The 72,089-nt window shown below is 35.0% G+C and overlaps 6 protein-coding genes and 1 non-coding gene across 8 annotated transcripts in view; 4 read left to right on the plus strand and 3 right to left on the minus strand.

The window, feature by feature from the left end:
- Positions 1–20,679: 20,679 nt before the first annotated feature.
- On the plus strand, positions 20,680–20,786 carry LOC145641356 (small nucleolar RNA R71). The gene has a single exon (XR_014115391.1). It is a non-coding gene; the product is annotated as a small nucleolar RNA R71 (small nucleolar RNA).
- Positions 20,787–22,585: 1,799 nt separating this feature from the next.
- Positions 22,586–23,113, minus strand: LOC145639850 (uncharacterized). Its single transcript, XM_081691179.1, has one exon. The coding sequence runs from the start codon at positions 23,111–23,113 to the stop codon at positions 22,586–22,588; it is 528 nt and encodes a 175-aa protein (XP_081547305.1).
- Positions 23,114–23,682: 569 nt separating this feature from the next.
- On the plus strand, positions 23,683–25,467 carry LOC145639851 (putative serine/threonine-protein kinase PIX13). The gene is made up of 4 exons (XM_081691180.1): positions 23,683–23,979; positions 24,227–24,363; positions 24,589–24,598; positions 24,840–25,467. The coding sequence occupies exons 1-4, from the start codon at positions 23,814–23,816 to the stop codon at positions 25,274–25,276; spliced, it is 750 nt and encodes a 249-aa protein (XP_081547306.1). The 5' UTR covers positions 23,683–23,813; the 3' UTR covers positions 25,277–25,467.
- A 981-nt stretch (positions 25,468–26,448) lies between these two features.
- Positions 26,449–26,862, minus strand: LOC145639852 (uncharacterized). Its single transcript, XM_081691181.1, has one exon. The coding sequence runs from the start codon at positions 26,860–26,862 to the stop codon at positions 26,449–26,451; it is 414 nt and encodes a 137-aa protein (XP_081547307.1).
- Positions 26,863–41,084: 14,222 nt separating this feature from the next.
- LOC145638787 (putative serine/threonine-protein kinase PBL10) lies at positions 41,085–55,452 on the plus strand. The gene is made up of 5 exons (XM_081689816.1): positions 41,085–41,734; positions 42,538–42,848; positions 53,829–53,964; positions 54,212–54,348; positions 54,825–55,452. The coding sequence occupies exons 1-5, from the start codon at positions 41,671–41,673 to the stop codon at positions 54,837–54,839; spliced, it is 663 nt and encodes a 220-aa protein (XP_081545942.1). The 5' UTR covers positions 41,085–41,670; the 3' UTR covers positions 54,840–55,452.
- A 981-nt stretch (positions 55,453–56,433) lies between these two features.
- On the minus strand, positions 56,434–56,847 carry LOC145639854 (uncharacterized). Its single transcript, XM_081691182.1, has one exon. The coding sequence runs from the start codon at positions 56,845–56,847 to the stop codon at positions 56,434–56,436; it is 414 nt and encodes a 137-aa protein (XP_081547308.1).
- A 14,230-nt stretch (positions 56,848–71,077) lies between these two features.
- The window catches only part of LOC145638788 (putative serine/threonine-protein kinase CST), a 14,989-nt gene continuing 13,977 nt past the window's right edge, over positions 71,078–72,089 (plus strand). The window contains exon 1 of one of the 2 annotated variants that reach the window (XM_081689818.1): positions 71,078–71,714. In XM_081689818.1, the coding sequence (XP_081545944.1) occupies positions 71,651–71,714 (64 nt within the window). In that variant the 5' untranslated portion in view covers positions 71,078–71,650. The remainder of the gene's footprint in view (positions 71,715–72,089) is intronic. The other variant, XM_081689817.1, reaches the window with a different exon arrangement.

Genomic DNA, 72,089 nt, shown 5'->3' on the forward strand with positions numbered 1-72,089 from the left:
GATCATCATTTATTTTGATCATGGGTTTATTAGGATTTGGCTCCCTTAATGCATAGCTTTTCTCTCACATACTCCCAAATTTATCCTACCCTTTACCCTAGCCTTACATTACAAGCTTTAAAGACCTTCCGACCTTGTGCATAGAAGTTATGTAAATGTGAAAGTGTTGTTTAACAATGCAAGTTATGACTTGGCATATTTCGAGTCGACTAGTAGGATGAGCGTACATTGTTTTTATACACACGAGAGTATGAGTTGGGAGGGCATTGTTCACATTAAAGGGGTTGGTTGGAGAGCGATCGAGTACATCTTTTACTCGCCACATAAATGAGAGTAGAGTGTGTGAGCACTAGTCTTGAATTCTATATGCTCTTGTGGTTTGCTTTACTTGACAATTGTTGGGGAGGAAGGGTGATTAGATGAATAAGATTGATTGATGTTGAAGCATGTTCATTAGATTTGCCTTGAATCGTTGGTGCTTGATTTGTTTATTGGGGTGAAGTATGTTTTATATGTTCATTGATGAGCTCTTTGCTTAGGGACAAGCAAAGGTTTGGCTTGGGGGAGCTTGATGTGTCCATTTTATATAGTAATTTACCCCCGTCCCTTGGTCATAATTAGTAGTGTTTTTGGCTCTTTCGAGCCACTTTTATTACTAATTTGTATTTTCTAGTGTTTTTGTAGTCTTTGTTGAGTTTTGTAGGAAATTGCGCCTTTGGAGCATTTTCTCGGGTTTTTCATGGAGCGACTACGGGAATTAGAAGTGCACGACCATCTTTGAACCCCAAGGCCGGTTAGAGTCATCGAGCCTGTGATTAAGGGCTCGGTAATTGGGATCCTGAGGCATTTGGACCGAGTATTCAAGACCCGAAGAGGAAATCCGGATTGGGCCGAGAAATCAAGCCCAATGTCCGAGCCTCAAAGTGGAGCAAGGGCCCGATCGGGCAAGAGGTTGCAAGATCGGGCGCGGCGCGGCGTTGGTGCTGTGCGTGCTTATAGCGCACCCGATCGTGCGAGCGACTAGCACGATCGGGCGATGCTGCGGAGAAGGAGCGCAAAGAAAAAGACGGGCCCGATCGGGCGGCCTTTCGCCCGATCGGGCGCGTGTTTTTATGAAGCCTGATTAGTTTAGTTTTAATCTTCGTTTTAGGAAACGTTTAAGTACGATTTTTGTACGTAATTTTGGATTACCTTCTTTCTTAGACTTTCTCTCTCTACTTAGAATATTTCTCTCTTTTTAATTCTCTCTCAACTTTTGTTCTTAATTATTTCCATTAATTCCAGATTTCTTTTTGGTAACAATTTCTTCTCTTTTAATTTCAGCTATTTTACTTACTTCTTAGTTTATGCTTTTATTTATTAATTTGATTAGTTTAGTTATGATGATGCGTGAGTAGTTTTATTTATAGGGTTTATGGGGATCTAATAAATGATATGAAGGGGTAATTTTGTGATTGTTAATTATCAATGCTTGGTTGATTTCCTATTGATTGATTTAATGCTATGCAATTAGGTTTGGCCAGATTTAATTGTATGAGTTTAGCAATATTAATTCGAGATTCGACAGATGAGAATTGATGTTTAGGCTTAGTTTCAATAGGCAGATTAATTTATAAATGGTTAAGTCGAGATTCGACAGATGAGATTTAATACCGGTAAATTAACTCTGTGATTATAATACGTAGCGAAAGCCCTTTATAATCTGATTAACCAATGCTTGATGATTGCTTATTATGATTTGCCCTGGAATATTGTTTATTAGTGAACCTATGCCCTAGGCCTTTTAGTATTTGATTTTCTCCCTACTTTATTCCCTTCGACCTTATTCTCCGTAGTTTAGATTTTATTCACAAAAATATTGGTTACTTAGATGATTTAGACTATAATAATTAATTAGGAATAGAAAGACCTGTTTCCCTGTGAAGTTCGACCATACCTCCCTATCTACTTTAGTTAGAGGACTTAGGTAATTATTTTTTATTAGGGGATACGACTTTACCCTGTCACACCACAAGCTTTATTCAAAAATTTATTTGCAGAACTACTACGAAGAGGTGGAATCAACTTAACCACTCTATCCGACGGATGCCCAAGTCTTCTATGCCACAACTCAAATTCTGACACTGCAGGAATTGCACTGCACATACTGTAGGAATTCGTCGAAAATAGTAGAGTCCGTCATTCCGTTCACCGGCTCCAATCAGGCTCCTTGAACATTGGTCCTGTATAGCACACAAAGAATCAGTGAATTGTACAAAACAATTTGAATAATCAATCATTTTAGACACCGATATTAAATTGCATTGTAAATTCGAAACAAATAAAACATGCTCCAAGGTTATGGCGTCTGCCAAAATAACTGACAGGGTATAGTCGTATCACCTAGTCAAAAGTAATTCCTAAATCCTCTAACTAAAGCAGATAGGGAGGTAGGGTCGAATCCATAGAGAAACGGATCATTCTATTCCTAATTAACTAATATAATCTAGATTATGAAGTAACCAATATTTATAATTGAACGATAACCTAAATTACGGAGATCAAGAATAAGGAGAAAATAATATATAAAAGGATCTAGGGCATAGGTTCACCAATAAATAATATTCCAGGGTTGAATACAATAATCATTCATCAATGCAAATATTAATCAGATTATAAAGGGCTTTTGCTACGTATTATAATCACACAATTAATTTACCGGTATTAAATCTCATCTTTCGAATCTCGACCTAACCATTTATAAATTAACCTGTCTATTGAAACTAGACCTAAACATTAATTCTCATATGTCGAATCTCGAATCAATATTGTTAAACTCATGCATAAAAGATCTGCGCAAATCTAGTCACAGAGCATTAAATCAATCAATAGGAAATTAATCTAGCATTGACGATTAACAACAATAAATTACCCCTTCATATTATTTATGGATCCCCACAAACCCTAGAAATAAAACTACTCAGACATAATTAAATATAAAATAAACAAAGCAATAAAAGGAGGCATGATTAAAGGAATAGAATGAATAACTAAGATTAAGAGAAGAGAAATAGTTACCAAAGGAAATCTGTATTAATGAAAATAATTAAGAACAAGAGTTGAGAGAAAAGTTAAGAGAGAGAAAAATCCTAAGTAGAGAGAGAAAATCTAAGAAAAGAAGGTAATCCAAAATTACATACAAATCTTGTACTTAAACGTTCCCTAAAACAAAAATTAAAACTAACTAATCAGGTCTTGAGAAAACACGCGCCTGATCGGGCGAAGGGCCGCCCGATCGGGCCCGCCTTTTTCTTCACACTCTATCTGGGAAGCCGCGCCCGATCGAGCTAACGCTCACCCGATCGGGCGCGCCTTCTTGCTGGTGCTCTTCTATGCGTGCCCGCCCGATCGGGTCCGGTCTTCTTCTTCGAGGCTCGGATTTCGATTGGGCTCGATTCCTCGGCCGAATCTAAGTTTCCTCATCGGGTCTTGATTAAACGATCCACTAGCCTCGGCGTCTCATACCGAGCCCTTAATCATCGGCTCTCACCGATCCTGGGCTTCAAAAGTGGTCGTGTCCTTCTAGCTTCCGTAGTTGATCCATAAAGCCCGGGAAAATGCTCCAAGAATGCAATTTCCTGTAAAATACAACTAAAACTACGAAAACACTAGAAAACACAAATTAGTAATAAAAGTGGCTTGAAAGAGCCAAAAACACTACTAACTATGACCAAGGGACGGGGGTAAATTACTATATAAAATGGACATATCAAACTCCCCCAAGCCAAACCTTTGCTTGTCCCTAAGCAAAGATCTCATCAATGAATCAATAAATATGCTTCACACCCAAAGTAAAAATCAAGCATAAGCGATCCATGGTAAATCAAAGAAACATGCTTCAAAATCAACCAATCAAATCCATCTAATTACCAATCTTCCCTAACAATTTCCAAACAGAGCAAACCACAAGAGCATATAGAATTCAAGACTAGTGCTCACGCACTCAACTCTCATTTTTGTGGCGAGTAAAAGATGTACTCGATCGCTCTCCAACCAACCCCTTTAATGTGAACAATGCCCTCCCATCTCACACTCGCGTGCGTATAAAACAATGGACGCTCAATCCTACTAGTCGACTCGAAATATGCCAAATCATGACTTGCATTGATAAGCAACACTTTCACATTCATACAATTCTATGCACAAAGGTCGGAAGGTCTTTAAAGCTTGTAGTGTAAGGCTAGGGTAAAGGGTAAGAATCATTTGGGAAAAAGTGAGAGAAAAGCTATGCTTAAGGGAGCAAATCCTATCATAACCCATGATCAAAATAAATAATGATCAACATCTCCTACATAACCAACTCTAACATCAACCAAATATACTCCAATCATAATAAACAATCCCAACTCTTACATATCACTCATAAGATATAATAATGAAGAAATGGAGTGAATAAACAAACTTTATTTCCAAACTTGAATTTTTTTCATTGAAGCTCTATTATTTTTCTATTGATCAACCTCCAAGTAGAACATTTGAACATTGAACACTTTTCTTTTCTTTTGAAGTTCACTTATTTTTCACACTTCTTTTTTTTTTTTTTTCTTGAACTTCTTTTTTTTCATAACACTGTAGGGAATAATTTCAAGCTTTAATCCCACTAGCTTGAACCCCACTGTGATCATACACTAAAGTACGGTGGCGTCCAAAAGGGAAGAAGATAGAGCAAAAGAGTCGCCAACAAGTTTTTAAGGAACTTGTAAACCGTTCACGAGGTGAAGGTTACACCCCTTAACGATCCAAGAGATCGTCAACTCCATAAGGTCATGAACCAAATAAGGGTTCGGGGATGAAGGTACAAATCCAACCTAAAAGAGATTGAACCTGCCCTAATAATAGGCCTCTACTTTATTCTGATCGTATTCATGTGCGCTTTTTAATTAACATGCAATCATTAGGATTAACCCAAAACCTGTTTATCTATGTTGGTTGAATTTTAATGCACAAATAAACTATTATTGGCGATCACTTGAATTATAATCATATTAACCCTAACAAGATTATTAATTATCTTATTAAGCGTGATTACAAGTACCAATTCCCTTTAAACAAGCATAAAAGGTGTGATCAAGCAATAAAAATAAATAATCAAGCAACATAATAAATAATAAATATCATGAATAAAATAAATTATAATAACAATCATCATAATAATAATAATAATAATAATAATAATAATAATAATAATAATAATCATAAATTATAACAATTATAATCATAATCATGTTCATGTTAATATTTAAGCATAATAAAAATAGCAAGATCCTAGGCATGATACTAACAAGATTAATAACAAACCCTAGCATGTCACTAAGCAATAAAAATCAAATCTTTAACCCTAACATGATACTAACAATCATAAATATTAGGAAGAGCATAGGAAGCATCGCAGGAATCATACTTAATATTAAAGTTACCCTATACATGATACTAGGAATATCATAATAACAATAAAAACATGATATCTACATCATAATATCAATTAATCGATTAAAGTACTTACTTCGATGCCTCGTACCTCTTTCTAATAACAAAATACACACGTTAGTAACTTCAAGGAAAATAATAATCAAAACAATTAAATCAAATAATTGAAAGAGAGATTTGGGACCAAACCCTCAGAAATTAAAACCTTTCACGTCTAGGGCGAAGGCAACTTCGAATATGGCTAGGTGTATCTAAGTCTTGCGAATGCGGAATTTTGTATTTAAAAACAAAGTTTAGAAAAGAGAAAGAGAGAGGGAATAATCAAGAAAATCTTGATGAGAGTTGGTGAATGAAAACGGAGTTTTTAATACATTATTTATAGAGAAAATCAGCCAAAAAGATAAATTAAACAAAACAGAGTCTGACGTTCAGAAAACAGAGCTGGCGCCAACCCTGGCTAGCTGGCGCCAGGCACCAACACCAGCGCCAGGCGCCAAGGCCTGGGGTTAGGCGCCAAGCCTGATTTTAACGCGTTTTTGAAAATCCGATAAGTTTACCGTACTGGAGGATAAAATCATATAATTTCCTCAAAAATGCTATTTGATTTTGATTAAAACTCTGAAAAGTCAACGAAAGTCAATTTATCAATGTTAATTGAATTAGGAATGAAAAGAACCTTCTAGAAGACTAAAACCAATCCTAATTGCATTAGGAATGATAAATCGTATTAGGCCCTCCCCTAGATCATTGGGCCGTACATAAAGCTCAAAACGGGCCCAGTTTAGTATTTTGGCCATAACTTCCTCGATATTCATCGGAATTGGGCTTATAATATATCGTTGAAAAGGTCTTTTCAAACCCCATCCAACTACACCATTATTGGACCCATATCATAGACCAACCAAACTGGATTGGCTGTTTTCTTAAAATAAGGTTTTCAAAAACAGAAAGAAGAGAAAAGAAATTAAAACTTTCCGCAACACTAGACTTTCCACACTTTTATTTCATTCGATTATGATTCGACGTGAAAGGTACTCATCACTGGGTTTGGTTTTGGGGAGACACAAATGGGTGTCTACAGAAGCCCCCACTTTGACTGAGTTTGGAGAAACGCAAGTTTCGAAAACAAAAGTCAAAGTATCGATAGGGACGGAGAATGATTCAGAACGTTCTGCGATCCTAAACCAATCTTGTAACGCCGATACCTGCAAAACTAGCATTAGTTAAATAGATAAAAGAGTTAAGAAACACGTATCTTGCACCGTCGAGCACACGTCTCTGAAAGTAACCGATCTGTTTTGATGACCTCCTGCAAGTTAGAGAATGTCATCCCGCTTGAAAACCGCTATGCCCATAACTGCTTCCAATATAGAAGATTGCTTCACCTAAAACCATCCTCCTCCGCTATGATAATATTCCACGTCCAAGGGAATACCATCGAAGATTAGTTCTCTTGAAACAATCCTCATCCGCATTGATAATATTCCACGTCCAAGGGAATACTATCGAAGATTATTTCTCTTGAAACAATCCTCATCCGCATTGATAATATTCCACTTCCAAGGGAATACTATCGAAGATTGCTTCTCTTGAAACAATCCTCAGTTTTTTGTGACAACCCTCCACAATCTAGGGAACGCCATCTTGCTGTTTTTTTTGACGATCTTCCGCAATCTAGGGAACGCCATCGATCAATGTTGCTACATCTTGAGCCTTATCTTGAATCATAGTGACAACCTTTCCAATCATAGCAAAAGTCGTCGAAGACTGCCCATCTCGTGCTATCTTCTCAAATCTTGGGTGACAACCTCCACAATCTTAGCGAATGCCGTCGAAGACCGCCCATCTCGTGCTATCTTCTCAAATCTTGGGTGAAAACCTCCACAATCTTAGCGAATGTCGTCGAAGACCGCCCATCTCGTGCTATCTTCTCAAATCTTGGGTGACAACCTCCACAATCTTAGCGAATGCCGTCGAAGACCGCCCATCTCGTGCTATCTTCTCAAATCTTGGGTGACAACCTCCACAATCTTAGCGAATGCCGTCGAAGACCGCCCATCTCGTGCTATCTTCTCAAATCTTTGGTGACAACTTCCACAATCTTAGCGAACGCTGTCGAAAATAACTTTACTTGAAGTCATCCCGAGTTGTTGCGATAATATTCCAAAGAAAATTACCGAAGACCAACACTTGTCGATCTTTAAAGCTCGCTCGAACTTTGCTTCCGCTATGCCTGTACGTCGGCGCTTTCGTTGCTTTGAACCTATACGTCGGTGCCTTTTCGCCTTTTGAGCCAATGCTTAGGCGCTTTAAGCTAAGTGAGACGTTCTTTCATCAGGTCGATCACTTATTTGCTGTTGTAATCAAACCGACTACTTAATCGTGTGAAATTGCTTATAGGGGCTAACTGGCGTACCAAGGAACCTGAAATTGCTGTATGAGGTCAAAATCACCTTTTGGAGAGGCTTCGAACTCTGTCGCTGCTGAAATATCTCTGGCGCCAAGAATTGACTCTGTCGCCGAACGCTGTGATAGGGTCTTCCCTGTTCTGCTGCACCTGTATTTATTTTGACTATAGAACTTTGAAAATCTCTTTAATCATCTTAGGGTTGACCTAAGGCTTAACGTTGCTTGACTCATTGACTTGACACGACTCAAGTTATAAACTTGATTCGATGTGATCCACTGACTCGAGGTTGACTCGACTCAAATTGTTTGACATATGTGTTAGACTCAAATCAAAGTGATATGACACGACATGACTCAATGTGTACATGACTTGTGTGTGCATTTTGTTGACTCAAAAAATGCAAAAAAGCAAAAATTTTCCGTCATTTTTGTGGAGGGTACCAACTTTCTCCCGAAAAAGAAAGACGCGAAAAAGAATCGAAGTTTGAAGGTGCATGTTGAATGAGCTTAGTCAAATGTCATTTGATACTATCTCTCAAGGTGAAAGGATTAATTCATCCTAGGCTATCTCAATGGTTGACTCAATGATGAAAGTATTTGGGTAACTTAGGCACGGAGGCTAAGCACTTCATACTTCGATGCAATGATGATTATGATTGATGAGTGATGTGACAAGGCATGCTTCAGCGTTATGTTAAGATTTCATGACAAAGGGTTCCTAAGGGAAGTATATTTGGTCATGTGTCTGTGCAGTGTGTGATAGTGACACTAAAGCTAGGCCGCAAGAGCTAAGTGTGTGGAGAGATATTATTTGTTAAAAGAGTCAAATGGTGGTGACTCTTAGGCTAGGTAAGCTAATGATGTAAGGATCAAGCCCCCAAGTCTAGCTCTAAGTAAATAGGGATGAGCATAGGAGATCCCTTAATATAATCATGGTGTAAGTGTGTGAATGTGAATATGAATGCATGTTTATTACGGCCGCACCTCAATGTGAGGTTGCCTACGTATCCGTTAGGAATCAGGCCGAACGTAGCTCTAGCCGAACCTCGCACAAGTGTGTATACCTCAAAAAGGTCTTTTTAAGGGTTGTAACGTGGTTAGGCTAAAGTTTTTAGAAGAAGGGGATAAAGGCTCAAGACCCTAGATAATCCCCCCAAGGTGTGCAACCTCGCTTTTGAATCTTTGAGTTTCTACTCTTTTTTTTAGCTCTCTTTTATCTTTTGCTTTAGCATCTATTTTATTTTTATAAGCGTGGGCAATCCCGATCATGTGGTCTATCACTCACTTGGCATTCATGTTTCTCAGGCACGGTACCGAGCACTCGATAAGAGACGCAATATGAGACGTGTTCTTATCGAAGATATTTTCATATCAAAGACATTGGAACACTTGCCCTTTTGTACACTTTTATTTATTTATTTTTGCTTATTTTTGCTATTTAATTTTTTGAATTACTCAAGCTTTCTTTAGAATTGCAAAAGTTGCACACCATCCCATCCCAAGGTTAGATAGATGTAGGTTGAAAAAAGAAAGGTCTATCATTAGACGAGGCTCAAAGTGGTTTATGAAGAAAGGATTGTATATTTTGAATGGTGAAAGGAGATATGATGTGGCTACAAGGGGTGCCTTAAATCATTGGTATACCTTGTGCTTAATTCGACATGGATTTTTTTTTTTATGCAATATAATGAAATGATCATATATAAGGAAATAAATGCTCATTTTATTAAAAAAAAAAGGGAAAATAAAGAATCTACAAAATTAATCTAAGGGAAAAGAAAAGGTGTCTATGCTAGACTTATTGGGGAAAGAGTAAATAAAAAAGAAATAGAAAAAAGAGGTCGCAAAATCTTGTCGTTGAAGCTCGCCTCTTGTCTTGTGTTGTTTCCTTTATCATCACTCGCTCTTCTTGTTAACTGGAGGCATGGGAAGCTTGTTATTATCAATCAAATGTTGGATAGCCTCCTTTAGCTTCCAACAGCTCTCAGTAGTATGACCCCTACCTTGATGGTACTTGTAGTGTTCGTCTGGATTCCAACTAGGCAATCTCTTTTCAGGTGCGGGATCTTGAATAGGTCCAATGGGAGTAATGAGTCCTTTGGCATGGAGTCGATCGAAGGCAGTATCGTAGCTCATCCCAATGGGGGTGAAGTCTTTCCTTAGTTGCTTATTAGATCCTTGGTTATCTATGGCTAAAACTTCACTGAGATCAAAGGTACTAACATTGTTACTAGAGTGGGCGTTTTCGGAAGAAGAAGGATTGTCGTTCTTCTTTCCTTTCCAGCCACCGTGGTTACTATTGTTAGTAGCTTTTTGCTTTGCGAGGTCATCTTCGATTTCAATTCTGATGTCATAAACGGCCTTGAAAGTATTCAAATTGTGTTGATATTTTAGGTGCTTCGAATACTTTTCTTGGAGATTCTTGATAAACATCCCCACAGATTCCTTTTCGGTGGGGACTTCAATCATCTTAGCGGAAGTTTCCCTCCACTTATTAAAGAAAGAAGTAAAGCCTTCATTTTCTTTTTGTCTTAGCATCTCAAGTTGTCTATGGTCGGTTTCAACTTGGATATTTCACTTGTACTTATCAACGAAAGCGTTTACTATCGATTCCCAGGTAGAGGTTTTCTCCTTATCAAGGAAGAAGTACCATTGTTGGCAAACGGTTTCAAGAGATAGTGACAACAGTGAGGGAAAAACCTTCTTATCAATACCCTTTATGTTCATTATAGTTTCGAAAGCTCTTAGATGGAAGTAAGGGTTATCTGTTGCCTTGAATTTAGGGATGTCAGTGGCGTTGAACTTATGTGGAAGAAGTTCCTTGTCCAGCGAGACCCCTTGTGACGTAAGCTCTTGAAACTTGTAGTCGCTAGACAACTTGCTTAAACTCTCTTGCATGAGGTCCATCTGTTGTTGCTTCACGGGATCATCGATCTTGAGTGCGAGTAGCTTCAGTGTCTCAATCACGTTAGTCAATTGACTCCTAAGTTCATTAACTTCCTCTTGAGTTGCCATTATCTTCTTAGCCTTCCTCTTTTGACGAATCGGTTTATCAAAAAGTAAGACTTGAACAAAGGTGTTGTCCTTGATTAATCGCCCTTCTCTCCTCGACCAAGTACTGTGGAAAAGGAATTTGGGGATATTCATTGTTAATTATTTGACTCAAACTTTATTCAAAATGCAATGGATGGAGGAAATGAAGAAATATTGGAATAGAATGTGAAGAAAAGTGATGAAGATGGAGGGATATGAAGAATTAGGAATAAAATGTACCCCCAACTCAAATGACGGAAAAACACCGACTCATGCATGAACCTAAGACGGTCATGGTGATGTGTAAAAAGTGTGTTCTATGACTAGCGAGTGTATGTGACATGTTAAGACTTGTGTCATGACCATGTGGCTAGACTATGTGACTAGACTCAAACAAAGACTAAGTTAAGACTTCACGTAAATGCATTAAACTTGACAGACTGTGGTATTTTAGTCATAACTTTTTATCTGCGACTCTGATTGGGATTAAACCAACGCCAAATTAAAGATAAAACTCGGGGCTACAGATCCATAGGTTGTACGACTCGTAGTTCTATCTAGAACTTCAGCTATGACCAAAACAAGTTGACGTTTGTGCAGTATACGGGAATAAAAATCCGGGTTGACTTAAAGGAACTATGACTCGATTTTATATTTATTTATTAGCTCAAATTAATTAATTAATTAATTAAACAAAGTCCTTTAGTCATTAATTAGTTTATTTAGTCTTAACACAAGTCAAACCAAACGGTTAGTTTAGTCACATAATAAGTATGCACAAGTAGTCAAGTAGTCACAACATGATGCAATGAGTTTGCAACCTAACCATGGCTCTAGTTCTCTAAAGTTCGGGATATGGGTTAGTCAATAGAGGGTCCATGGTTAATTGTCCGGATGCACCGCGCGGAAGCCTAACCGTGAAGGGTTGGCGCGAGTGGATGGGACACCGCGAGTTTTAGAAAAACTCGCTTCCATGGTTTGGTGAATTCAACATCTCGGATGTACCCTTTGTTGCACGGAGCGTTCAATCGGGTAGATGGAGCATGAATTCCCAGAGGGTTATGTCCATATGTAGAACACATATGGGTTTCAGAAAAGTGAGAAAAAATTCAATCAGGAAGTAGGATCAAGCAAACAATACGAAAAACCGGTCGAAATTAGAACGCATATTTCTGGCTCGGTATTGGGGGAAATTGGCGCCAGCAAACAGAGACTGGCGCCAGTTTTTAACTGTAGCGCCTGGCGCCAATGCTGGCGTCTGGCGCTACGGCTAAAAGTCTGGCGCCAAGCTCTGGCCTCTGGCGCTACTTCCCACATGCCTCAGCAGCTTTCTGTGCTCGATAAAATTTTCTAGTTTCGCGCGGTGTTATTTCGGTCCTAGTTGTGAAAGATATTCCTCAAATTTCCTACGTGTAAAATCCTATGTTTTTAACTCATTACGGATGGTCTTTCCAATGAGATCTTTTTTATGCATATGACAATAATGTTAATCAAAATTACGCACATGAAATACTTAGAACTTTTCGAGTCTCATCCACTCATTCTAAATCATTGCCGAAACAAATTCAGGAATTAAAATAGAAATCCTCCCTAGTGGAGTCGCCAAAAACTGTAGGGAATATTTTCAAACTTTAATCTCACTAGCTTGAACCCCACTGTGATCATACACTAAAGTACGGTGGCGTCCAAAAGGGAAGAAGATAGAGCAAAAGAGTCGCCAACAAGTTTTTAAGGAACTTGTAAACCGTTCACGAGGTGAAGGTTACACCCCTTAACGATCCAAGAGATCGTCAACTCCATAAGGTCATGAACCAAATAAGGGTTCGGGGATGAAGGTACAAATCCAACCTAAAAGAGATTGAACCTGCCCTAATAATAGGCCTCTACTTTATTCTGATCGTATTCATGTGCGCTTTTTAATTAACATGCAATCATTAGGATTAACCCAAAACCTGTTTATCTATGTTGGTTGAATTTTAATGCACAAATAAACTATTATTGGCGATCACTTGAATTATAATCATATTAACCCTAACAAGATTATTAATTATCTTATTAAGCGTGATTACAAGTACCAATTCCCTTTAAACAAGCATAAAAGGTGTGATCAAGCAATAAAAATAAATAATCAAGCAACATAATAAATAATAAATATCATGAATAAAATAAATTATAATAACAATCATCATAATAATAATAATAATAATAATAATAATAATAATAATAATAATAATCATAAATTATAACAATTATAATCATAATCATGTTCATGTTAATATTTAAGCATAATAAAAATAGCAAGATCCTAGGCATGATACTAACAAGATTAATAACAAACCCTAGCATGTCACTAAGCAATAAAAATCAAATCTTTAACCCTAACATGATACTAACAATCATAAATATTAGGAAGAGCATAGGAAGCATCGCAGGAATCATACTTAATATTAAAGTTACCCTATACATGATACTAGGAATATCATAATAACAATAAAAACATGATATCTACATCATAATATCAATTAATCGATTAAAGTACTTACTTCGATGCCTCGTACCTCTTTCTAATAACAAAATACACACGTTAGTAACTTCAAGGAAAATAATAATCAAAACAATTAAATCAAATAATTGAAAGAGAGATTTGGGACCAAACCCTCAGAAATTAAAACCTTTCACGTCTAGGGCGAAGGCAACTTCGAATATGGCTAGGTGTATCTAAGTCTTGCGAATGCGGAATTTTGTATTTGAAAACAAAGTTTAGAAAAGAGAAAGAGGAGGGAATAATCAAGAAAATCTTGATGAGAGTTGGTGAATGAAAACGGAGTTTTTAATACGTTATTTATAGAGAAAATCAGCCAAAAAGATAAAATATCAAAACAGAGCACTTGGCGCACGTAAAACGAGTTTGGCGCACCTAAAACAGAGCTGGCACTAGCACCAGGCGCCAGGCCTGTTTCCAGGCGCTGATTTCATAAATTCACGCGTTTTTATTTTTATCATATCTTTTGATCCGGAAGTCCAAATAAGGCATATAATATGTCGTTGGAAAGCTCTTAAAGTTTAATTTCCAACCCAATTAGAATCAGATTAAAATATTTTGTAGATAAAAAGATATGGCCAAAATAGTGGAAGGGTGTCAGTTTTGGATAAAGTTTAATGTCTCATTCATATCTTTTTCGTTATAACTCGGATTTAATATTATAATATATCATTGGAAAGATAATTTCAAGATCTATCCAACCATATAAAATTTGGATAAATATTATGAGGCACGAAAATATAATCTGAATATATTCCACTTCGTACAAAACAAGGATTCTTAAAAGGAGTAGTTTTATTCAATTTCAAACTCTTTAAAACATAATTATCAATCTTAACTCCATTAGGATTTAAAAGAACCTTCTAGAGTATTCTAAAAGACTATAATCAATCTTAATAGCTTTAGGAATGATAATTAATAATAGGCCCTCCTCTAGATCATTGGGCCGTACATAAAGCTCAATACGGGCCCAGTTTAGTATTTTGGCCATAACTTCCTCGATATTCATCGGAATTGGGCTTATAATATATCGTTGGAAAGGTCTTTTCAAACCCCATCCAACTACACCATTATTGGACCCATATTATGGACCAACCAAACTGGATTGGATATTTTCTTAAAATAAGGTTTTCAAAAACAGAAAGAAGAGAAAAGAAATTAAAACTTTCCGCAACACTAGACTTTCCACACTTTTGTTTCATTCGATTATGATTCGACGTGAAAGGTACTCATCACTGGGTTTGGTTTTGGGGAGACACAAATGGGTGTCTACAAACATCATGCTTTATTTTTTTTCCAAGAAAATATAACTCTCAAACTCATCAAAAAAAAAATAAACATGATAAACAACAACACAACTTCTCAAAAGCCCACCCAAGCTGTGCAAATAATAAGCACACTACAAACTCCCTCACCTCACTCACTAATAGCTCCCCCAAGCCAAGCTTGGGACTAGTAACCAATGGGGCAAAATAGGCTTGAATGTGGCTAATAAAACAACAAAAAGTCAAGGCAACAACATGGGTAGCAAGAAGGGAACAAATGTATCTACAATATCTGGAGGCTACCTAAAAGAACAAATGCATTCGTCCTCCACAACGTGCATAATAATGAATCATATAAATATTACTAATAGTTGCAAACCAATAATCAAATTCATTGACACACCAGGAACTATGGAACTATCACACATTCCTAACCAAATCAACTAGTCAAGCACTATACTCACAAGTAGTTGGACAAAATTGACGCATGTTAAGGTTTCAAGGCAATCAAACATCAAATCATGATTAACTAATCCACAATGCCTATCATCAAATACCGAGAACCAAAACAATTTTCTCAAGTAAGGGGCACAGGGAAGCATAATTTACAATTCATTGGAACGTATTTTTGGATTTTTTTATTTTTCAATTTTTTTGTATTTTTCATATATAAGAAAGCAATAAAAACTACACTAGGAAAGCAATAAATAGAGAAAAAAGAAAAAAAGTTACCATATATACAAGAAATCACCCCCCAAGCCAAATCAAGCAATGCCCTCATTGACTTGGGAGGGTAGCTAGAAGGAGCTACTCCTCATCGTCATCCATCCTCTCATATCCTCCTCCATGGCTCGAGCCGGAACCACCCTAGCTCGGTCCAGCACCACCATAACCCGAACCACCTGCGAAGTAGTTAGGGACCACATTCCCCCCCATACCCCCAAAAGGAGCATCACCCCCATAACCATGGACTGAAGAGTAGTCCACATAGGTACCATACGCACCGGGGTGAGAATACCCTCCTTGGGGGTATTGGAACCAATTGGGAACAAGTGAATCGGGGGGGAATAGCACCCCGACGTGCATAATCATCATACATGGGGTACAAACCCCTCCCGACGTTCCTCTCCATATACCCCACCCGCCTATCTAGAGACCCAACTCTAGTGTCCAAGTCCCTAACCATACTCTCGACTCTCCCTTGCCCCATCTCGATCCTATCCAATTGGCTCCTAAAAGCCGAAAAGTCATAAGGGGCGTTGGGGTCAATGTTGTAGTTGGTTGAGGAAGTGGGAATGTCATATGTGAAGAGTGGAGGTGGTGGGTACTGTGGTGAATGGGGATGAGGTGAGTGGTCTATGGGAGATTGGTGGGGTTGAGGTGAAGGGTGAGGTGGTTGAACCTCACCTTGACCGTTAATCTCGAAATTATAAGAAGGCTTCCCCTTCTCAAATTTGGTCAAGGCGGGGTTAGGTAAGGTGAAGGCTTGGTCCCTCCTACCCGATTGTCGGTGGACTATCCACCAAGTGTCACCCCCACGGGTTGCACCCAGTTTAGACTCCCTTGATAGTCTAGGTCCATGAGGTTTGATCCTACAACTTTCCTATGCCCATCCGGGTTCCAACCTAGGTGTTTTTTTTTTCAATGTGGGTCACTAACCCCCCAAAATAAATAGGTGCCCTAGACCTACTAGCCTCGGCCGCATTGGCCGCCCTTTGGAAGTGATTGGCTATCCTATGAGGTATGTTCAATTTTTCGGCGTTAGGAATTACATAGGATGCCAAAAGTTCCAATTCATCTCTCCCAACATTTGTCGGTTAATTCCTCCCAAAAATAGTGAGGCCGACAAATCTTTGCCAAAATTTTGGGACGGGATGTTGAATCCACGTCCCTTTGGCATGTTAGAGGTTAACCAAATCCTCCCCAGTTAGCCTCTTATAGACCACAGCGGTGTGGTCTTGAGAGGGTTCAATCGGTTTATCCGATTTCAAATCAAACAACTTTCCGAATTCTTTAAGAGTTAGTCTCACATCGTTGTTTAATAATCGGAATTGTACATGAGTGATTAGTGCATTTATTTTAATAACATTAAAACTTGAAATAAATTCTAATGTTAAATAGTCATACGTATCATGGCACATTTGAAAGAAACCACTCATGCCTATACCTTTGAACAATTTTTCCACATATTTATCTAAACCTAGTCTAGCTAGTGTGGGATGATGAATAAAACGGGTTGAGATTACCTGTCGATCAATGAGGTTCAACATCCTAGCCCGTTCCTCTTCCGAGGTGATGACAGCCTCCTCCCATCCCTGAATTTGAAGGTCCGGGTTGACCGTTGGTTGTGGATCCCTCGAACTTTCACCCCTTTGAGTCCTTGAACGTTTTGAGGCCATTATATGTGGAAAAATTTGATGTTTGAAGCTTTCTCTCTCTAAGGGTTTGAAGGAAATATGAGAGAAAGTGGGAGAAAATAGGTGGGAAATGTAGAGGAAGATGTGAGGATTAAGAATATGTAAGAAATTTGAGGTTTTGATGGGTGAAATTGAGGAGATCTTGGATTGAAGGTGTAATTAAAGGTGTGAAAATGGAGGTTTTAGAGAGAGAAAGTGTGAAGGAGAAAGAAGAATTAAGAAAGAAAGGAGAAAGGGAGAAAGGAGTTAACGGATCAAAAAGGCGCGCCCGATCGGGCAAAGGTGTTTAATGCCAATTTGCAAAGTGCGCGCCCGATTGGGCGACCTCCGCCCGATCGGGCGCGAACTCGAACCTGGAAATCGCCCTTTGCTCGCCCGATCGGGCGAACTTCGCCCGATATATCTTTTTACGGCACTCGATTTCTCCAAAATTCCGCCCGATCGGGCGGATTCGCCTGATCGGGCGAAATTTCCCTCAATTTCTTCCCTCACTTGCGCGCCCGATCAGGCGAAATTAAGCTCCCATAAAATCAATATTGCGCGCCCGATCGGGCGAAATTAACTCGATCTCTGCCCCTTAGGTGCGCGCCCGATCGGGCGAGCCTTGCCCGATCGGGCCCGTACCTAGACCTAGAGCTTCTCTTTCTTCGCCTAACTTTTCTTCTCTTGAAACCTCCGTGCTATGGGATCTAAACCTGTACAAAAACACTCATGAAAGGTAAGATTCACTCTCCTCGCCTCTCTAAAATAAAAATAAAAGATAGAGAAAAAGGAAAACTAGTCTAGAAAGCAAGAAATACTGGTTGCCTCCCGCAAAGCGCTGGTTTATCTAGGTCCCGCACGACCCTCTTACCACATTATAATAACTAGGATCCGTGGCCTAACGCTTGATCGGGTGGTTTCTCACCCGGTCTAGCGATGTTTAGGCTACAACGCGGTTTCCTGACATGCCCTGTGGGACGCCAATTCACCTTATCGGGTGGATCCTCCTTGACTTGGATAAGGGGTTCTTCAATGCTACGCACCAAAGATCCTTCTTTGATCGAAGGTTGCTTCAAATTGTCATTGCATTCAACACTTGCAACCTGATCTGGCGGAACACTTACCGTAGGCTCAAATAGCACAACTTGCTTGATCGGTTCCACCTTTTCATCCTCAAAACCAAGACCAACATTGTAGAGTGCTCTTTCTATTGTATCAACTTCCTTCTGCCATTTGTGTATCTCATCTGAAAGGGATGCAGCACAAGATACCGCCTCCAAGGGATCTTTTTCAAGAGCTTGGGCTTGTTAGAATAATTCTCAACCACATTAACACTGAAACATTTTTCCTCAGTCATTGAGCTTTTAGGGGTATTATTAAGATTGAAAATAACTTTATCATCCCCTACTGATAGTGTTAATTTAACACTTCTTACATCTATGATTGCTCTTGCAGTGTTAAGGAATGGTCTACCCAAAATAATTAGGGTTTGCATATCCTCAGCCATATCAAGAACAACAAAATCTACAGGTATATAAAATTTACCTACTCTAACGGGGACATCCTCTAAAACACCTAAGGGGTATTTGAAAGAACGGTCGGCCATTTGTAGAGTTATATTGGTAGTTTTTAATTTACCCATATTCAACTTAGAACACACAGATAATGGCATGACGCTAACACTAGCACCCAAATCACATAATGCATTATCAATCAAGAGATTGCCAATATGACAAGGGATAGAAAAATTACCCGGATCTTTTAATTTAGGTGGAGACTTATTTTGAAGTACGGCACTACACTCTGCAATGAAAGCTACTGTCTCTACCTCACTAATAGACCTTTTCCTCGTCAATATTTCTTTCATAAATTTTGCATACGAGGGGATTTGTGTGATTAATTCAGTGAAGGGAACTGTTACCTTCAAATCTTTTACCACCTCCAGGAACTTACCAAACTGCTTATCCAAGTTTGTCTTCAATTGACGATTGGGGAATGGAAGTTTGATAATTGTCTTTGGAGCATTATTGCTCTTATCTGGAGTATCCACCTTCTCTGGAGTCGTACCCTGCAATGTAGAATTAGATATGTTAGTACTATCCTTTAGCCCTGCAGGGCTATTAACTACATTGTTTGGTTTAACAAAATCAAGATTAGCATTATTTAATAAAACAGGTTTATCAACTCTGGGTATAGGGGGCCCTTCATAGTTTGAACCACTCCTTAGAGTAATTGCAAATGCTTGATCCGTAGGCCTGGTCGGCTGTGCTGGCAGAGCTCCCTGTTGGCGGGCTTGTAGAGTAGCGGAAAGTTGCGCAATTTGATTATCTACAATTTTATTATGTGCTAGAATTTGATCAATTGTCACATCTCTACTCTCCATGTGCTTTTGCATATTAACCAACATTGCTCTAATTTCCACCAGAGAAGGGTCAGAAGATGAGGAGGGTTGTTGTGGTTGGTTCTTCTGGCTAGCATTGGGATGGTAATATTTCTGCTGCTGTTGTTGTGGCGCCTGTGGTTCTTGTTAGGGGTGAGCATGGGACGGGTACCCGTACCATTAGTACTAACGGTTCGAGTACTTGATAACCAATATCACTAAAAGTGATATCCATAACCCGAACTGATAAGTTCGGGTACCCGGACTTCGGGTACCCGGATTTTTGGAACGGTTATCGGGTACCCAATAAAGTATCCAATAGTGATAATTAAACTAAAAAAATTAGTTATTATGATATTTTTTAACACTAATTAACAATAATACCACATGATCTTGACCAAATTATTAATAACATTACTAATTATTGATATTATATAGTGATTATGAAGTAACGTAAGAGTTTAAATATTGAAAAGATAGATTTAAGTAGGAAAAAAACAAAATAATTGCTTATCGGAACGGAAAAGGTAACCGTTAATTTTAAAATGATACCCAAAAACCATACCCGATAACAAATTATCGGAACGGGTACCCGAACCGTTATGGTTATCGGATCGGGTACCCTAATTTTCGGAACGGTAACGGAACGGGTTTTCGGTTTTTCGGGTAGTTTTGCTCACCCCTAGTACTTCTTGTGGTGGTGGATTTTGAACATTAGTACTCCGGTAGGAAAGGTACGGATGGTTCCGATACCCAGGATTGTAGGTGTTGGAGTATGGGTTATTCTGCCTATAAGCTTGAAAGGCATTAACTTGCTCCACGGAACTCCTGCAATCTTGTTCCCAATGACCTAAAATACCACAATTTTCACAAAAAGCCTCGTTAGAATTATTATTAATCGCAGAAACATTAGCTACATTAGCAGTGCTCAGATTATCTAATTTTTGGCAAATAGAGGTCAGTTGAGCTTGCAAAAAGGATACAGAGTCAACACTATGCTTCCCCTTGTTAGCAAATCCTCTAGGATTCCCATATTGGGAATTGTGTATCGCCATGTCTTCAATAACCTGACCTGCATCTTCAACATCAAGATTCATAAATCTCCCACTAGCTGCAGAATCTAAAATTATTCGAGAGGAATTTCCAAGGCCATTATAAAAGGCTTGGATTAACTGCCATTGTGCTAAATTATGGTGAGGGCAGTCTCTTTGTAGATACTTGAACCTCTCCCAAGCCCCATATAAAGATTCATCGGCTTCTTGGGCAAAGTTCTGGATCGCACTCCGTAGTACGGCTGTTCTCTCTACAGGATAATACTTGTTATAAAAATTCAAAACAAGAGTTTCCCAGTTAGTTATACCAAGTGCAGTTCTATTTAAGTCATTAATTCACAATTTATCTTTTCCAGTTAAAGAGAAGGGAAAGAGAATCTCCCTGATTTGGTCTTAAGTGACCCCGGCTTGCCTGATGGTGTTACAATATTGACAATAGTCGGCAATGTGAAGATTTGGGTCTTCACCCTTGGCTCCACTGAATTGCTTCCTCTCTATCATCGTTATAAATTGAGGTTTAATTTCGAATTGAACCCCATCAAGAGCCGGAGTAGGGGTGAGATGTGGAAAATCTGTAAGCTTTGGTTGTGAGTAATCACTAAGCTTCTTTGGAACCGCCATCTCTGATTCTGCGTCTAATGATGCCTCTGAATCGCTAGAACCAATTGGAGGATCGCGGTGATTATTATTATCACCAGAATCCGCCAGAATTTGCTTGTAGAGATTTTTCTGTCTATGGTAGGAACGTTCGATCTCAGGATCGAATGGGATGTACCCTGATCTGGAACACTTGGGCATAAACAAAAACTAGAAGCAAATATGAGATTTGCCTCAGAGAACTAACGCTCTCTGAGACAAAAGGAAAATAATCTAGACTACAAAAACAATCAGAAATAAAAATAAAACCGTTTCCCCGGCAACGGCGTCAAATTTTGACAGGGTATAGTCGTATCACCTAGTCAAAAGTAATTCCTAAATCCTCTAACTAAAGCAGATAGGGAGGTAGGGTCGAATCCATAGAGAAACGGATCTTTCTATTCCCAATTAACTAATATAATCTAGATTATGAAGTAACCAATATTTATAATTGAATGATAAACTAAATTACGGAGATCAAGAATAAGGAGAAAATAATATATAAAAGGATCTAGGGCATAGGTTCACCAATAAATAATATTCCAGGGTTGAATACAATAATCATTCATCAATGCAAATATTAATCAGATTATAAAGGGCTTTTGCTACGTATTATAATCACACAATTAATTTACCTGTATTAAATCTCATCTTTCGAATCTCGACCTAACCATTTATAAATTAACCTGCCTATTGAAACTAGACCTAAACATTAATTCTCATATGTCGAATCTCGAATCAATATTGTTAAACTCATGCATAAAAGATCTGCGCAAATCTAGTCACAGAGCATTAAATCAATCAATAGGAAATTAATCTAGCATTGACAATTAACAACAATAAATTACCCCTTCATATTATTTATGGATCCCCACAAACCCTAGAAATAAAACTACTCAGACATAATTAAATATAAAATAAACAAAGCAATTAAAGGAGGCATGATTAAAGGAATAGAATGAATAACTAAGATTAAGAGAAGAGAAATAGTTACCAAAGGAAATCTGTATTAATGAAAATAATTAAGAACAAGAGTTGAGAGAAAAGTTAAGAGAGAGAAAAATCCTAAGTAGAGAGAGAAAATCTAAGAAAAGAAGGTAATCCAAAATTACGTACAAATCTCGTACTTAAACGTTCCCTAAAACAAAAATTAAAACTAACTAATCAGGTCTTGAGAAAACACGCGCCCGATCGGGCGAAGGGCCGCCCGATCGGGCCCGCCTTTTTCTTCACACTCTATCTGGGCAGCCGCGCCCGATCGAGCTAACGCTCACCCGATCGGGCGCGCCTTCTTACTGGTGCTCTTCTATGCGCGCCCGCCCGATCGGGCGCAAGCTTGCCCGATCGGGCCCGGTCTTCTTCTTCGAGGCTCGGATTTAAATTGGTGCAGCACTTCCTCCTCCCTATCTTTTTGCGAATTTTCCCGCAACATTGCAAGTGCAAAGCCCACATTCACAACCATGTAAGGGTTTGATTCTCGTGAGATCATCAAACAAGCACATCAAAGTGGTATAATAGTCCTCAATCGACATACTACCAGTTTGTCGACAATTAGTAAGTTTCGACCTCAGTTGTTGCAACCTTGGTCCATTAGAGACACAAAACCTCTGTTCCAGATAAGTCCACAAGAATTTTGCTTCTTCAAAATAAGGCAGTGATGCCACTAGTTTAGGTTCCATAGACCTCAAAATCCACGAGACGATCATGGAATTAACCGTATTCCAATCCAAGAGCTTCTTCTTTTCAGTCGGTTTCATGATTGTTCCATCAACGAATCCAAATTTTCGACGAGAGCGGAGAGACAACGTGATTGCCCTCAACCAAGCTAAGTAGTTGTCGCCTTTCAAGACCACGTGAGTGATCATGTTTCCCGGTTGATCTCCAGCACTGAGATAGAAAGGAGAGGAAGGATTGAGTATCCCGTCTTCCATGGTTGATGCGTGAGCAACAAAAGAGAGAAATCAGTGTTTAGGGTTTAATTTTTTAGTTAGGCCTAACACCATGTCAAGAATGCGCATTCTTAGTTTGTATTGAGTGTTAATAAGGTATATATACAACCTAAGCCAAGGGCCTAAACTTAGCCTGTTAACCAACTAACTACAACACAATATATACCGGCTTAACAAAGGCCAAATCACTCACTAAAGGGAACCGCTATTTATTTACCAAAAAGTTTGACTAGCTGCTTCAAATAATGGTCAAACTACTAATTTACTTGGTCTACCTTCTAGTTTAGCAAATTCCTTTTACGAAGTGCCTAACACGGCTTAAGTTCATCCTTATTCCACGTCTTCTCCTTAATTTTTTTTCAAGTCCCCAATATTTTCTTTCTCACTTTATAATCTAAACCCAAAACAAGTCCATATATTAAATAAAGCTTGTTCTTGTTTTATTTGTAAATTAAAGAAAATTATAAAGAAGACTTTAACAATATTAGGAAAGAACCTCGAATATTCAAAACGTAAAGTTTTCTCATTTTTGCTGCTTCTTTTCTGCTTCCTTTTTTTTTTTTTTTTTTTTTTTTTTTTTTTTTTTTTTTTTTTTGGTATATATTAATCCGTAGTTGATAATATTTCGTTCTTCTACATTATATATAAGTATATAAAATTCAGTTTGTATAACATCTAATTCATGAACATTGTTTATTCATTGGTGATGCAGACAGAGGTCAATTTCTTGGGGAAGTTTTCACACCCAAACCTTGTGAAATTAATTGGTTATTGCTGGGAAGATAAGGAGCTTCTTCTTGTATATGAGCACTTAAATAAAGGAAGTCTTGAAAACCATCTTTTTCAAAGTAAGCATTCACTTCTTCTTCTTCTTTTTTTCCCATATGTACGGCTATTCTTTAAGTTTCTAGAAATTAGTTAAACTCAATTATTATAAACTTAGCTCATTTTTCATTGAAAATGTTTTATGTCATATCAATCAGAGCCTTAAGATATAAAACAATTCAAAATGTAAATTGGATGGATTATAAACTGTCGGCAAATTTGGCCTACTAAACAAAAAAAATCTTATATAGAGTTATTTATACTGTACAGACAAAGTAGAGCCTCCATCATGGACAACAAGAATAAACATAGCATTGGACGCAGCTCGAGGCCTTGATTTCTTGCATACATCAGAGAATACTGTTATTTATCGAGATTTCAAAGCTGCTAACATTTTGTTAGATGAGGTATGTACTAATTTACCTTTTTTATAGGCCGAGCTGGTTTACTCCGTAACTTTTAAGCGTGAAATTAAGAGGGGCTAGAGGGCCCAACCTCATCAAACACATTATGGGTGCCCTAAGATGGACCTTCTACTTACCATTTACCAATAATTTTTTAAAAAACTTAACCTCTACTAATGTTATTTTAATTCTTATTTTTATAGGTATGAAATTTTACTATTAGATCAGGCTATGCTTGGTACATGTACGGATCAATATGATTTTAGTTTATCGTAACAAAATTTAAACAAATGTGAATACAATAAGACAGACGAAATATTAGTTTTTTCATAAGAAACAACACAATTACTGATTATGAAGAAATAGTATAGCCTCAATATTGTTTGTCTTTTTATACCATGGACCAACATAATCAACTTAAACATGTAGAATTTCTTGAAAAAAATAATTGATGTTTAATGTTGAATATTGTTGTGTAGGTCACTTATACGTAAGGAGTGACGTGTACAGCTTCGGAGTTGTATTATTGGAGATATTAACGGGCTTTAGGGCCTACGACTTAAATAGGCCCACTGGACAGACAAGCTTAGTGGACTGGTCCAAGCCCATGCTAAGTGAAAAGTCCAAAGTGAAGAAGATAATTGACCCAAGAATGGACGATTACCCACCCGAAGGTGCAAACAACTTGGCCCAACTCATATTAAGATGTCTTCAAAACGATCCAAAAAACAGGCCACCGATGTCCGAGGTCGTTATAATATTAGAGAGGATAAGTACCATTAGGATGAACCCAAAAAGCTCCAAGCCCGGTTCTTCTAAGACCAAAAGGCCCCATAGTTATCACCCTTCTCCGGCCCAACGTCAAAATGGTTTAGGTGGAGGCTCCAGCCCAAGACCCAGACCCGTTACCAAGTAGCATGTCTTTGGCGAATCGCGACACTTGTAGGAATTAGGTTTGTAAAACATGTATGATTGTGTGATGGAAAATTTTTTGAGAACGATTTCCATAAATAATGCTTCATGTATATTATTATACTTAGTTTTGAAAATGAAATTAAGAGTTTTACTCAAGTAGAATTGAAATGGGAATACATTTTATTTTTTCTAGATGGTAAAACTCCATAATGTATCTGCAGTTTTCTCTATCAAAGTACATTAGCCTGCTTTAGTGGAGAAGAATGGAAGAGAATTCCTTGACTGACATTAACGTCTACTCCGCATTTGATTGTTTGGAATTTTTTTGATTGTTTGGAATTTAGGGTTCTTCCAACTTTTTGGTCAAATGTTATTCCATAGTTCGTCCTAAATATATTCACTAATTAATATGATTAACGCCGTTATTTTATTTATTTAATTTTTTTTTTTTTTTGGATGAGGATTAAAGCCATTATATTCTCACTGCAACACTATATAATGGTTTTCACATGTATCCAAAAGTTTCCCAATATTGAGTAAAATGTTTATGTCACTCTAACTTTCCAGGATTTTCAAACTTTCTTACGTTGTAGAGGGGTACCCCATTCATCCATTTATAATATTTGATGTTTATGTATGTCACCAAACTTACTGAATTGCGTATTTTCTTCGATTTGTTTGATAAAAGCATGAATTAGTTAGTATATTTTCTGAATTTATTATATTGATTTGTTACAAATAATTCAGTGCAGGACTACCTTATAGAATTTGGTACACCATTAATGAATAATTAGTACTCCTTAGCAATAGTTTATAGGAAGGAGACTTCTAAAATATTTGAAAGGGCATCACAAATTAATATTCTACAATCGATCATCTCAACGCACTTGTAAGATAATATGTTAAATCATTAAAGTTTATTGATTAGTCTCACTTTTATACAACTAAGTTACTTAATTAGTAATATAGGGATTAACTCTATTAGCATAATATGAGTTACTTTGTCAGTGTTATATGGGTTACTTCATTTTTTTACAAGCGGACACACGGTGTCACGGTGTGACTAGCCGCACAGAATAAATCGTGCACTTGATTAACTTAATAGATATTCCATCGGTTTCTAGCCAAGTATATTGATTTTTTTTTTGAGACAAACCGGACTAGTGCATATTATTAATCAATGGACAATTTGTCCATGAGAACATACGAGGAAACAGAGATGGGACAATGATTTTCCCACACTTGTTCCGTACCCAAAGGCACTAGCCTAGCAAGATGATGCGCAACGGAGTTGCCATCCCTTCTAACATGAGACCACGAGACAAAATCGAAGTCTTTACAAAACCAGAAAACATCATCTAATGTTGTATCAAGATCAGTGAAATAGGAAGCACATTTCGAAAGCCTATTAATGATGACTTGTCTGTCAGACTCCACCAGAATTCTCTTGAAGCCATAGCGTTGTGCGAGCTTAACCCCAAACAAAATTGCCTTACACTCTGCCACCTCAACAGGCCACCTTCCCCTTACTCTACGAGAGCCAGCATACAACACTTCACCATTAGTATCCCTTATAACTGCCCCCATACCCACCTAGCCCTCATTTCTCAAGCACGCATCACGTACAATTAAGTTTCACAAAATCCGTGGGAGGAGGGAGCCAAACATTTGGGCTTTTCTTATTTCTAGCAGAAGGTAGGCTGTAAATTCGAGCTGCATATCTCCCACAATCCTCCACCAGCCTCATAACCCGATTATACACCACTAAGTGAGGGACCTCCTTGTTGTTAAAAATTTTGTCATTTCTTCGATTCTAAATAAACCACAACAAAGCAGCCCCAACCAGCTTTTTCCTTTCACTCCTCTGCCTCCACCCTGCGATGACTTCTTTGAAATCAGTCTGTGGGTCATTGCAGACCAGCTCCTCGCAGTCACATTCACGCCACAAGTCACGAACAGCAGGGCATAAGAAGAGTGCGTGTCCTGCTGTTTCAATACAGTTTGCACACCAGGGGCAGCTGTCCGAATCAATCATGTGTCTCCTATGCAGCAGTTCACGTGTAGGTAGAGATCCCGTGCATACTCTCCAAAGAAAATGTTTCACCTTGGGGATAGTATCAAGCTTCCAAATATCCATCCACGTATGGTGAAAAGCATCAAAATTGCACGATTTACCTAGCATATATGCAGTCTTAACAGAGTATTGCCCGTCCTTGGAAAAAGCCCACGTTAAGCAATCGTCCTGAGTTCTGCATCTAATAGGGATAGTTAGCATACAGTCAACATCCCTCTTCGTGAAGTGAGAGTTAATTATGTCATGCTTCCAGTCTTTAAGTTCCCAGTCAATCAAGTCACCAACTCACGAGATCCCATCAACTCTAGGAGTTTCAATAAATCTGCCCTTCTTATCAGCAACCCATGGATCATCAAACACATCAATCTTCGCTCCATCACCCACTCTCCATAATAAACCTTCCTTAACAAGGGATTTCGCTCCCCAAATTCCTTTCCATGAGAAGCTGCCATTCAATCCGAGGGACGCACCTAGGAAATCACCATTAGTGAAATATTTTCCTTTCATTACTCGAGAAAAGAGGGAGTTTGGATGGGAAATAAGTCTCCACGCTTGCTTCCCAAGAAGCGCTTCATTAAAAATTGCCATATCGCGGAAGCCCAAACCACCCAAACACTTCGGCTCACACATAGATCCCCAACTCCTCCAATGCACCTTTCGAGTGGAGCCCGAGTGACCCCACCAAAATCTCGCCGTCAACGCCTTAATCTCATCAATCACACCACAAGGCAACTTATAGACTCCCATAATATAGGTAGGGATTTCTTGAATGACGGTTGTCATAAGAATTTCTTTCCCGGCTCTAGAAAGGAGCTTCTCCTTCCAACCTTGAAGCTTCTTCCATATTCTATCTTTGAGTGCGGCAAACACCAATCTCTTTGACCTGCCCACAATTGTCGGGATACCAAGGTACTTCTCATGTGCATTCACCAATCTCATTTGCAAAAGATCCACCAACTCTTCCTGCTTTGAGCCAAGTATATTGATAGATATAATACGAAGCATATAGTAAAAATCAATCATGAACTTCAACTACCAACTGAAATAATTCTTTTCCTATCAAAGTAGTATATCAATTAAAGGCTATGGGGAGACCCATATTACATCCATATTTTAATTCGTAAGATTTAATTTGAGAGGACGTGATAACTTAAACAAACAAATCTTATGTTTTAGCGTTCGTTTGGCATCGCTGTGGTTTTCTGTTTTTATTTTATTTTATTTTATTTTTTATTTTATTATTTTTATTTTTCAAACTTATATGATATGTCATATACTAAATCCGGGTCATATTATATGCAACTTTGGATTTTTTTATATCTCACAAATAATACCCCAAAGTTGCATATAATACAATCCGGAGGTAGTATTTTTTTTTAGGAAAATATGATATATATATATATATGTCATATAATGAAACAAAAATTAGACAACCTGATTAAAATAATGATATTTTTTTAAAACTGACAACAAAAAAGTGGAAACACCTTTTTCTTGTTTCTTGTTTTTGGTTTTTTTTTTTTTTTTTTTTTTTTTTTTTTTTTTTTGTAAAAAAACAGAAAATTGAAAACAAAAAACAATGTCAAACAAGCCCTTAACCATCCGTTTAAATTTAGATGGTGTTGGTCCTTTGACATTTTTTTTTAATTAATGGGGAAACTTACTATAGTCTCCATACATGTAAAGTCTAACTTATGTTATTTATGCATGTTTAGCCAGCCTTCTAGCTTTTTCACAAAAGGAATTAGCCCTTGTCTTCCCAACGACCCTAACTAGTCTAAAGCTAGATAATAAGCAACACCATATGATAAAGTATATATAAAACATAATCTTTGATCTCAACCATCGGCTTAACTTTTTAGTCAAATTTGTTCTTTAACCTAATATACGAATAATCGATCAATAACATGACACAAATATCACAGGTAGGTTCAAATCTCACCAATCCCTCATTTAGTCATTTTAAAGTGAAATTATTTTGCGTTGGATATGAGGAGGTCTAAGTTGCATCTACAGTGTAGCATCAGGTAATCATTTGCATTCTTTATTTTGATAAGTTTTGCACGAATAAAAATTTTCAAAATTTAGAGCGCCAAACTCCCAATAACTCTTATTATTGCACTGTCTCCTTCATACTTCATGTTTGGGTCCTCAACATTACAACTCAATGAATTAAACTCTAATATAAGGCAAACAACCTATTACAATCTAAGACTCTAACTCAAGTTCCTCAACAAACTCGAGTTCCCCTTTAACCGATCCCTTAATCAGTTGAACGCTCAAAACTCTCTCTATCTCCTTGCTTCACTCAAAACAATAAACACTCTAGAGTTCACTCAAACTCTTACCCCAAATTACAACTCAATGAATTAAACTCTAATATAAATCACAAGGACATTTTTAGACTCAAGTGGAGTAAGTAAGAATAAATATGCTACAATGCTCAAGTGTATTTTTGCAAACTGAGGAAAGCATTATTTATAATGCATCCACTAAATAGTTAGTTAGTTCCACTAACTCCACGTTCCTCAACTTGGGGAGCACGTAGAAGTGAAATACTTGTGCTGCAAGTGAACGCAACTAACCCACGATTTTTTCAAACTCTAAAACTGCTTCCTTAATTTTCTCAACCAATTTGACTGATTAAAACCCACGTAAAATATTTTCCAAAAAAAAAAAATCTTTTTCTAAAAAATAAAACCAAATCAGTTAAAAGATATTTTAGAAAGATATTTCCTTCAAATGATATTTTCCAAAAGATAATTACTTACTTAAATTATATCTAATTGAAATCTAGGAAAATATAATTAATTAAAATAAGATAACTATTCCACTTGACTCCTACTAATGTCAATATAATTTATACATACAAGAAGCTAAAAAGATAACCTAGTAACTTTAAAAACTCCTTGCTTTCTCTGAGGATTCTTCGACTTTGAAGTTTCCACGCTTTAGTTCCCTCGGGGAACTAATGTCCTGCTTTCTTGATTTTATCTTCTCGCTTAGTCTTAAGTCCCTTTGTCTTCTGGTATGCTCGTTCCTCCTGCGGTACATCATCACATACTTCAGTTTCCTCCTCGAAACCTAAGACTCACAACACTTAAAGACACACACTTGTTAAAACGTGTAAGTTTGCTTGAGTCATCATCAAAATACATAAGGGTCAACAGGGTCCAATTAAGCCTAATTGGGCCTGGTCCATAAATGATTCAATCAAAGCCCAAGGTCAAGGTCCAAGTCTCCAATCCATGCCAAGTAAAGTCAGTGGCCTGGTCAACGTGGTCAGCCCACTTGGCCTCAAGCCCATTTCTCCTCATTATGCTAAGATATAAAAGCCTTCAATTGCACCATTTTACATTCATATTCACATATAGCCTTAAGCAATTAATTATCTTGCATAGCTTTCTCTCTCTAAGCACTGTTTGACTTCGGCATCGGAGGGGCCTTCCTCGGCACAACCCCCAGGCCAGTTTACGTGTGTTTGCTGTGAAGGAAACCCTCGGTCCAGCATTATTTGGACCGAGCCCAGTCTTTAGCCACTTCAGGAGGACCTTCGGCAAGGTCCCATTGTTTTTACCCGAAACACTTCATATTATTGTGGTGCGAGTGGTGCATGTGTATTCCCTGCATCAAATTTTGAGTAACTCATTTGTTGGATAATACTCCCTCTGTTTTTTTTTTTTTTTTTTTGCATCAATTTGATCCGCACATTTGCCAAGATGTACCATTTACCATTAATATATTTAATTGTTAATTAGTAAAAATTATAACAAAATTATACGAGTATTATGAAATTATATATTATGACAAATCTAATGATATATTATATAATAACATTTATTTATTTTATAAAGGTAAAAAAATTAAGTCAACCATGGTATGTGAATAGTGCAAAAATCAAAATGGTGCATTTAAAAAAACGGAGGGAGTACTTGTTTATATATATACACAAACTATTGCTTCAGTCCGGGCTGACGAAATGCGGATTTTAATATCTCCGATTAGTTGGATCATATCCTCTATTGGATGGATGATACTCTCTATTGGCTGGATGATATCCTCTACTAATTATTTGATATCATTTATTAGCTGGATGATATTTCTACTGGGTGGATGATATCCTCTATTTTTTATTTTTTTTTGAGGAAAAGGTAGAACGAGCTTTTATTAAATTAAATCCAATTCCGCCAAAGTAATGGTACTCTGAGGGAACGGTCCGGTACAAACAAGTTCATCACAAGTTCTGGTATCCCACCTAGCAATGTGGTAAGCTACCGTATTACAAGCTCGTCTAACATGAGAAAAAACGCAAACATAAAAAAAAAAAGCTTTATCATGCCTAATATCCTCATATATAAGGTGAATTGGAGTCAGACCTCTTTTCTTGCCTTGGACACCTCGTATGACACTAGTTGCATCACTCTCCACATGGATAATGTTAAAGCCGAATCTCCTGGCAAGTAGTAGTCCATATCTAGCAGCTAGTCCTTCGGCAATAGCAGGGGTTGTAAAAGGAATGCGCTTCACACCAGCAACCAAAAGCTTACCCATCTTATCTCTCACCACTGTCCCCAGCCCCACCATACTCCCAGCACATACATATGCATCCACATTGACCTTCACCACCCCATTAATTGGACAAAACCAGGCAGCAGCATTGCTAACTAACCCATTGCTACTCCTAACAGCAGGTATACACCCCACCTTCTTCACGTACTCACCATAATCCTCCACCAACTTCGCATATCCAGCAGCAACAAGGACTACATTGGCTCTCTCATTGTTGAAAATTTCCTTGTTTCTGCAAAACCATGATGCCCACATTAAAGCCCCCATTGATCTTAGCTCCCTTACCTTCACCTTACTTGTTAACCAACACCATCTATCCTTGAAAGAGGCAGCAGGTGCCCCAACAAGCAAATTCGCCAGATTGATATGCCTCCATATCTCTGCAGCAGCTTCACAATGAAAGAGGGCATGGATAATAGTCTCGCTGCCAGCACCACATACTTGACAAGTCTCATCATCCGTAACATGCCTGTAAACAAGCCGCTCTTTCACTGCTAAATTTCCCTTACACGCACTCCAAATGAAATGCTGCAGTTTTGGGGGTCCTCGAAGATGCCAAATTCCTCTCCAAAGCTTGGTATCCTCTGCATCCATATCACCTGCCAATAATCCACCAGTTCGTGCAAGCCAGTAGCATGATTTAACAGAAAACTCACCATTTTCTGTATGTTTCCAGAACAACATATCTTTCGGAGTCTTGTTAGACAGAGGTGTGGCTAAAATTGCTGCACTTATATCATTAGGGAATATATCATTAACTAAATCCCTATCCCAAGCCCCACCACTTTCCACCATCAAATCACTGACTTTCATTTCCATATCAAACAAGCCAATTGGAGTAGGATACACCACCTTTCGGTCCTCAAAAATCCAAGGATCAGTCCAGGTTTTGATGTCATGCCCGTTACCAACCCTCCACCCAAGTCCATCACGTAGCACTGACTTTGCCCCCCAAATGCTCCTCCATGAGTAACTGGGATTATGTCCGCGATTTGCCTCAATGACACTCAATCGCTTATAATATCTCACCTTCTAAGTTTAGTGTAGCAGTGTGTCATCACCCTTTAAGAGCCTCCATGCTTGTTTTGCTAGTAGAGCTTGGTTGAAACTCTTTAAATCACGGAACCCCAATCCCCCCATAGCCTTAGGAAGACATAATTTTTCCCAACTCTGCCAATGCAACTTCCTAACATCCTCTCTCGAACCCCACCAAAATCTACTCTTTTCTTTTAAGGGGGTAGAATGCAAAATTACATCGCATTCTACCCCCTTAAAAGAAAAGAGTTACGCCCCCGTAACTCACCTCAATAAATAGCATCACCAAGCATTTCATTATAATTTCGTAGGTCGTAGTTCTCCTCTCAATCATCTCCCAATCCTTTACGAAACACTCGTAGTTTAACTCACGTATTCACACTTTAATACTTATTAACTAGCTCACCAGTGCTCTTCTAATTTCCCAATTAAACTTACTCAATTTCTTCAGATCATAAGGTTATTCTAAAAAATTCCCAAGTAATAACCTTTTAAAAAAAAAACTAGAAAGTCATAACTCAATTCTCAATTCAATATTTCATTATCACAACATGTTTCATCCATTCTTCAAGTAAAATAAACTCTCATTGGGTGTAAGGTTTGGAGGTTAGTCAAATTAAAGAAAGAAATATCCTATCAATAACCCCCCAAACAATAAATAGCATCATTAAATAACCACAAATCAAAACTCACATAATTACATGCTTCACATACCCCATAATGATCACTCATAGATATTACATTGCACAAATCATCCCATATACTACATAAATAATTTAAATCCCTTGCATAAATCACTTCATTCAACATTAAATAACACAAAAATTGAATACAATGCACATAGAAAGAATTCATCAACTTATATGCCCATCCTAAGGCTATCCAAAACACACCGATAAAATGACACAAATAGTACCCAAGTTAAAAGAGTATAATGAATATTCAAATTTATTTTATTTTAAAATATTTATATAACACACTAATTTAATTATATATAAATACATACTTATTATTTTAAATAAATGCTAAATTAATTTTAAATAAAATAATTTTCAAAAATAAAAGTTTAACTTTAAATCAAGTAATAAAATTTAAAATCGTTAGATTTAAAAAATAATAGGCGCCTAAAAACTTTAAATTGACTTTAGTAGTAATTAAATCGAACCTAAGCTCTGATACCACTTTGTAACACCCCAATAATTCTCTCTTAAAACCTGTAAATACCCTGAACAAAATCCAAGAGAATTACTGGCGTGCTACCGCCACGTGTTCAAACGTTAAGGCTATATCAGAAATTAGCAGCGGAAAAACTAACTCAGATATAAATAAGTTTCAAAACCAATAACCAAAACCAAATGAAACCATACAACTTGGAACCATTAAGGCCCTTATTCAAAACCCCACCAAAGTAGTAAATAAATAAAACCAGAGTTTAAATAAATTCAAACTTATGAAAAGAAATAAACTGCGAATAATAACCAACTCTCTACTCAAAATCCCACAACCCTGATGCGAATGCTACGTATGTAAGAACCTGTGGTTAATCTGCTCCCCAATATTACAAGTGTAAAAATTGGATCGTCACATGGTCATTGAAAGGCGAAGGCCATGACCAAGAAAAGACACACACAAAAGCACGTAATCAACAAAGCTGAGTACATACAAGCTGCGAAACAAATAAGAAAACCATAACATGCTACTAATAATCAATCATCATGCATCATTAAATTATAGACTCAACACACGACTCATCTATCAATTTTATTAAGACTTCACTAGTTGGTAGTAGCTAACTCATTTATTTATTCATTGGATTACGCAATAGACAAGGTTGTCCAACCCATGCTCCATTTGGAACATCAATAAAAGAAAAACCCCATGCCTCCTTTTGGAAACATCAATAAACATCCAACGACCACGGGTGCGACTCCGTGACCGTAGTTAGTATGATATCTCACCTAACTCCTAGTTTTGAAAAATATTTGAAATAAGAGACTCGTAGATCAGACGACCTCGATAAAAGTACACGGCTAATACCCCGTGTACCCCAACCCCTGATTGTCATTACTCTAGAAGTGCACCAATCCATAGTTTTATTGCTCATCCATCTTGCACTTTATGTGATTTACAGGTTTAGACTTGGTGATGACTCATATGCAAACAATACGATCAATCCAATATCAATTCAATCAAGTAAAACAACTTTCCAATTTCAATTCTTGATTTATTAGTGACAAGCAACATTTATTATTTATTCCTTTAACTACCTCGGTGCATAAACACCTTGAGTGCATAAGGCACCCCAAAACCTTAACCTCGTCTTATAAGACTGAAATTCTTCCTTTACTCATCTTGTTTGCATAATCATGAATGAGTAATAAATTAATCTTTACACCAATCACATACCTTTGCCTCTAAGCGCACCTTGCATAATTAGAGCACAAATAATACTTGCAATATAAAATAGTGCACATCATTTGAAATTCACAATGTATAACCAAACAATTTAACCCAGTCAACCCTGTACATGATACTAAGTTCTCGATCCGTCCTTAAAACATGAACCTAAAAGAAAGGTTTCGTAACTTGTACGTACCTTCAGCAAACGAATTGGTATGCCACTTTACTAACTAGAAATCACCTTCAATAAACTCCTCTCCTAAACCAAATAATAACATCTCAATCAATACTCAATCAATCAAATTTACAGCAATACTAACTTACTTTAAAACCTTCAAAATCCAAATCAAACAACACTTTAAAACCTTCCCTTTAGTTAAAATTAAAGGCTTATATATAGTTCTTTAAATTTTCTTCATAAAAACCTTAAAATACACTCTTATACATAAAATTACAGCAAGTTTAAAGTTTAATAAAAATCTGAAAATTATTTAAAAACCCCTAATAATCTCCCTTTTTAATAGATGATTAAACCCTCTTTATATAACATCAAAAGTAGTACTTAGAAACTATTTCCAACACTTAAAAGTTCAGTAAAAACATATATTTATGCTTAATTAACTTTAAACATAATTAATTTTATCAATCAAACTTAAGGATAATATTTTAAGTATAAAAAAAACTTTGTTAAAATCAAAAACTTCCCGAAAATCATACTTAGTAGCTGAATTTGGCCACGAGAGGGTGGTGCTCACTACCAAAGGTAGTGAGACTTTCTTAAAACGTTGTTTCTACATGGAAAACACTACTTTGTCAAAATCGGATGAGTTCAGAACCTGATCGGGACTAAAACGGGATTAATATTAACGAACAGAAATCTTAAAATTTAAACACGAATTTACATGTTCAAAATAATCTGGAATTAAGTTAAAATAATAATTAGTTATAATCACCAAAATTTCAAAACATCATTACTATAAAAGCCCTAAATCAATTGTTCATAAAAACCCTAAAATCATGATTTTCAATAATTAAAAACCCTAGGTTATAAAATTTACAAAATCAGAAAATTATGACATTTATAAAATCTGAAAATTCATCAAAATACAATTTGATACTAATTTAATTAATTTCAAACAATTAAATCAAAACCCATAAATCAATAATTATAATTACACAAATTATTAAAACAAAGGAGAAAGAAAATAAGACTAACTTTTTTGTGTGGAAAATTTTTGGGGATTCATGGGGTATATATAGGAGAGAATTGTAGGGTAAATAGGAATATTGGGCCTCATAAAAATAATGGGTCGATTAAGTAAACAAATGGGTTAGGCTTGTGTGATTGGACATAAATTGTAGAATAAAGGTGCATAAAATAATTTGTTCAAATAATTTTTGACCCAGATTAATAATTTGAAACTTTTGAAATTAAATTATGAAAAATAACAAATAAATACTATAAATAAAATAAATTTTCATTTATAAAATATTTAAAAATACGGGGGATTACATCTACACAGGAGAGTATAAATTTCATCTAGCAATCCATCCGGAATCTTAAAAATACTCATCATATATGTCGGTATCGCTTGAGCCACAGCTTTGATGAGTACTTCCTTCCCCGGTCTCGATAACAGTTTCTCCTTCCACCCATTTAATTTTTTCCAAATTCGCTCCTTTAGGCACAAAAAACACAGCTTTCTCTGATTTTCCAATAACAGTCGGAAGCCCCAAATATTTCTCATGTCGGTCTACCTCCCTAACCCCCAAAGTCTCAACAATATCCATTCTTCGATCCAGTGGCACACATTTGCTAAAAGTTACCTCTATCTTATCTAGATTGACTTTTTGACCAGATGCTCTTTCGTAAGTATTGATGATATCAGCGACCACAGAGCATTCCTGCACAGTAGCTTTTGCAAATAATAAACTATCATCTGCAAACAAAAAATAGATGTGAGACTCTAGGTTCCCCAACACAGATACGAGCCCCTTTGATTTTATTTTCGTTCGCAGCACGAGCCAAAAGAGAAGAGAAAGCATCCGCACACAGTAAAAACAAATATGGTGAAATAGGATCCCCCTTGTCGGAGGCCCCTAGAAGAATGAACATCACCCGAAATCACCCCATTCACCTTAAAAGAGAAAGATACACTTAAAAGAGAAAGAGACACTTTCTAGACACTCCATGATTTTATTAATCCACCTAACAGAAAATCCGAGTTTTGCCATGACTTTCTCCAAAAAAAAAACCCATTCTACCCTGTCATACGCTTTCATCATATCAAGTTTAAGAGCAATGGACCCATCTCTTCCTTCCCCCTTCTTTTTCATGGCATGGAAAATCTCAAAAGCAACCAAAGCATTATCTGTAATCAAACGCCCCGGGACAAAAGCACTTTGATTAACCGACACAATATCATTCAACAGAGGCTTTAGCTTGTTTGCTAAAGTCTTCGAAATTACCTTATATAGCACATTACAACAACTTATCGGTCTAAAATCTTTCATCCTGAAAGGCTCATTACATTTCGGAATCAGAACACATATCCTCCATTATACATGACAAAATCACATATTGTTTTTTTTTAGAATTTTTTTTTAATGTAAATAAGGAAATATCTAATAATATGAGTAACATTATGTGGGTGTATGAATAATGTACAAATCAAAAGGCTATAGTTAATTTAAAAAACGAGGAAACATCCATATCTAACCTCTTTATACTCCTTCCGTTTTTAAATACTTGCTCCATTTCTATTTTTTGCACTATTCATTTGTCCTGCTTTGACTAATGTTTGTGATTTATACATAAGAAAAAATATAGTCTTGTGAGTACTTGTTGGAATCATCTCAATGAATAGATTATTAATTTTCAACTGTTACAATTTATACTTATTGATAATTAAAGATATTAGTGATCAAAGATTAGCATCGACATGGATGTCCAAGAGAAATGGTGCAAGTATTTAAAAACGGAGGGAGTATGTTTTACAATTACTAAGGTACGGAATGTGAATTTTAATTTGAAAGCAACTAAGCTCCAATTAATTTAATTTGAAAGCAACTAATATCCAATTAATTTACTCCATATATAAACCATAGTATTAATATTAAACTAAAAAAAAAGGGGGGGGGGGGGGGAATAGTACGGATAATGTTAGAGGTATGATCCTAATAACATGAACTTTTTTTTTTTTTTTGGGAGAAACACTGATAATATCATGAACAGAGCGTGAATAGCAAGAGCATAAAAAATCTAAGTAGAGCACTCCTTGTTGTTTTTAGCTTTTACTAAAAAAAAAAAACAAAACAAAAATAAAATAAAAGGTGAGATTTGTAAGTGATCACTTCCTTTCTCTCACTTTTGACTTAGCTAGCTGGGACTATATGTATGTTACTATCTAGCCTCTTCTTTTCTGTTAGTTTGATCATCACTCCTTTTTGCACTTTATTCTTTGTGTTCCTTTTTTTATTTTTTAAATCTAAATTTTCATTCTAATTATTTTTTCTTTTTTGCCAATTATGTTTTAAAATATAAAGGTCGGCTCTTTTTATTAAGCTTGATAAATAAACAAGAAGAGAGGAATCAGTGTTTAGGGTTTAATTTTTTAGTTAGGTAAAGCTTGGTTCGTGGAGGCGGATGCACGATCCGCATGGTGCATCCGCTCCAAAGTACAAAAAGGTGGAATGAACATGAAGGTATATACTAATATACATGCAGTGGCGGACCCAGCTATGGTCATGCTGGGTCACGTGACCTAGGGGGAAAAAAAAAGTATAAAGGAAATTTAAAACAGTCAATTATTATATTTGCATTGGTGGTTTAGTGGTTTGTCTGTACATACAACAGACTGTTGGTGCGGGATCGAATCCTAGGACAAACATTCTTGGAGCATTTTTTTTAACTTCCCAATTTATAAAAATAGCATTTTACTATATATATGCTTATTGTGGATTAATTTGTATGAAATCTTTGCTTCATTTGTTCTTTATTGTATATATTTTTTAATCTTTTTCATCAAAATCAAAGCATATACTAATAAAATTAGTTATTTATATAATTCTAATTATTCTAATTATTAGTTTTTTTTTTTTTTTCTATTTTTACTCTAGTAAGGGATCAGTGAGATTAGTTTTATCTTTTTTTCCTTAATCTATACTACGTCTAATTTTTAGCACAATTATACTTTAATTAACCTAATCCTATCTGTTCAGTGCGATCCATAACGGTAACCTATATTCATTATATGAGCGATATCAATTAATTAATATCAATAACTATTATTGAAATTGTGACTTAATTTTCAGAATGAAAGAAAAAAAAAGTGTGATATAACAACAAGTTTCTTTAGTCCAAAATTCATTCTCCTCCATAAAATCATCCTTCTCCATTACAAAATCATCCTCCACAAATTAAAATTCACCTATTGCATCGATAGGTATGCGGTTAATGGGTGACGATGACCCAGCACCCATAAAATCCTGGATCCGCCACTGTGTACATGGGCATATAAAAGAACATAGTGTTCATTTATAATGTACATGGACATATACATAAAAGAACATAGTGTTCATTTATAATGTACATCAGATTTTTGTGCAACAGTTTTGTATATTATTTTTGTATAATAATATAATTATTATTTTTTGTATAATGAAATAGATAAATAGTACTATAATTATTTTTTTTTACCATACATTAATTACAATCATTTCAATTTTTTTTTTTACCAAAAGTTCACTTTCTCTCTCCAAACAAAACTTCAAACCCATTTAAATTCCTCAAACATCAAGCAAAATTTCAAGAAATTCTAAATTTTGAGTCCAAAATTGCTCAAGATGACAAATAAAAATGAAAGGTAAGACCAAATTCGACATTCATACTTGTTTATTTGACATTCATACTTGTTTAATTTATTTTGAGTTTGAGTGTTTGTTTTTTATAAATTTGATTGAAAATTGTAATATTTGATTTTATTGGGAATTAATTGCGATTTTGATGTTATTTTGTTGTTACAATGAGAAATAAAATGAAGTTCTTGAAGAAGATCGTCCGATTATTCCATTTTTGAAGAAGAAAGCAAGCAAATAGACAATTTTAGAAAAAGTTGTAGATTCAAATAATACAATGTACATTAAAATACAGTAAAATGTTCTTTTTTCATATACTTACATGATGCAAATAATACAATGTACATTAAACATGTAACCAACATTATAACATATATGTTCATTAGAATATAATAGAATGTACATTATAATACAATAAAATGTACTTTTTTTATATGCATACATGAACATTTATACCAAATGTACATTTACTATATGAATAATGTTCTTTAATATTATCATGTTCTTTACTAATATTACAAATGTTTTTTAGATTTACAAAAAAAACATATAAAACTAGATGTTCTTTATAAAATAGCTATGTGTTCTTTATAAAACAACTATATGTTTTTTACTGAACAACTAAATGTTTATTTCGCCTTTTTTTAAAAAAAATCCGGATGCACCATGCTTAACCCGTTAACCAACTAAATACAACACAATATATACCGGCTTAACAAAGGCCAAACCGCTCACTAAAGGGAACCGCTATTTATTTACCAAAAAGTTTGACTAGCTGCTTCGAATAATGGTCAAACTACTAATTTACTTGGTCTACCTTCTAGTTTAGCAAATTCCTTTTACGAAGTGCCTAACACGGCTTAAGTTCATCCTTATTACGGAGTCTAGTTAATAAATGAACAAGATGAGGAATGGTACCGAGTATAATAAAAACAAGTCCACACATTATACAGTAATATTTACGAAATATTAAAATATGGTGCCAACAATTGAAACGGGCTAAGCTTATTTTATTGTCTTGCTAACCAAATTCGTTGACTTAGTAATAATTGTTCTTCTCCTTCTTCTCCAACAACACTTAAACTGTTTATATTCCACGTCTTCTCCTTAATTTTTTTCAAGTCCCCAATATTTTCTCTCTCCCTTTATAATCTAAACTCAAAACAAGTCCATATATTAAATAAAGCTTGTTCTTGTTTTATTTGTAAATTAAAGAAAATTATAAAGAAGACTTTATCAATATTAGGAAAGAACCTCGAATATTCAAAACGTAAAGTTTTCTCATTTTTGCTGCTTCTTTTCTGCTTCCTTTTTTTTTTTTTTTTTTTTGTTTGTTTAAGTATTAGTATCAGATTTTGGGGGAGCATTACTCTTGTATTATTATAGGAAAATAATTACAAGAAGTCGATATTTTGGTTAATTAAAGTTGCTATTTTCGCCGTATCTTTGAAGAAACAAAGATGGGGAATTGCTTATGGGGATCTAAAGAAGAAGTTAGCAATCCCATTATTAATAATCCTCGAGGTTAGTATATACATTAATTAATACATGTATTACTTTAAATATCTTTTTCTTTAATTTGGTTATTTGTATTCTTGTTTTTCTCTGGTTTCAATTGGTACATTTTTTTTTTTAAGATCATCAATTACATGATATGAGATTTTAGTGTAGTTGACCCCCCCAAAAAAAAAGAAAAAAAAAAAAAGATGATTTATATATTAACATGTTGATAAAATGACATAAGTGGTAGTTTAATCCTTAGTTTCTAAACCATTAAAAGGAATTTAAACAAATTTATCAATAATTTATGTAACTTTTGAGCTTTGATTATGTAAATATATGAATATTAAAATGTTGTGCATATGTTCATAAAATCATTAAGTATGGGCTTTGTCAAAAATGGTGGCTTACCTATTTCCAATGATTGGAAATCACTATTTTTCTTTTTTATTTTTATGATTGATTGGTTTGCCTTGAAGTTTTTGTGGACGTTGGTATTTTGAAATAAGATATTTTGTAGGTGGAAGCATTAATGTTTTTCCTGTACTCATACATGTTAAGTTTTTATAATTTTCTTAAACTTGGTGATTATTGTTATGAATTTTAATTTGTTTCACAAGACAATTTTTCATAATAATCATAGTGAATCTTTTGGTGATAAAAAAAAAAAAAAAAAAAAAAAAAAAAAAAACCTTGAATGACCTTTTTTATTTGAAACATTTTACACTAAATATCCCTGTAATATTTATATGATAAAATACTCACATATATAGTTTAACCGTATCTAAAACTTACATGAACTTTACTTTGTATATGTGATCATGTAGAGTTCAACAACTTTAACCAGCCAGGTATGATGCGTAACAACGTTAATGGTGTTGGAGGTGGAGCAAGAGTACATGGACCGGTGGTAGGACGAATTATAAAACCAGACTTGAAAATATACACATTTACAGAATTAAAAAGCGCAACAAGGAACTTTAGACCGGATTCCGTGTTAGGTGAAGGAGGGTTTGGGAGGGTGTACAAAGGATGGATTGATAAAACAACATTGGCACCTTCTAAAGTTGGTGTTGGTATTCCTGTTGCAGTCAAGAAATGCAATGCTGATAGTGCACAAGGTCTAAAAGAATGGAAGGTAAGTTTTCATTTCTTCTTTTTGTCCCTTTTTTTTTAAAGTGTGGAAATTTTGAATCAAAATGGAAAAAAACACTCTTCTACAACTATAGTCTATAGAAAGTACTAAATCTACTTCTCATTTGTTTGAATTTTGACCGTCTTTTCTTATTTACAAGTAACATCAAATGTTGTACTATTGTACTATAAGCATTAGTTCTATATACCTATTTAACTTATTTAATTTGCACTTATCTTACCTTGTTTTTAACTTCAAAATATATATATTACATCTTATTATTAGAAATTGTTTTAGTTGTAAATTGAACTTGAATAACCCTACGTAAATCTCACCTTCTTTTTAACTTCACATAAGTGGAAACAAGATGAACTAAAAAGTGTCTTAGTGAAATACTTATTGGATTATTCTCAACTTGTATATTTTACAATAAATACTATTCCTCTAATCAATTTTCCTATAATCATCGCTAATACATAATTACATGGAATTTCCTCAGTTATAAAACACTAAACATACCACTTTTCTGTAATTAGTACTCCCTCCGTCCCTTAATACAATGTCTCTTTTGAGCATTTATTCCTCACATAATAAAGAAAAAGAGACATTGTATTAAGGGGCAGAGAAAGTAGTTTATTACTCCACATGTAAAATATTTCACACATTTTCGTAAAATGAACACTGGACATTAAAATTCAAATACATTATATGAACTAAAAAAAAATAGTTAATTATATGAATGTTATGAAATATATAGAAATTAGAGGATTAAGAGAAGAAGGTAATAAGAGAAGTATTACTACTTTTATGTATTACTCTTGGTAATATTTTGTGCATCATACAAGTGAAATTACATGGCTATTTATAGTAGTAAGAACCACTATTACATTGTGGGCTATAACCTTAGAGGGTGGCAATTAGAGTTGGCTACTACATTAAATGCAATGAAGAAATTGGAGTGTGGACATTCACACCTTGACTAAATTAATTAACTCTTAACACTCCTTCTTGAATGTCCATACAGAATAGGGTATATGTTGCCTCGTTAAAACCTTGCTAGGTAAAACCCTTTAGGATAAAAGCCATAGCTAAGGGAAAAGAGTACAACAATATATAACTATATGCTTTAGTGTACTGCCTCATTAAAAACCTTGTCAGGAAAAACCCATTGGGATAAAAACCTGATCGAAGGGAAAAAGAGTGCAGTGCATATAATGCTCCCCCTGATTTTAACATAGTTTATGAAGACAACGCATCCCAATCTTGTGGACCAACCGCTCAACACTCTTCGAAGGTAGGGACTTTGTAAACAAGTCTGCAAGATTATCAGATGATTGGATCTGTTGGACATTTATCTTCCCTTCCTTCTGCAAATCGTGTGTAAAGAACAGTTTTGGGGATATATGTTTAGTCCTATCACCTTTAATATATCCTTCAGTTACTTGTGCGATACATGCAGTATTATCTTCGTAAATGATGGTTGGACTTTCAGTTACTTCTTTCATCCCACATTCTTCTTGGATATTGCCGATCATTGACCTTAGCCATACACACTCACGTCCTGCTTCATAAAGGGCAATCAACTCAGCATGATTTGATGATGTCGCAGTTAAGGTTTGCTTTGTTGATTTCCAAGAAATTGCAGTTCCACCATAGGTGAACAGATATCCAGTTTGTGACTTGGCGTTTTGTGGGTCTGATAGATATACAGCATCTGCATATCCGATGAGGGTGGCATCTTTCCTTGATTGATAAAACAAACCAAGATCTTTTGTTCCTCGTAGATATCGTAGTAAGTGTCTTACTTCTTTCCAGTGTCTCTTCGTTGGTGCGTTGCTAAACCTGGCTAACAAATTCACAGAAAAAGCTATGTCTAGTCTAGTATTGTTAGCTAGATACATTAGAGCCCCAATTGCACTTAGATATGGTACTTCAGGACCAAGGACATCCTCGTTTTCCTCTCGAGGTCTAAATGGATCATATTTCATAGTCAAAGACCGAACAATCATCGGGGTGTTTGTTGGGGTCGCTTTGTCCATGAAAAACGTTTTAACACTCTTTCGGTGTAGTTAGACTGATGGACAAAAATACCATTGTTTAAGTGCTCAATTTGCAATCCAAGACAAAATTTAGTTTGTCCAAGGTCTTTCATCTCAAATTCTTTCATCAAGTATTTTGCAGTTCTTTCAAGTTCATTTGGGGTTCCAATGATATTCAAGTCATCAACATAAACTGCAACAATTGCAAACCCTGATTGTGATCTCTTAATGAAAACACAAGGACTGATTTGATTATTCTTGAACCCTTCTTTCATAAGGTATTCACTAAGACGATTATACCACATCCTCCCAGACTGTTTCAATCCATAAAGTGACCTTTTTAATTTTATGGAAAGTAAATGTCTAGGCTTGTGGTTTTCTGGTAATTTTAATCCATCTGGGACTTTCATATAAATATCTGTATCGAGTGACCCATATAAATATGCGGTTACTACATCCATTAATCGCATCTTTAGTCCTTCTGAGACTGTCAAGCTTACCAGAAATCTTAACGTAGTTGCATCAACTACGGGAGAATATGTCTCCTCATAATCAATCCCTGGAATTTGAGAAAAACCTTGGGCTACAAGTCTTGCCTTATATCTTACAATTTCATTTTTCTCATTTCGTTTTCTCACAAATACCCACTTGTATCCAACTGGCTTTACACCTTCTGGTGGAAGGGTTATTTTTCCAAACACTTCTCGTTTTTCGAGTGACTTTAACTCTGTCTGCATTGCCTCTTTCCATTTTGGCCAATCATGCCTGCAACGACATTCTTCCACTGTTCTTGGTTCACTATCATTTTCGTCAGATGCCATTTCAATTGCAATGGAATATGCAAATATTTCATTTACGATAACATCATTTCTATTCCAATAATTCCTGGTAGAAACAAAATTTATTGAAGTTTCATTGTTATCGATGTTATGGTCATCTTGTTCATCCCCTTTCGGATTATCATCTTTTTCTCTATTCTTATCTGTACTTTGTCTTTCTTGACCTTCTGTAAGGGGAATATTGTCGATCTCATCAGGTCTTTTTAATTTTCTTGGTTTAGAGTCTTTTGAACCAAGTGGTCTTCCACGCTTTCGGCGTGCTAGAGATTCATTTTCAATGATCTTATCACCAGATGGAATTTCAATTCGTGCAGGGGCATTTTCAGCTGGTATATGTGATTTTGTCACTTTCTTTGCATCTATAAATGCATCAGGCAGCTGATTTGCAATGCTTTGTAAATGAACAATTTTCTGAACTTCTTGTTCACACATATTTGTTCGTGGATCAAACATTGACAATTGTGTTGCATTCCAAATGATTTCTATTTCTTTCTTTCGTGGGTCCACTTTCTCTCCCCCTAAGGCTGGGAATACTGTCTCATTGAAATGACAGTCGGCAAATCTGGCCGTAAATAAATCACCGGTCATTGGTTCAAGATATTTAATTATGGAGGGTGATTCAAACCCAACATAAATTCCCAGCCTTCTTTGTGGACCCATCTTTGTTCGTTGGGGTGGAGCAATAGGAACATACACCGCACAACCAAAAATTTTTTAGATGTGAGACATTAGGTTCTCGACCAAAAACTAATTGTAGTGGTGAGAACTTATGATAAGCAGTTGGTCTCAACCTAATTAGCGTTGCCGCATGTATTATGGCATGACCCCAAGCAGATGAAGGCAATTTTGATCTCATCAATAATGGCCTTGCAATCAATTGTAGTCTCTTAATTAATGACTCAGCAAGTCCATTTTGTGTATGAACATGAGCTACTGGATGTTCTACAACAATTCCAATCGACATACAATAATCATTAAATGTTTGGGATGTAAATTCCCCTGCATTGTCAAGCCTTATTCTTTTTATTGTATGGTCTGGAAATTGTGCTCTTAGTTTAATAATTTGAGCAAGGAGTTTTGCAAAAGCAACATTTCTACTGGATAAGAGACTTACATGTGACCATCGAGTTGAGGCATCAATTAATACCATAAAATATCGGAATGGTCCACATGCAGGATTAATTGGTCCACAAATGTCTCCTTGAATCCTCTCTAAAAATGTTGGAGATTCAGTAGCAATTTTGTTCATAGATGGCCTTATTATTAATTTGCCAAGTGAACATGCAGAGCATGTTAATTCATCTGATCGAGGGATTTTAACATTCCTAATTGAATGTCCTACTGAATTTGCTATAATCTTGTGCATCATTCCTGTACCAGGATGACCCAAACGATCATGCCATAAATTTAGCAGATTCTTATTATCTAACTTCTGGTTAGATATCGAATTTATTTCAACTGGTCGTATATCTATATGATATAATCCTGAAGAATATGCTGGCAATTTCTCATACACATGTTTCTTGCCATGTTTTTCTGCCGTGAGGCATAAATATTCCTTTTGATCCACTATCATTGTTTCTAAATGAAAACCATTTTGACGCACATCTTTAAAACTTATAAGATTTCTTCGAGATTTACTCGAATATAAAGCGTCATTAATGATTAATTTTGTTCCATTTGGGAGTATTATGCAAGCTTTTCCAGAACCTTCTATTAGCTTGGCTGACCCAGAAATGGTATTAACATTTGCTTGAAACAATCTTAACTTTAAAAAATATTTTCTATCCTTCAGAATAGTGTGTGTTGTTCCACTGTCCAAAAGGCATTGAAATTTGGAACCAACTTCGGGCAGATCCATATCTTCATAAAATAATAAGTATAAGATTAGTTTAAGATAATTTAACTGGACTTACTTTATTAATGATGAAAAATTAAAAGTACATAACTTGAACATGAAAAAAAAAAACATACAAGAAAAGTACATAATGAAAACATAATACATATCATAGTAATTGATGAATTATCTAAACATGATTATTCTCTCCAAAGATAAATTCACCACCAGCTTCACCATTGTCTATGTGGAAATCAGACACATCAAGGCTAATTCCAGGGACATTTTCTTCATTAACATAATTTGTTTCGGCATGTTTTTCTTTCCCTTTAATGGAAGCCTGGTATAGTTCTACCAGATGTTTGGCCGTACGACAAGTACGTCCCCAATGTCCAGTCATGCCACATCTATAACATGTGTCTTTTCCTTTTGTGATGGCTTGATTTTTGTTTCCTTGTTGATGCCCCCTTTGAGTGTTGTTTCTAGGGGGAAATTGGCCTCTACCACGGCCATAACCACGTCCATGGCCACGTCCGCGGAAATTTCCACGACCTCTGCCACGATTATTATATTTTCCACGTCCACCTCTATGAGCAACATTTGTCTCGGGTGGATTTGAGCTTTCTACAGCATTTGTTTCATTGAATGCTTGAGACCCAGTTGGTCTTAGGTTGTGATTCTTCAACAGAAGATCATTATTCTTTTCAGCAACCAATAATGTAGAAATAAGCTCAGAATATTTTGCAAAACCTCTTTCACGGTATTGCTGTTGCAATACAATGTTGTTAGCATGGAATGTAGAGAGTGTTTTCTCTATCATTTGCACTTCAGTGACTGGTTGATCACAATATCTCAATATTGATACGATTTTATATAGTGATGAATTATAATCACTGACAGATTTAAAGTCCTGAAATCTCAGGTTTGTCCACTCAAATTGTGCTGAAGGAAGGAGTACCCTTTTATGGTGGTCATATCTTCCTTTCAAGCTATCCCATAGTTCTCTGGGATTTTCCACCATTAAATACTCAGTTTTCAAACTGTTATGTAAATGATGCCTTAAGAGAACTATAGCTTTTGCTTTCTCTTGATCAGTTGGAACTTTAACTTGAGCAGGGGCATCTTTTTCGTTTCCTGGGATGGTAATTTCTTTGATTGTATGTTCCAATCCCTGAGCCTTCAAATTCATTTGGGCATCAACTGTCCATTCAAGATAATTATGTCCGGACAAGTCTAATACGTCAAATTGTCTTTTCATCAAGTCTCCCATTTTAACTACAATCAAATAGGTAATTATTATTAAGCCAATTAAGCAAGTGATAATTAAAGTAATCAAATTGTAATCATAATAATAATCCATTTAAAACATATTTGCTTCTCCCCCTTGGGTTATTATTATGATTTACATAAAGTTAAGCTAAAATTAAACATGATAATTACTTTAGGTAAACAACGACAACAACAAATATAACAATAACAATGATAATAATAACAATAACAATAAATACTACTACTATTACTATATCACCGACAACAACAACAACAACAATAATAATAATAATAATATTAATGACATACATTAATGATAAGACAAAAGGAACATTTATTATAACAAAATGCACTTATAATCTACCTAGAAGACAAAAAAACTTGAAGTACTACGGAGATTACATGCATGAATTCCCTTTGTCGAAAAACCGAGCGCTACTTATGTAAAATGATGAAAATCATCATTGCCATTAATAAAACTACTAGGGCCATAATTAAAACTAAATATAGTTTTAATTTCCTTAAATCTTCTTCAAAGGTAAAGGGGTGTGGTGGTTGTCGGTTGTCGACGGGGAACATGGTGTGTGACCGGTGTAAATAGAGGAAGAAGAAGAGGAGATAATTTGGGTAAAGTTTAAGGAGGGGATAAGGTTTGTATGGTGAAATAAGGGGGTGTAATCCGCCTTTTATAGGGGGGTAAATTATCCGTTTCAGCTTTACACTACTGTAAAAATATCATACAATGTTCTAGTAGACTGGTAAAATAATCGTAATCAAACTATAAATATTTACAAACGTAAATAAGTATCACACTGGGATGCAAGCCGTAGTGGTCCGAGAACCCTAATCTATTCATGAGGTCAAGGGTTCGAAAAACTGAAAGAAACATAAAAGTGTGTAATCTAAAAATTAAATAAATATAAAGGCTGCATCATTTTTTTTTTCATTTTAGTAATTATGCACAAGTAAGTAAGTATGAACATGATTTGTGTGACCATGAAATTTACTCTATTAACATGCATACAACAAATATTTTTACATGCAAAAGTAATTATATATTACTTTCTATAACCATGCATGAGAGTTACTAAACTAAATATCATAAATAAGGTATGTATTGATATCCTCATTTTTATCAACATGGCTAATTATGTAGAGTAATTTTGTGGAGAAATATATTATGAGTTTCTGGTATAGAGGATCCCATATGGGCAACTATAGAGCATACTCCTCAAAATATATTTCGTGAAGGAAATTGAATCTTTGTAAAAATTGGATAATCGGTATAAGTATACCTGATTGAAGATGGTGCTGATAACGTGTTATGAAATATATAGAAATTAGAGGATTAAGAGAAGAAGGTAATAAGAGAAGTATTACTACTTTTATGTATTACTCTTGGTAATATTTTGTGCATCATACAAGTGAAATTACATGGCTATTTATAGTAGTAAGAACCACTATTACATTGTGGGCTATAACCTTAGAGGGTGGCAATTAGAGTTGGCTACTACATTAAATGCAATGAAGAAATTGGAGTGTGGACATTCACACCTTGACTAAATTAATTAACTCTTAACAATGAAATAATTATTTAGAAAGTATGTCATTTCTCATCGGTTCTCGTTATGTAGCTTGAAATCAACTGTTCAAGATTTCCTCAAAATCTTTCAACATAAAAAACGTGCAAATCGTTAAACTGAGTTCACAAAATGACAAAACAATCACCCTGCCAACCTAAAAACGAAGTAGCCAGTTGCACTACAGTGTGAAACTAATGAATTTGTCAATTTGAAGTTGTCAACAATACTTTCATGTGTTGAATAGTTCAATAATATTTGCTTCTCTTACCAGCAACACAAGGTTCTTTAGTTGCCAAGAAAATAATAGGAGGATTAGACAAATGATATAGTATGTTCTACTCTAATTTCATTGGTTTGCTTTAGTCCAAATGTTCTAAAGTAACACTTATTTGCTTAATAAGTAAGGCAAATCAAATGTAGCCTTAGGGTTTGTTCCAATTTAATGAATACAACTAAATTGAACTGAATTGAATTGATTAGGGCTGAACTAAACTAAACTGAACTGAAATGAATTGTTTATGAGAAAAGGATATTGAGAACTGAACTGATAGGAGCTAAACTGAACTAAACTGAAATGAACTGAAATTAAGCTGAACACACCCTTAGATTGATCAATTTTATTTTATTTTTGTAAAAATTTAGTTGATTAAAATTGATTTCTTATTAAGTTCAAGCGAGCATCAATGTCTAATGTAATCCTTTTACTATATGTCAATAATTTTGATTAGTCAACCATGACAATTTTTCATATATAGAGAGTACATTAAAAAACAAAAGAACTAAAGGGTGAACAACAATAAACATTAATACTACCTCAATTACAAATTAATACTACCTCCGTTACAAGTTATGTGCAACGATTTGACATAAAGCAAAGAGGAAAAACGTCTAATCATTGCATATAACCTGTAACGGAGGTAGTACATATTACGAAATATTTTTTTTTTAAAAAAAATCTTTGTCATACTGGCAATTGTTAGCCTTATTAGTTACTTGTATTAGATCAGGCTGAGCAAAATTATCCGAAAACCCGAACCGTAATCGAACCGAAAATTAGGGTATCCGTTCCGATAACCATAATTTGTTATCGAGTACGATTATTGGGTATCATTCTAAAATTAATGGTTACCCGATTCGATAAGCAAATTTTTTTTTTTTCTACTATTCTATTTATCCAAAATCTAAATTCTTACTTTACTTCATAATCATTTCATAATTTAAATGATTAGTAATTATTAGTAATCTGGTCATGGTCATGTCGTATTATTGTTGATTAGTGTTGAATGATGATATCATAATAACTATATTATAAAGTCTAAATTTTCATTATTGGATATCATATTGGATACCCAATAACCGATCCTAAAAAACTTATTGATTCGGGTAATGGATATCATTTTTAGTATTATTGGTTATCGAGTACCCGAATCGATAGTTTTAACGGTACGGGTACCCGACCCATGCTCATTCTACTATTAGTTATCACCAATCTAGATTTAACATCATTTTTTAATTGTATTCCACTATTCCATACTAAGAGTGGAAAGGATTCCAAAGGAATGAAGTTAGTTTGAAATTTCAGCAAAAATTAAAGCATTTAGTCACATATATATGCTTGAAAATGTAGCTAAGTGGACTGACTTTCCTCTCATACTAGTCAAAATGTCGTTCTCTACGGTGCTAGTGGACGTGGTACACTCTTGTATTAGTGGACTTACAATTATCATTTCATTTTTTGAATGAGAAAGTCAAAGGGCCAACTAATAATACAAAGTAGTAGTGTTTCATACATATTAGTGCAACACTAGTTAGTTTAGAATATACACTGCACATTTCTAGCATTGCTTTCGGGACAAGTTGTCCAACATTATTCAAGGTGAATAATTGTATATGGTGGATATCAAATACTAATATAGAAGGCAGAGATTGGAGATTTGGAGCAATGACTACATTGGCCCATTCTACTTCTAGGCTAGAGACCTCGGGTCGAAACTTATACTAGTATAATACTTTTGTATCGGACTAGATCTTTATGTACTTGTATTTCATAGAGATTTAATATAGGGGTGATTCTAATATGGTGTCGTCATTCACCAAACATAGATGAGCTAAGTCACAATTGTATATGTATCAGATTTGATTAAAAATAAGGTTAACTAAACATGGCCTAAACATTTTTCATTTATATCGCTCTCAAAGTAGTTAGCCTGTTAATCTGAATTATGTTTACTAATACGGGATTTGGCCAGCTAGATAGTCGATCTTTTTGTGGGTGCATGGTGGTTGGGGTCTTGAGGAGGAGTCGTGGACAAACTAGGACAAGAAACCCAAAACCAAGCAACTAAATAAACACGTTCGTAACGTAGTTATAGATCAACCAGACATTATAAATATACGAATATTAATCGTACGTTGGCTACTTACTCTGCCTCCTCTAATAAAGAATTATGCATGCTAAATAACATTCTGACATTATAAATATATAAATATAGATTAAACTATGTAATAGGAGCATTATATATATTAATTAGTGCTCTCCACTACTTAATATATTTGGTACGCCAGGCCAGTCTACCATACATATTCTCGCCTGCTCTTATAATTTCATTTCCAACTGCAATATATTAAGGCACGACGTTACAATTTTGTCGAATAGGAAAAATAAGATTTAAGTTTATTTATTTATTTTTGACGGAAAAAAAAAAGCGTTATCTAAATATTATTATATCATCAATTTATGTATTAAGTTATTTATTTATTTTTTCCTCAAAAAAACAGTTATTTATTTTTTTTTATGGAAAAAAATAACCATTAACTAAATATTAATAGATTAGTAACATCTTAAATTAATAAAATGACATACAAAGTATGGCCATGTTTGGTAATTGGTTTTTTAATGGCTTTTTGGTTAGCTTTTGGCTTTTTTAGGTGGTCAAACAGCCAAAAAATGTGTTTGGTAATTGGCTTTTTAGTCCGCGAAAAAGCTGGTTTTTAAGCCAAAATAAAAAAAGCTGCTTTGAGTAGCTTTTTTGTTGGCTTTTGGCCCACAAATTATCTAATAAACAGTCAACAACAAACAATTAATTTACCAAACACTTTTATAAACAGTCAATTTCAAAAGCCATTAATAAACAACCAAACATTTCAGAACAAGCCAGGTGAACTAGCCAACAGTCAACCGCTAACAGCCATTTGCCAAACAAGGCCTATATATATATAGTGAATTTGTAAATTATAGACCTTCAAATATGAGTAGATTTTTTTTTTTTTTTTTTTTTTTTTTTTTTTTTTTTTTTTTTGGTATATATTAATCCGTAGTTGATAATATTTCGTTCTTCTACATTATATATAAGTATATAAAATTCAGTTTGTATAACATCTAATTCATGAACATTGTTTATTCATTGGTGATGCAGACAGAGGTCAATTTCTTGGGGAAGTTTTCACACCCAAACCTTGTGAAATTAATTGGTTATTGCTGGGAAGATAAGGAGCTTCTTCTTGTATATGAGCACTTAAATAAAGGAAGTCTTGAAAACCATCTTTTTCAAAGTAAGCATTCACTTCTTCTTCTTCTTTTTTTCCCATATGTACGGCTATTCTTTAAGTTTCTAGAAATTAGTTAAACTCAATTATTATAAACTTAGCTCATTTTTCATTGAAAATGTTTTATGTCATATCAATCAGAGCCTTAAGATATAAAACAATTCAAAATGTAAATTGGATGGATTATAAACTGTCGGCAAATTTGGCCTACTAAACAAAAAAAATCTTATATAGAGTTATTTATACTGTACAGACAAAGTAGAGCCTCCATCATGGACAACAAGAATAAACATAGCATTGGACGCAGCTCGAGGCCTTGATTTCTTGCATACATCAGAGAATACTGTTATTTATCGAGATTTCAAAGCTGCTAACATTTTGTTAGATGAGGTATGTACTAATTTACCTTTTTTATAGGCCGAGCTGGTTTACTCCGTAACTTTTAAGCGTGAAATTAAGAGGGGCTAGAGGGCCCAACCTCATCAAACACATTATGGGTGCCCTAAGATGGACCTTCTACTTACCATTTACCAATAATTTTTTAAAAAACTTAACCTCTACTAATGTTATTTTAATTCTTATTTTTATAGGTATGAAATTTTACTATTAGATCAGGCTATGCTTGGTACATGTACGGATCAATATGATTTTAGTTTATCGTAACAAAATTTAAACAAATGTGAATACAATAAGACAGACGAAATATTAGTTTTTTCATAAGAAACAACACAATTACTGATTATGAAGAAATAGTATAGCCTCAATATTGTTTGTCTTTTTATACCATGGACCAACATAATCAACTTAAACATGTAGAATTTCTTGAAAAAAATAATTGATGTTTAATGTTGAATATTGTTGTGTAGGTCACTTATACGTAAGGAGTGACGTGTACAGCTTCGGAGTTGTATTATTGGAGATATTAACGGGCTTTAGGGCCTACGACTTAAATAGGCCCACTGGACAGACAAGCTTAGTGGACTGGTCCAAGCCCATGCTAAGTGAAAAGTCCAAAGTGAAGAAGATAATTGACCCAAGAATGGACGATTACCCACCCGAAGGTGCAAACAACTTGGCCCAACTCATATTAAGATGTCTTCAAAACGATCCAAAAAACAGGCCACCGATGTCCGAGGTCGTTATAATATTAGAGAGGATAAGTACCATTAGGATGAACCCAAAAAGCTCCAAGCCCGGTTCTTCTAAGACCAAAAGGCCCCATAGTTATCACCCTTCTCCGGCCCAACGTCAAAATGGTTTAGGTGGAGGCTCCAGCCCAAGACCCAGACCCGTTACCAAGTAGCATGTCTTTGGCGAATCGCGACACTTGTAGGAATTAGGTTTGTAAAACATGTATGATTGTGTGATGGAAAATTTTTTGAGAACGATTTCCATAAATAATGCTTCATGTATATTATTATACTTAGTTTTGAAAATGAAATTAAGAGTTTTACTCAAGTAGAATTGAAATGGGAATACATTTTATTTTTTCTAGATGGTAAAACTCCATAATGTATCTGCAGTTTTCTCTATCAAAGTACATTAGCCTGCTTTAGTGGAGAAGAATGGAAGAGAATTCCTTGACTGACATTAACGTCTACTCCGCATTTGATTGTTTGGAATTTTTTTGATTGTTTGGAATTTAGGGTTCTTCCAACTTTTTGGTCAAATGTTATTCCATAGTTCGTCCTAAATATATTCACTAATTAATATGATTAACGCCGTTATTTTATTTATTTAATTTTTTTTTTTTTTTGGATGAGGATTAAAGCCATTATATTCTCACTGCAACACTATATAATGGTTTTCACATGTATCCAAAAGTTTCCCAATATTGAGTAAAATGTTTATGTCACTCTAACTTTCCAGGATTTTCAAACTTTCTTACGTTGTAGAGGGGTACCCCATTCATCCATTTATAATATTTGATGTTTATGTATGTCACCAAACTTACTGAATTGCGTATTTTCTTCGATTTGTTTGATAAAAGCATGAATTAGTTAGTATATTTTCTGAATTTATTATATTGATTTGTTACAAATAATTCAGTGCAGGACTACCTTATAGAATTTGGTACACCATTAATGAATAATTAGTACTCCTTAGCAATAGTTTATAGGAAGGAGACTTCTAAAATATTTGAAAGGGCATCACAAATTAATATTCTACAATCGATCATCTCAACGCACTTGTAAGATAATATGTTAAATCATTAAAGTTTATTGATTAGTCTCACTTTTATACAACTAAGTTACTTAATTAGTAATATAGGGATTAACTCTATTAGCATAATATGAGTTACTTTGTCAGTGTTATATGGGTTACTTCATTTTTTTACAAGCGGACACACGGTGTCACGGTGTGACTAGCCGCACAGAATAAATCGTGCACTTGATTAACTTAATAGATATTCCATCGGTTTCTAGCCAAGTATATTGATTTTTTTTTTGAGACAAACCGGACTAGTGCATATTATTAATCAATGGACAATTTGTCCATGAGAACATACGAGGAAACAGAGATGGGACAATGATTTTCCCACACTTGTTCCGTACCCAAAGGCACTAGCCTAGCAAGATGATGCGCAACGGAGTTGCCATCCCTTCTAACATGAGACCACGAGACAAAATCGAAGTCTTTACAAAACCAGAAAACATCATCTAATGTTGTATCAAGATCAGTGAAATAGGAAGCACATTTCGAAAGCCTATTAATGATGACTTGTCTGTCAGACTCCACCAGAATTCTCTTGAAGCCATAGCGTTGTGCGAGCTTAACCCCAAACAAAATTGCCTTACACTCTGCCACCTCAACAGGCCACCTTCCCCTTACTCTACGAGAGCCAGCATACAACACTTCACCATTAGTATCCCTTATAACTGCCCCCATACCCACCTAGCCCTCATTTCTCAAGCACGCATCACGTACAATTAAGTTTCACAAAATCCGTGGGAGGAGGGAGCCAAACATTTGGGCTTTTCTTATTTCTAGCAGAAGGTAGGCTGTAAATTCGAGCTGCATATCTCCCACAATCCTCCACCAGCCTCATAACCCGATTATACACCACTAAGTGAGGGACCTCCTTGTTGTTAAAAATTTTGTCATTTCTTCGATTCTAAATAAACCACAACAAAGCAGCCCCAACCAGCTTTTTCCTTTCACTCCTCTGCCTCCACCCTGCGATGACTTCTTTGAAATCAGTCTGTGGGTCATTGCAGACCAGCTCCTCGCAGTCACATTCACGCCACAAGTCACGAACAGCAGGGCATAAGAAGAGTGCGTGTCCTGCTGTTTCAATACAGTTTGCACACCAGGGGCAGCTGTCCGAATCAATCATGTGTCTCCTATGCAGCAGTTCACGTGTAGGTAGAGATCCCGTGCATACTCTCCAAAGAAAATGTTTCACCTTGGGGATAGTATCAAGCTTCCAAATATCCATCCACGTATGGTGAAAAGCATCAAAATTGCACGATTTACCTAGCATATATGCAGTCTTAACAGAGTATTGCCCGTCCTTGGAAAAAGCCCACGTTAAGCAATCGTCCTGAGTTCTGCATCTAATAGGGATAGTTAGCATACAGTCAACATCCCTCTTCGTGAAGTGAGAGTTAATTATGTCATGCTTCCAGTCTTTAAGTTCCCAGTCAATCAAGTCACCAACTCACGAGATCCCATCAACTCTAGGAGTTTCAATAAATCTGCCCTTCTTATCAGCAACCCATGGATCATCAAACACATCAATCTTCGCTCCATCACCCACTCTCCATAATAAACCTTCCTTAACAAGGGATTTCGCTCCCCAAATTCCTTTCCATGAGAAGCTGCCATTCAATCCGAGGGACGCACCTAGGAAATCACCATTAGTGAAATATTTTCCTTTCATTACTCGAGAAAAGAGGGAGTTTGGATGGGAAATAAGTCTCCACGCTTGCTTCCCAAGAAGCGCTTCATTAAAAATTGCCATATCGCGGAAGCCCAAACCACCCAAACACTTCGGCTCACACATAGATCCCCAACTCCTCCAATGCACCTTTCGAGTGGAGCCCGAGTGACCCCACCAAAATCTCGCCGTCAACGCCTTAATCTCATCAATCACACCACAAGGCAACTTATAGACTCCCATAATATAGGTAGGGATTTCTTGAATGACGGTTGTCATAAGAATTTCTTTCCCGGCTCTAGAAAGGAGCTTCTCCTTCCAACCTTGAAGCTTCTTCCATATTCTATCTTTGAGTGCGGCAAACACCAATCTCTTTGACCTGCCCACAATTGTCGGGATACCAAGGTACTTCTCATGTGCATTCACCAATCTCATTTGCAAAAGATCCACCAACTCTTCCTGCTTTGAGCCAAGTATATTGATAGATATAATACGAAGCATATAGTAAAAATCAATCATGAACTTCAACTACCAACTGAAATAATTCTTTTCCTATCAAAGTAGTATATCAATTAAAGGCTATGGGGAGACCCATATTACATCCATATTTTAATTCGTAAGATTTAATTTGAGAGGACGTGATAACTTAAACAAACAAATCTTATGTTTTAGCGTTCGTTTGGCATCGCTGTGGTTTTCTGTTTTTATTTTATTTTATTTTATTTTTTATTTTATTATTTTTATTTTTCAAACTTATATGATATGTCATATACTAAATCCGGGTCATATTATATGCAACTTTGGATTTTTTTATATCTCACAAATAATACCCCAAAGTTGCATATAATACAATCCGGAGGTAGTATTTTTTTTTAGGAAAATATGATATATATATATATATGTCATATAATGAAACAAAAATTAGACAACCTGATTAAAATAATGATATTTTTTTAAAACTGACAACAAAAAAGTGGAAACACCTTTTTCTTGTTTCTTGTTTTTGGTTTTTTTTTTTTTTTTTTTTTTTTTTTTTTTGTAAAAAAACAGAAAATTGAAAACAAAAAACAATGTCAAACAAGCCCTTAACCATCCGTTTAAATTTAGATGGTGTTGGTCCTTTGACATTTTTTTTTAATTAATGGGGAAACTTACTATAGTCTCCATACATGTAAAGTCTAACTTATGTTATTTATGCATGTTTAGCCAGCCTTCTAGCTTTTTCACAAAAGGAATTAGCCCTTGTCTTCCCAACGACCCTAACTAGTCTAAAGCTAGATAATAAGCAACACCATATGATAAAGTATATATAAAACATAATCTTTGATCTCAACCATCGGCTTAACTTTTTAGTCAAATTTGTTCTTTAACCTGATATACGAATAATCGATCAATAACATGACACAAATATCACAGGTAGGTTCAAATCTCACCAATCCCTCATTTAGTCATTTTAAAGTGAAATTATTTTGCGTTGGATATGAGGAGGTCTAAGTTGCATCTACAGTGTAGCATCAGGTAATCATTTGCATTCTTTATTTTGATAAGTTTTGCACGAATAAAAATTTTCAAAATTTAGAGCGCCAAACTCCCAATAACTCTTATTATTGCACTGTCTCCTTCATACTTCATGTTTGGGTCCTCAACATTACAACTCAATGAATTAAACTCTAATATAAGGCAAACAACCTATTACAATCTAAGACTCTAACTCAAGTTCCTCAACAAACTCGAGTTCCCCTTTAACCGATCCCTTAATCAGTTGAACGCTCAAAACTCTCTCTATCTCCTTGCTTCACTCAAAACAATAAACACTCTAGAGTTCACTCAAACTCTTACCCCAAATTACAACTCAATGAATTAAACTCTAATATAAATCACAAGGACATTTTTAGACTCAAGTGGAGTAAGTAAGAATAAATATGCTACAATGCTCAAGTGTATTTTTGCAAACTGAGGAAAGCATTATTTATAATGCATCCACTAAATAGTTAGTTAGTTCCACTAACTCCACGTTCCTCAACTTGGGGAGCACGTAGAAGTGAAATACTTGTGCTGCAAGTGAACGCAACTAACCCACGATTTTTTCAAACTCTAAAACTGCTTCCTTAATTTTCTCAACCAATTTGACTGATTAAAACCCACGTAAAATATTTTCCAAAAAAAAAAAATCTTTTTCTAAAAAATAAAACCAAATCAGTTAAAAGATATTTTAGAAAGATATTTCCTTCAAATGATATTTTCCAAAAGATAATTACTTACTTAAATTATATCTAATTGAAATCTAGGAAAATATAATTAATTAAAATAAGATAACTATTCCACTTGACTCCTACTAATGTCAATATAATTTATACATACAAGAAGCTAAAAAGATAACCTAGTAACTTTAAAAACTCCTTGCTTTCTCTGAGGATTCTTCGACTTTGAAGTTTCCACGCTTTAGTTCCCTCGGGGAACTAATGTCCTGCTTTCTTGATTTTATCTTCTCGCTTAGTCTTAAGTCCCTTTGTCTTCTGGTATGCTCGTTCCTCCTGCGGTACATCATCACATACTTCAGTTTCCTCCTCGAAACCTAAGACTCACAACACTTAAAGACACACACTTGTTAAAACGTGTAAGTTTGCTTGAGTCATCATCAAAATACATAAGGGTCAACAGGGTCCAATTAAGCCTAATTGGGCCTGGTCCATAAATGATTCAATCAAAGCCCAAGGTCAAGGTCCAAGTCTCCAATCCATGCCAAGTAAAGTCAGTGGCCTGGTCAACGTGGTCAGCCCACTTGGCCTCAAGCCCATTTCTCCTCATTATGCTAAGATATAAAAGCCTTCAATTGCACCATTTTACATTCATATTCACATATAGCCTTAAGCAATTAATTATCTTGCATAGCTTTCTCTCTCTAAGCACTGTTTGACTTCGGCATCGGAGGGGCCTTCCTCGGCACAACCCCCAGGCCAGTTTACGTGTGTTTGCTGTGAAGGAAACCCTCGGTCCAGCATTATTTGGACCGAGCCCAGTCTTTAGCCACTTCAGGAGGACCTTCGGCAAGGTCCCATTGTTTTTACCCGAAACACTTCATATTATTGTGGTGCGAGTGGTGCATGTGTATTCCCTGCATCAAATTTTGAGTAACTCATTTGTTGGATAATACTCCCTCTGTTTTTTTTTTTTTTTTTTTGCATCAATTTGATCCGCACATTTGCCAAGATGTACCATTTACCATTAATATATTTAATTGTTAATTAGTAAAAATTATAACAAAATTATACGAGTATTATGAAATTATATATTATGACAAATCTAATGATATATTATATAATAACATTTATTTATTTTATAAAGGTAAAAAAATTAAGTCAACCATGGTATGTGAATAGTGCAAAAATCAAAATGGTGCATTTAAAAAAACGGAGGGAGTACTTGTTTATATATATACACAAACTATTGCTTCAGTCCGGGCTGACGAAATGCGGATTTTAATATCTCCGATTAGTTGGATCATATCCTCTATTGGATGGATGATACTCTCTATTGGCTGGATGATATCCTCTACTAATTATTTGATATCATTTATTAGCTGGATGATATTTCTACTGGGTGGATGATATCCTCTATTTTTTATTTTTTTTTGAGGAAAAGGTAGAACGAGCTTTTATTAAATTAAATCCAATTCCGCCAAAGTAATGGTACTCTGAGGGAACGGTCCGGTACAAACAAGTTCATCACAAGTTCTGGTATCCCACCTAGCAATGTGGTAAGCTACCGTATTACAAGCTCGTCTAACATGAGAAAAAACGCAAACATAAAAAAAAAAAGCTTTATCATGCCTAATATCCTCATATATAAGGTGAATTGGAGTCAGACCTCTTTTCTTGCCTTGGACACCTCGTATGACACTAGTTGCATCACTCTCCACATGGATAATGTTAAAGCCGAATCTCCTGGCAAGTAGTAGTCCATATCTAGCAGCTAGTCCTTCGGCAATAGCAGGGGTTGTAAAAGGAATGCGCTTCACACCAGCAACCAAAAGCTTACCCATCTTATCTCTCACCACTGTCCCCAGCCCCACCATACTCCCAGCACATACATATGCATCCACATTGACCTTCACCACCCCATTAATTGGACAAAACCAGGCAGCAGCATTGCTAACTAACCCATTGCTACTCCTAACAGCAGGTATACACCCCACCTTCTTCACGTACTCACCATAATCCTCCACCAACTTCGCATATCCAGCAGCAACAAGGACTACATTGGCTCTCTCATTGTTGAAAATTTCCTTGTTTCTGCAAAACCATGATGCCCACATTAAAGCCCCCATTGATCTTAGCTCCCTTACCTTCACCTTACTTGTTAACCAACACCATCTATCCTTGAAAGAGGCAGCAGGTGCCCCAACAAGCAAATTCGCCAGATTGATATGCCTCCATATCTCTGCAGCAGCTTCACAATGAAAGAGGGCATGGATAATAGTCTCGCTGCCAGCACCACATACTTGACAAGTCTCATCATCCGTAACATGCCTGTAAACAAGCCGCTCTTTCACTGCTAAATTTCCCTTACACGCACTCCAAATGAAATGCTGCAGTTTTGGGGGTCCTCGAAGATGCCAAATTCCTCTCCAAAGCTTGGTATCCTCTGCATCCATATCACCTGCCAATAATCCACCAGTTCGTGCAAGCCAGTAGCATGATTTAACAGAAAACTCACCATTTTCTGTATGTTTCCAGAACAACATATCTTTCGGAGTCTTGTTAGACAGAGGTGTGGCTAAAATTGCTGCACTTATATCATTAGGGAATATATCATTAACTAAATCCCTATCCCAAGCCCCACCACTTTCCACCATCAAATCACTGACTTTCATTTCCATATCAAACAAGCCAATTGGAGTAGGATACACCACCTTTCGGTCCTCAAAAATCCAAGGATCAGTCCAGGTTTTGATGTCATGCCCGTTACCAACCCTCCACCCAAGTCCATCACGTAGCACTGACTTTGCCCCCCAAATGCTCCTCCATGAGTAACTGGGATTATGTCCGCGATTTGCCTCAATGACACTCAATCGCTTATAATATCTCACCTTCTAAGTTTAGTGTAGCAGTGTGTCATCACCCTTTAAGAGCCTCCATGCTTGTTTTGCTAGTAGAGCTTGGTTGAAACTCTTTAAATCACGGAACCCCAATCCCCCCATAGCCTTAGGAAGACATAATTTTTCCCAACTCTGCCAATGCAACTTCCTAACATCCTCTCTCGAACCCCACCAAAATCTACTCTTTTCTTTTAAGGGGGTAGAATGCAAAATTACATCGCATTCTACCCCCTTAAAAGAAAAGAGTTACGCCCCCGTAACTCACCTCAATAAATAGCATCACCAAGCATTTCATTATAATTTCGTAGGTCGTAGTTCTCCTCTCAATCATCTCCCAATCCTTTACGAAACACTCGTAGTTTAACTCACGTATTCACACTTTAATACTTATTAACTAGCTCACCAGTGCTCTTCTAATTTCCCAATTAAACTTACTCAATTTCTTCAGATCATAAGGTTATTCTAAAAAATTCCCAAGTAATAACCTTTTAAAAAAAAAACTAGAAAGTCATAACTCAATTCTCAATTCAATATTTCATTATCACAACATGTTTCATCCATTCTTCAAGTAAAATAAACTCTCATTGGGTGTAAGGTTTGGAGGTTAGTCAAATTAAAGAAAGAAATATCCTATCAATAACCCCCCAAACAATAAATAGCATCATTAAATAACCACAAATCAAAACTCACATAATTACATGCTTCACATACCCCATAATGATCACTCATAGATATTACATTGCACAAATCATCCCATATACTACATAAATAATTTAAATCCCTTGCATAAATCACTTCATTCAACATTAAATAACACAAAAATTGAATACAATGCACATAGAAAGAATTCATCAACTTATATGCCCATCCTAAGGCTATCCAAAACACACCGATAAAATGACACAAATAGTACCCAAGTTAAAAGAGTATAATGAATATTCAAATTTATTTTATTTTAAAATATTTATATAACACACTAATTTAATTATATATAAATACATACTTATTATTTTAAATAAATGCTAAATTAATTTTAAATAAAATAATTTTCAAAAATAAAAGTTTAACTTTAAATCAAGTAATAAAATTTAAAATCGTTAGATTTAAAAAATAATAGGCGCCTAAAAACTTTAAATTGACTTTAGTAGTAATTAAATCGAACCTAAGCTCTGATACCACTTTGTAACACCCCAATAATTCTCTCTTAAAACCTGTAAATACCCTGAACAAAATCCAAGAGAATTACTGGCGTGCTACCGCCACGTGTTCAAACGTTAAGGCTATATCAGAAATTAGCAGCGGAAAAACTAACTCAGATATAAATAAGTTTCAAAACCAATAACCAAAACCAAATGAAACCATACAACTTGGAACCATTAAGGCCCTTATTCAAAACCCCACCAAAGTAGTAAATAAATAAAACCAGAGTTTAAATAAATTCAAACTTATGAAAAGAAATAAACTGCGAATAATAACCAACTCTCTACTCAAAATCCCACAACCCTGATGCGAATGCTACGTATGTAAGAACCTGTGGTTAATCTGCTCCCCAATATTACAAGTGTAAAAATTGGATCGTCACATGGTCATTGAAAGGCGAAGGCCATGACCAAGAAAAGACACACACAAAAGCACGTAATCAACAAAGCTGAGTACATACAAGCTGCGAAACAAATAAGAAAACCATAACATGCTACTAATAATCAATCATCATGCATCATTAAATTATAGACTCAACACACGACTCATCTATCAATTTTATTAAGACTTCACTAGTTGGTAGTAGCTAACTCATTTATTTATTCATTGGATTACGCAATAGACAAGGTTGTCCAACCCATGCTCCATTTGGAACATCAATAAAAGAAAAACCCCATGCCTCCTTTTGGAAACATCAATAAACATCCAACGACCACGGGTGCGACTCCGTGACCGTAGTTAGTATGATATCTCACCTAACTCCTAGTTTTGAAAAATATTTGAAATAAGAGACTCGTAGATCAGACGACCTCGATAAAAGTACACGGCTAATACCCCGTGTACCCCAACCCCTGATTGTCATTACTCTAGAAGTGCACCAATCCATAGTTTTATTGCTCATCCATCTTGCACTTTATGTGATTTACAGGTTTAGACTTGGTGATGACTCATATGCAAACAATACGATCAATCCAATATCAATTCAATCAAGTAAAACAACTTTCCAATTTCAATTCTTGATTTATTAGTGACAAGCAACATTTATTATTTATTCCTTTAACTACCTCGGTGCATAAACACCTTGAGTGCATAAGGCACCCCAAAACCTTAACCTCGTCTTATAAGACTGAAATTCTTCCTTTACTCATCTTGTTTGCATAATCATGAATGAGTAATAAATTAATCTTTACACCAATCACATACCTTTGCCTCTAAGCGCACCTTGCATAATTAGAGCACAAATAATACTTGCAATATAAAATAGTGCACATCATTTGAAATTCACAATGTATAACCAAACAATTTAACCCAGTCAACCCTGTACATGATACTAAGTTCTCGATCCGTCCTTAAAACATGAACCTAAAAGAAAGGTTTCGTAACTTGTACGTACCTTCAGCAAACGAATTGGTATGCCACTTTACTAACTAGAAATCACCTTCAATAAACTCCTCTCCTAAACCAAATAATAACATCTCAATCAATACTCAATCAATCAAATTTACAGCAATACTAACTTACTTTAAAACCTTCAAAATCCAAATCAAACAACACTTTAAAACCTTCCCTTTAGTTAAAATTAAAGGCTTATATATAGTTCTTTAAATTTTCTTCATAAAAACCTTAAAATACACTCTTATACATAAAATTACAGCAAGTTTAAAGTTTAATAAAAATCTGAAAATTATTTAAAAACCCCTAATAATCTCCCTTTTTAATAGATGATTAAACCCTCTTTATATAACATCAAAAGTAGTACTTAGAAACTATTTCCAACACTTAAAAGTTCAATAAAAACATATATTTATGCTTAATTAACTTTAAACATAATTAATTTTATCAATCAAACTTAAGGATAATATTTTAAGTATAAAAAAAACTTTGTTAAAATCAAAAACTTCCCGAAAATCATACTTAGTAGCTGAATTTGGCCACGAGAGGGTGGTGCTCACTACCAAAGGTAGTGAGACTTTCTTAAAACGTTGTTTCTACATGGAAAACACTACTTTGTCAAAATCGGATGAGTTCAGAACCTGATCGGGACTAAAACGGGATTAATATTAACGAACAGAAATCTTAAAATTTAAACACGAATTTACATGTTCAAAATAATCTGGAATTAAGTTAAAATAATAATTAGTTATAATCACCAAAATTTCAAAACATCATTACTATAAAAGCCCTAAATCAATTGTTCATAAAAACCCTAAAATCATGATTTTCAATAATTAAAAACCCTAGGTTATAAAATTTACAAAATCAGAAAATTATGACATTTATAAAATCTGAAAATTCATCAAAATACAATTTGATACTAATTTAATTAATTTCAAACAATTAAATCAAAACCCATAAATCAATAATTATAATTACACAAATTATTAAAACAAAGGAGAAAGAAAATAAGACTAACTTTTTTGTGTGGAAAATTTTTGGGGATTCATGGGGTATATATAGGAGAGAATTGTAGGGTAAATAGGAATATTGGGCCTCATAAAAATAATGGGTCGATTAAGTAAACAAATGGGTTAGGCTTGTGTGATTGGACATAAATTGTAGAATAAAGGTGCATAAAATAATTTGTTCAAATAATTTTTGACCCAGATTAATAATTTGAAACTTTTGAAATTAAATTATGAAAAATAACAAATAAATACTATAAATAAAATAAATTTTCATTTATAAAATATTTAAAAATACGGGGGATTACATCTACACAGGAGAGTATAAATTTCATCTAGCAATCCATCCGGAATCTTAAAAATACTCATCATATATGTCGGTATCGCTTGAGCCACAGCTTTGATGAGTACTTCCTTCCCCGGTCTCGATAACAGTTTCTCCTTCCACCCATTTAATTTTTTCCAAATTCGCTCCTTTAGGCACAAAAAACACAGCTTTCTCTGATTTTCCAATAACAGTCGGAAGCCCCAAATATTTCTCATGTCGGTCTACCTCCCTAACCCCCAAAGTCTCAACAATATCCATTCTTCGATCCAGTGGCACACATTTGCTAAAAGTTACCTCTATCTTATCTAGATTGACTTTTTGACCAGATGCTCTTTCGTAAGTATTGATGATATCAGCGACCACAGAGCATTCCTGCACAGTAGCTTTTGCAAATAATAAACTATCATCTGCAAACAAAAAATAGATGTGAGACTCTAGGTTCCCCAACACAGATACGAGCCCCTTTGATTTTATTTTCGTTCGCAGCACGAGCCAAAAGAGAAGAGAAAGCATCCGCACACAGTAAAAACAAATATGGTGAAATAGGATCCCCCTTGTCGGAGGCCCCTAGAAGAATGAACATCACCCGAAATCACCCCATTCACCTTAAAAGAGAAAGATACACTTAAAAGAGAAAGAGACACTTTCTAGACACTCCATGATTTTATTAATCCACCTAACAGAAAATCCGAGTTTTGCCATGACTTTCTCCAAAAAAAAAACCCATTCTACCCTGTCATACGCTTTCATCATATCAAGTTTAAGAGCAATGGACCCATCTCTTCCTTCCCCCTTCTTTTTCATGGCATGGAAAATCTCAAAAGCAACCAAAGCATTATCTGTAATCAAACGCCCCGGGACAAAAGCACTTTGATTAACCGACACAATATCATTCAACAGAGGCTTTAGCTTGTTTGCTAAAGTCTTCGAAATTACCTTATATAGCACATTACAACAACTTATCGGTCTAAAATCTTTCATCCTGAAAGGCTCATTACATTTCGGAATCAGAACACATATCCTCCATTATACATGACAAAATCACATATTGTTTTTTTTTAGAATTTTTTTTTAATGTAAATAAGGAAATATCTAATAATATGAGTAACATTATGTGGGTGTATGAATAATGTACAAATCAAAAGGCTATAGTTAATTTAAAAAACGAGGAAACATCCATATCTAACCTCTTTATACTCCTTCCGTTTTTAAATACTTGCTCCATTTCTATTTTTTGCACTATTCATTTGTCCTGCTTTGACTAATGTTTGTGATTTATACATAAGAAAAAATATAGTCTTGTGAGTACTTGTTGGAATCATCTCAATGAATAGATTATTAATTTTCAACTGTTACAATTTATACTTATTGATAATTAAAGATATTAGTGATCAAAGATTAGCATCGACATGGATGTCCAAGAGAAATGGTGCAAGTATTTAAAAACGGAGGGAGTATGTTTTACAATTACTAAGGTACGGAATGTGAATTTTAATTTGAAAGCAACTAAGCTCCAATTAATTTAATTTGAAAGCAACTAATATCCAATTAATTTACTCCATATATAAACCATAGTATTAATATTAAACTAAAAAAAAAGGGGGGGGGGGGGGGAATAGTACGGATAATGTTAGAGGTATGATCCTAATAACATGAACTTTTTTTTTTTTTTTGGGAGAAACACTGATAATATCATGAACAGAGCGTGAATAGCAAGAGCATAAAAAATCTAAGTAGAGCACTCCTTGTTGTTTTTAGCTTTTACTAAAAAAAAAAAACAAAACAAAAATAAAATAAAAGGTGAGATTTGTAAGTGATCACTTCCTTTCTCTCACTTTTGACTTAGCTAGCTGGGACTATATGTATGTTACTATCTAGCCTCTTCTTTTCTGTTAGTTTGATCATCACTCCTTTTTGCACTTTATTCTTTGTGTTCCTTTTTTTATTTTTTAAATCTAAATTTTCATTCTAATTATTTTTTCTTTTTTGCCAATTATGTTTTAAAATATAAAGGTCGGCTCTTTTTATTAAGCTTGATAAATAAACAAGAAGAGAGGAATCAGTGTTTAGGGTTTAATTTTTTAGTTAGGTAAAGCTTGGTTCGTGGAGGCGGATGCACGATCCGCATGGTGCATCCGCTCCAAAGTACAAAAAGGTGGAATGAACATGAAGGTATATACTAATATACATGCAGTGGCGGACCCAGCTATGGTCATGCTGGGTCACGTGACCTAGGGGGAAAAAAAAAGTATAAAGGAAATTTAAAACAGTCAATTATTATATTTGCATTGGTGGTTTAGTGGTTTGTCTGTACATACAACAGACTGTTGGTGCGGGATCGAATCCTAGGACAAACATTCTTGGAGCATTTTTTTTAACTTCCCAATTTATAAAAATAGCATTTTACTATATATATGCTTATTGTGGATTAATTTGTATGAAATCTTTGCTTCATTTGTTCTTTATTGTATATATTTTTTAATCTTTTTCATCAAAATCAAAGCATATACTAATAAAATTAGTTATTTATATAATTCTAATTATTCTAATTATTAGTTTTTTTTTTTTTTTCTATTTTTACTCTAGTAAGGGATCAGTGAGATTAGTTTTATCTTTTTTTCCTTAATCTATACTACGTCTAATTTTTAGCACAATTATACTTTAATTAACCTAATCCTATCTGTTCAGTGCGATCCATAACGGTAACCTATATTCATTATATGAGCGATATCAATTAATTAATATCAATAACTATTATTGAAATTGTGACTTAATTTTCAGAATGAAAGAAAAAAAAAGTGTGATATAACAACAAGTTTCTTTAGTCCAAAATTCATTCTCCTCCATAAAATCATCCTTCTCCATTACAAAATCATCCTCCACAAATTAAAATTCACCTATTGCATCGATAGGTATGCGGTTAATGGGTGACGATGACCCAGCACCCATAAAATCCTGGATCCGCCACTGTGTACATGGGCATATAAAAGAACATAGTGTTCATTTATAATGTACATGGACATATACATAAAAGAACATAGTGTTCATTTATAATGTACATCAGATTTTTGTGCAACAGTTTTGTATATTATTTTTGTATAATAATATAATTATTATTTTTTGTATAATGAAATAGATAAATAGTACTATAATTATTTTTTTTTACCATACATTAATTACAATCATTTCAATTTTTTTTTTTACCAAAAGTTCACTTTCTCTCTCCAAACAAAACTTCAAACCCATTTAAATTCCTCAAACATCAAGCAAAATTTCAAGAAATTCTAAATTTTGAGTCCAAAATTGCTCAAGATGACAAATAAAAATGAAAGGTAAGACCAAATTCGACATTCATACTTGTTTATTTGACATTCATACTTGTTTAATTTATTTTGAGTTTGAGTGTTTGTTTTTTATAAATTTGATTGAAAATTGTAATATTTGATTTTATTGGGAATTAATTGCGATTTTGATGTTATTTTGTTGTTACAATGAGAAATAAAATGAAGTTCTTGAAGAAGATCGTCCGATTATTCCATTTTTGAAGAAGAAAGCAAGCAAATAGACAATTTTAGAAAAAGTTGTAGATTCAAATAATACAATGTACATTAAAATACAGTAAAATGTTCTTTTTTCATATACTTACATGATGCAAATAATACAATGTACATTAAACATGTAACCAACATTATAACATATATGTTCATTAGAATATAATAGAATGTACATTATAATACAATAAAATGTACTTTTTTTATATGCATACATGAACATTTATACCAAATGTACATTTACTATATGAATAATGTTCTTTAATATTATCATGTTCTTTACTAATATTACAAATGTTTTTTAGATTTACAAAAAAAACATATAAAACTAGATGTTCTTTATAAAATAGCTATGTGTTCTTTATAAAACAACTATATGTTTTTTACTGAACAACTAAATGTTTATTTCGCCTTTTTTTAAAAAAAATCCGGATGCACCATGCTTAACCCGTTAACCAACTAAATACAACACAATATATACCGGCTTAACAAAGGCCAAACCGCTCACTAAAGGGAACCGCTATTTATTTACCAAAAAGTTTGACTAGCTGCTTCGAATAATGGTCAAACTACTAATTTACTTGGTCTACCTTCTAGTTTAGCAAATTCCTTTTACGAAGTGCCTAACACGGCTTAAGTTCATCCTTATTACGGAGTCTAGTTAATAAATGAACAAGATGAGGAATGGTACCGAGTATAATAAAAACAAGTCCACACATTATACAGTAATATTTACGAAATATTAAAATATGGTGCCAACAATTGAAACGGGCTAAGCTTATTTTATTGTCTTGCTAACCAAATTCGTTGACTTAGTAATAATTGTTCTTCTCCTTCTTCTCCAACAACACTTAAACTGTTTATATTCCACGTCTTCTCCTTAATTTTTTTCAAGTCCCCAATATTTTCTCTCTCCCTTTATAATCTAAACTCAAAACAAGTCCATATATTAAATAAAGCTTGTTCTTGTTTTATTTGTAAATTAAAGAAAATTATAAAGAAGACTTTATCAATATTAGGAAAGAACCTCGAATATTCAAAACGTAAAGTTTTCTCATTTTTGCTGCTTCTTTTCTGCTTCCTTTTTTTTTTTTTTTTTTTTGTTTGTTTAAGTATTAGTATCAGATTTTGGGGGAGCATTACTCTTGTATTATTATAGGAAAATAATTACAAGAAGTCGATATTTTGGTTAATTAAAGTTGCTATTTTCGCCGTATCTTTGAAGAAACAAAGATGGGGAATTGCTTATGGGGATCTAAAGAAGAAGTTAGCAATCCCATTATTAATAATCCTCGAGGTTAGTATATACATTAATTAATACATGTATTACTTTAAATATCTTTTTCTTTAATTTGGTTATTTGTATTCTTGTTTTTCTCTGGTTTCAATTGGTACATTTTTTTTTTTAAGATCATCAATTACATGATATGAGATTTTAGTGTAGTTGACCCCCCCAAAAAAAAAGAAAAAAAAAAAAAGATGATTTATATATTAACATGTTGATAAAATGACATAAGTGGTAGTTTAATCCTTAGTTTCTAAACCATTAAAAGGAATTTAAACAAATTTATCAATAATTTATGTAACTTTTGAGCTTTGATTATGTAAATATATGAATATTAAAATGTTGTGCATATGTTCATAAAATCATTAAGTATGGGCTTTGTCAAAA

Source organism: Chenopodium album, chromosome 7 (genome assembly GCF_948465745.1).
Source record: "Chenopodium album chromosome 7, dcCheAlbu1.1, whole genome shotgun sequence".
NCBI lineage: Eukaryota > Viridiplantae > Streptophyta > Magnoliopsida > Caryophyllales > Amaranthaceae > Chenopodium > Chenopodium album.

What these genes read in the sequence shown, in the direction of transcription:
- LOC145639850 (XM_081691179.1), bottom strand. Translation starts at nt 23,113, where the DNA reads ATGGAAGACGGGATACTCAATCCTTCCTCTCCTTTCTATCTCAGTGCT.
- LOC145639852 (XM_081691181.1), bottom strand. Translation starts at nt 26,862, where the DNA reads ATGGGGGCAGTTATAAGGGATACTAATGGTGAAGTGTTGTATGCTGGC.
- LOC145639851 (XM_081691180.1), top strand. Translation starts at nt 23,814, where the DNA reads ATGAACATTGTTTATTCATTGGTGATGCAGACAGAGGTCAATTTCTTG. An exon ending in TGAAAACCATCTTTTTCAAA is followed by an intron (nt 23,980 to 24,226) that starts GTAAGCATTCAC and finishes TATACTGTACAG; the next exon opens with ACAAAGTAGAGCCTCCATCA.
- LOC145639854 (XM_081691182.1), bottom strand. Translation starts at nt 56,847, where the DNA reads ATGGGGGCAGTTATAAGGGATACTAATGGTGAAGTGTTGTATGCTGGC.
- LOC145638787 (XM_081689816.1), top strand. Translation starts at nt 41,671, where the DNA reads ATGGGGAATTGCTTATGGGGATCTAAAGAAGAAGTTAGCAATCCCATT. An exon ending in AAGGTCTAAAAGAATGGAAG is followed by an intron (nt 42,849 to 53,828) that starts GTAAGTTTTCAT and finishes TTGGTGATGCAG; the next exon opens with ACAGAGGTCAATTTCTTGGG. An exon ending in TGAAAACCATCTTTTTCAAA is followed by an intron (nt 53,965 to 54,211) that starts GTAAGCATTCAC and finishes TATACTGTACAG; the next exon opens with ACAAAGTAGAGCCTCCATCA.